At 24.8% G+C, this 72,089-nt stretch overlaps 1 protein-coding gene across 1 annotated transcript; it reads right to left on the minus strand.

The window, feature by feature from the left end:
* Positions 1-37,229: 37,229 nt before the first annotated feature.
* Positions 37,230-38,174, minus strand: LOC145836747 (E3 ubiquitin-protein ligase DTX3-like). Its single transcript, XM_082944524.1, has one exon. It carries the CDS (start codon positions 38,172-38,174, stop codon positions 37,230-37,232), a length of 945 nt encoding a protein of 314 aa, XP_082800650.1.
* Between the last annotated feature and the right edge of the window lie 33,915 nt (positions 38,175-72,089).

A 72,089-nucleotide genomic window follows, 5' to 3' on the forward strand; every position in this document is an offset into this window, starting at 1 on the left:
AAAAAGATTGAAACATTATTTAAATAAATCTAGCTTAGTATAATTAAAAAAATATAAATAACAAAAATATGCTATTTAAAATTTTAGTATTTCCTTAGAGAGTATGAAGTATTAAAATTTTAGTTTTGAGTAAACAAAGTAATTTTAGAAAGTCAAACATGTTGATCAAATTATAGTAAAATTTAACTATAATTTAAAATAGATTAATATTCATATGAATTTAGCACTTCAACTGAATGTGAACTTAGAAATTCTACATATAATGATATTTTTTATACATAGTCAAGTTGACTTTTTTACTTAACAAAGTAAAATCATTTTACACTTTAAAAAATAGTTAGGAAAAGTTGAGCTAGTTAACACTATAAAAACAACCTTTAACTTAAAATGCTTAAAACTAGAGTGTTTCAAGTTTAAAACATGGCTTTTAAAATTCATTTTAAGATGTTTAGTAAATAGTTGCCCCTTTTCATTACAAACTTCAGAACACCTGGTGTTTGATGATTATTGCCGCCTCACTAGTTGTCGCCCCAAAGGTTTTGCATTACCCCCATTTTAAAAATCTTTATTCGAAACGCCCGCAAATTTAAAATATCCCGTCATATATGTCAAAGAATATTTAAATAGAGATGTGAAAATTATATATTTTATTCACAACCGGGTTTCGGTGACAAAAAATTGTGAATTCATTAAGTTAAATAAAATACTGTACATCTTTAATTAAACAAGCTCTTTATATTTCAGTAAATTGAGCAATCTGTTTTAGTAAAGACAAATATCTATAAAGACTACTTGAAAAAAATTATGTTTCATTATTGAATCCACAATAGTGTTGGTTTGTTTATGCCGTAAAACAGTTGCCCTAAATTTTAAAATTGCTTATCCACCTTTCGTTTTCATACTAGTTGTTGCTCTTTACTTAAAAAAAGGGGTTATATCACTCTTCTTAAAAAAGCCTTCATTTAAAGTTTCTAGACTATTGAAACTAACTCTTATCATTCATTTAAAAGTAAGTACATATGTAACTAGTTACTTACTTAATATTTTTTAACAACTATTTTAGCTTGTATAAAAATAAAATGGATAAAAAAGTATTGAAACACAAACAAAATGTGTCAGAAGAAAATAAAAATGTTGACACTGGTGCAAAGAAAATAAAAACTGGAAATTTGTATCAAAAACCACTTACTAGCAGAGACAGCTTTTTGAAGTATTGCAAGAAACAAACTATTACACTTGACAATGACAAAAACTCTTCAAAATCAGGTAGCATTATAAATATTTTTGACAATTAATGTTTTAAAAAAGCAAGTTTTTTAATACACAGTGTTATATTAAACTTTTTACTTAAAATATATTTAAAGTAAAATCGAAATAGTTGATGTTTTAATTTTAGCTTCTAGTTTTCTAGAGGTGTTATTAGTTTTTTATTCGTTTATATTTGACAAACAATTGAAATCACAGACATGAAAATACTTAAAACATTTATTTTTGTTTATCCCTAAACATGATTAATCTTTACCTAATTAAATAAAAGAAACTTATATTGAAAAACCTAAATATTTGAAACAAACTTTAAGATGACAGCAGAAAAAATAAAATTCTATAGATAAAAATGTATTAATTTAACAAGAATATCCCAGGTATCTAGGTTGTTTTCATTATACTGATTAATTTTCTTAAAGTTTTTCTTTAGTGTGATTTAAATATTTATAAGTAAAAGACAGGTTTTTTAAAAATGCATATTATTTACTACTTTTAACTTCCAAGTTTAAAAGAGTTTTAAGTAAGTTGTTGACTTAATATTTCAAAATTATCTAAAGCGTGATGTTGCGACTTAAATTAATCTAAAGAGACGCAAAACGATATACAAATTTTTTGTTTGCTTGTTAAATGACAACTTAACTTGGAAATATATTATTTTAAAACTAAAAGTTAATTATTAGCATATCTACTTGAAAAAGTTTATTTTTTTTTTATAAAAGGGATGAAATTAAGGGTTAATTTAAACATTTTCATATTAATGCACTGAAACAATTAAATTTAATTACTTTATGTACTTATATAAAATATACTTTCAAAAGTATTTAGAATATATTAATTAAAATAATTGTTTTTATCTTTGCTAAACAAAAACTAACTGTAAGTATTTAGTTTAAAACAAACAAAACTCAACACTTCACAGGTAGCACATTAGAAGCCACTGATTTAATCTCAGCTATTAGGAGAGCAGAACATTTTCCAACCAAAAGTTTAGAAAAGAAAATAAAGAAAATGATTGAACATAATGTGAATATGAAAAATGTGTTGACAACTTACATGGTGACTAAAGTTAACGGTTTACAAGTTCTAGCTAAGCAGAATTTTTGCTACATTGAGAGCTGCTTTACCACACTAGCTAATACTCAAAACTTTTTAGAGTTAGACTACGGGTTTGTTGCAAAAATACTTGGAAGCTCTGAGTTGCACATTACTTCAGAGCTTGAAGTATTCAGTTCAACAAAATCATGGTTAAGTCACAACATTAATGAACGTAAAAAATATGCTAAAGATCTGTTGTTAAAAGTTCGTGTTAAGTTGCTGTCAGACCATGAGTTAAGATTTATTTCCAAAGAGTTATCTTTAACTGCTGAATTTAAAGATTGCGTTACAATATTGAAAGACTTTTTAGGAAAAAAAGAAAAAATATCTGGTGCCAAGTCTAGTTTATTGTTGAAAAGTAGATATTGTAGTCATAGTAACTTTAGTTTTTTTAATTGTGGAAGTTATGACACGCTATTAGAGACACATGGAAATGTCAACCAAATAGACTGCAGCACTTTTAAGATCACAAAAACATTCTCTTCGGTGAATAGGAACCGATATATTCTCAAAGCATTTTGTGTAAAAGATGAAGTTTATACTATTGTAACTATTAAAGATGAACTAAACACTTTAATGGTTGTCGAAAGATACTCTCTTCAAACTAACACTTGGGATAAAGTAGCTGATATGTGTGATACACTAAACGGGTATTCCACTTGTGCTTTTATGGATAAACTTTTTATACTTGGCGGTTGTCACAGTAACCAAACAGCTACAAGTTCGTGTTTGCACTTCAACACGAAAGACTACAGTTGGAACGAACGCGCTAGAATGAGCGTAGCAAGAAAATATGCGTCATGTGCAGTTTTCAATGGGAAGATAGTAATTTCAGGAGGTATAGATACCAATTCACACGGATTAAGCAGTGTTGAATCGTATGATGAAGCTGCTGATGAATGGTCATCTATGCCAAGTATGAACGAAGAAAAGTCACTACACTGTTCGGTTGTCGTAAAAACAAACTTTTTATCGTTGGACGTCGGAATAACACTTGCGAAGTTTTTGACAACACTTGTGAAAAGTTTGTTGCTGTCAAAGGACCTGGTACTCTTTTTGTTGATATTAGTTACATCATTCCGATCGGAAATAAGTTTTTCATATTTCGAGAATATACCAAAACAGTCGTTTGTTATGATGTTGATAAAGATGAATGGTCAAGAAAGACTTTAAAAGGTAACAAAAAAATTTCTGCCTGTGCTAAAATACCATGGTTTTAAAAGGTGAATTGATGATGATGATGTTATACAAGAACGCATAATTTTCTATTTTAAACTATGAATTCTAACTTTTTCTATGATATTTTTTAGACATAACAGATACATCATTTACAGTGACCTTTTTGTCTTAAACTACAATCCTAAATACTTTTGAGTGATGAATAATTTTTTCTCAAATCCCTAAATAATAGAATTTAACTTGTGTTGTAAAAGTTTACGTCGTCTAAATTTAAAAACAATACTATATTTAGTTATTTGATTAATAAAAAACGTGTGTCTATGTAAAAAGATTAGTTATGTATTTAATTTCTTTTGTTATAAATTGTTAAAAAGTTATTAGTAGTTGCTGTTTTCTAAGTAAGTCTGTCTAAATTTAAATTTTTAGATAAAGTACAAGGTAATTATTTGTTTTGTTATTCAAATCTAAAATTTCAATACGCTTTTAATATACAACATTATGTTTTTACCAACAACTAACGGATAAAAGTTTTTTTTTTCGACCCTAGAAATATTAACCCTCTTATGTCTTGCAAAATAGCAACATACTTTTTTCTTTTATATTTTGAGAGTTGCCTCACATAAAGTCCTCACATTGAAGAAGAAAAAAGTTAATTTAAAACAGTTTATATTTAAAAAGTGGTAAATCTATTATTGCGATCTATTTTGAACAATGTGGGTGAAAATGAAATATAAAACGAAATGAATATTATATTTTTAAGAACTTAAAAGAACTTCAGTTACCGTTAGTAGAAGTATAAGTGAAAGTATTGTTAAAAAGAGCAGAAATGGATTAGCTTATTCGGTATAACCACTAAAAAATCGTATCATACTAATTAGTGGTTTTACAAAAAAAACGTTACATGTAAAATTTAGAAGCACATTCAGTTCCAACCTGCGATCATATCTCATTAAAAATTTTTACCCGTTCACTTTTTAAAGAAATATTATGTATAATATAAATGATCAACGAAAGAGTCGTCGAAAGTTTACAGAACCTTAGGCTGGACTTTTGTATTGTGAGAGACGCTTTAATTTGATGTTTGTTCATATGAATTAGTTCATCAGGCTTTAGGTAGATTGAGACCGGTTTCGTCCTTATTAGGACTCACCAGTCAGTCACAACCGAAAATCTATAATAAAAATGCAAAGCTGTTATAACTATTTTATTAAAACACATATCTTAAAGAAAAATTTTTCAGCACATTTAAAAAGAGTAACTTAAGTTAGTGTTTCAATTTGAATAAAAATATAAAGACTAAAACCTTTACTTAATTTAACAAAAAAAAACATATATAAAATAAAGCCAATGCTTATGATATAAAACTTTTATGTAAAAAAGTTCTAAAAATTTAAAATAACTAAGTACTAACTCTCTTTTGTGTTTAGGTAACTCTTTTTAAATGTTTAGATACAATATTTAAATTAGATAAAAAAGCATTTAGAACTCTATGAAACTTTAAACAAGGGGTTTTCAAACTGGTATTTAAAAGGCTTCCTTTAAGGAAAATAAAAAAGCCATGGCCCCTCCAACAATTTTTTCTCCAGAAACTGTTATTAAAACCGCCTAAGATTTTTTTTGCTTTTCATTACTAACTCCAGAAAATTTTAAGTTATGACCTTATGGTCCTCTCGTGGTCCCTTTTTGGCCCATTCGCGGCTTAATCCCTCCCCCCCCCCCCAAATCTTTGTAATGGCTCTCAAGGTGGCCACTTTGCCCGGTTTTGGTCTTCCTTTTTAAGACTCTATACACCCAAGTTTTTAATCAATCAACAAACTTCATTTTCTTTGTTTAAAGTTTTTGATGATCTATAAATTCTATTACAAACAGAATGGTTATATATATTTGTTTTAAATACTACTTTAGTTATAAAAATGTAAAATTTAACTTAATTTTGATGTTTAAAACTTTTGCAGAAATCAAAGTTTTTTTTATAGGTTTATTTTGAAAAGTTTATTATATATAGTTTTGGTAAGTAACGGTAATAGATTCTCTTTAAAGGAAGTTTTACTTTGATTGTCGAAATATGAAAATTAATTGCATAAATTATTTTAAAATAAAAAAGTTCTATAGTATCCATCAACTATTTTTACAAAGCACTTGTACAAAAGTTTAAGTTATACATGTACTGAAATTAAATGAAAGAATGCTTTGCTTATTGTACTGAAGAATGTTTATATTAAATTTATTTCAGACTTCAGAATACTAAAATGGTGTATTAGTATTATCCAGGCTAAATTTAACTTAAAAGTTGAACTTATCACTAAGTTTTATAAGATAGAATAAATTCTAACTTTTTTAAACACCATAAAAAATTCTTGCACCTTTTAATTAGTTTTGTGCATCCTAAAAATTTCGTGTACCCCAAAAACATTTTCGTGTACTCTAGTGTACATCTTGACGACTCTAAACTGTAGAGCAGGGTTTCCAAAATATACCCTGCTCTACAGTTTCTCGATACCGCCCCCTGGGGGCGATTTTATTAAATCGGGGTGCGATAACTAGTAAGGAGATAAAAGGAGTAAGGGGGGGAAGGCAACTTTAAAATTTTGAGCAATCATAAGATTCCTACTTTCTATCTTGCTCTTTTACTAATTTTAGATTGCTATTAAATATTTGACCCTGAGTTAAAATTTAAACAAAAAAAGTTCATTTTGTTTAAGTAAAATATATAAAAAAATTAGATGCTTAAGACTCCTATTTTCAAGTAAATTACATACTTTTATTAACACTTTTCTCATTTAACAACTACATAGATCATAGACAATCGGAATCTCTCTCACCATTTCATAACATGACATATATGCTACTTGGGATTATAAATGGTTTGTAGAAGTCTATGTTATCTATCATTTACTATCACCTCATGACATTTCAACTGTTTTTTGAAAAGTCACTTAGTTAGACTAAAAAATAAAACTAAACAGGATTGCTATTTCACCTGGAAACCTTAAATTTGAGAAATTTGGAAAAAAAAACATGGAAAATCCTGGATTTTTTTACAGTTTTAACAAATAGTAAAATTTCGATTTGACACAAAAAGTCTATCATATAGAAAAAAAAGTTATTCATCATCAAATATTTTTTTTGTTAAAGAACACATTTAAAGGAGCTTATAAGCAGCTTTTTTAATGTTTTTATACTATTTAACACAGTTTCTTACCTTTAACTAAATTTTAAACTAGAAATAGACTCAAAAATTTCTACTTTTAAAAACCTGGAGAAAATTTAGAAATCCAGGAAAAATTTGAAAAAATGAGTGGCACCCTGACTACATTAAAGTCAATTTTTTAATAGACCAAAAAGTTGTTGTAACCAATTATATTTTGGAAGTTTTTGTAAGGTTTTTGTAAGGAATTATTGCTGATTTAAATTCAGTTATTGATTTTTTTCTGAAAAGAATAAGGTATTGGCAGACAATCTTGTTAAAAACAAAATGACATTGATTGCATGTCAGACTTATATGGTAAGTTCAACGATCTGAACAAAACTTTACAAGGTAAAAATTTGAAGTCATAAGTGAGGTAACAAGTTTCAGAAACCAAATTCAACTATATGCAAAAACTTAAATAAAAACTTGAAATAATAAGTTTTCACAGTTTGCAAGTTTGGAAAACTTAAAGCTTCAAATAAGTGAAGGTTTAAGTAAAAGTGTTTTTATCTCATCTGGAACATCTCAAATGTGATATTGATAAACGGTTTACTGACGTTTTTCAATTAAACTTCCCGAATGGATTAGGATCCCATTGAAGCAGATCTTTTTGAAGTAAACGTTGACTAACAGGAAACCTGCTCAGACTTACAAACTGACCTTGAATTTAAAGTAAATTTTTCGATACGATATGAAAGCTTTTGGACTCAACAAAAACTAGGATAAAAGTATCCAATCATTTTTGAGGAAGTTAGATTGTTGTTTACAGCTTTTCATTCTAGCTATGTTGTTGAGAAAGCTTTTCAGTTCAGTTATTAACATCTTGAGCAAAAGATCTAATCTATATATTTGTAAATAAGGTGACTTGAGGCTTTATTTGACTAATTTAGAACCAGATATAGAAAAACATGCAAGCAGTCATGAAGCTCATCCTTTACATTAGATTAGACTTCAGTAGCAGACAATACCTTATGTAAGTTTATTTAATTTTATTTTTAAGTTATTTCTTATTTATCGTGGTTTGTTTTGTATGTAATTAGTCTTTTTATTAATATACTATTTATTGAACGATAAAAGGGCTCAAAAAGTTTTTTCTAATGACCTGATATACAAAGGAACCTTTCGGTTGTCGAGTCGTACACCACATGCTTATAAGATTTCTTATGAGCTGTTACACATAGTTTTTTTTTATCATTTAAGTATTTAAACCTTTAGTAACAAAACAATCAGTTAAACAAAATGAAAAATGAAAGAAAATAAAACTAAACGAAAATTAACTGAATTTTGTGCTTAATAATGTACAATGAATCTTGTTTAGTAACATAAGAACTAAAAAAAGTATATCACTTTAAATAAACTTTTAATATGAGATAAACAACACTAAAAACAAACGTGTAAAATCTTGAATTATAGGTTACAACCTCTTTAAAGAAAGTAAAATGTAATACACTGAAATGTTTTTAAGAACTAATTTTATAAGTTTTTTGTGCTAAAAAGGTAATTTTTATTTGTTTAATAAATTAACTTTAATAGTAAAAAAAAATTTACATTTAAATGGTTTAATACATTATTGAAAATTTTTTAAAGAACTTTAAAGAAGTGATTTTAACGATAACTGAACTTAACTTTTATAAATGAAAATATGAAGATAAATACTGTAAAATTTATGCTTTTAATAATAAAAAAAACTACAATAATTTCAACAACTAAAATATTAAGAAAACAAATTTCCTTCTATTTTAAAATATACTTTTTATTTTGTTGAATTCTTTTCCAGGTCTAAAACTGTAATAATAGAAAGCAAACAACATTTGCCAACATAAAATTTAAATAAATAAATTAAAATAATAACAACAAAAATATTAACAACAAAATATTCTTTGATTTTCTGAATGTTCCGATTTTTTAACTTAAGTTTGATTGAAACAGCTTTCTCAGCTTACTGTTTAAATACTTTATTTTCTGTTAAAGTATCTATAACTACTTTGTTACATTTGCATGCTAAAAAAAAAGTTAGTAAGTATTCTGAACTTATTTCAAAAAAGTATTCTTTAAAAATAATCTTAAAAATATTTGGATAGAAAATACTAAAACCTAGACTAAATCAATGTTATTGTAACCAAACAAATCAACTTTCGAAAAAGAAAAAAGGAAAACATAAAAATATAAATGAAATTTGGATATTAAATGATAAATACTATTAAGTTCTTTAACATAAGTAAATAGATGAATAAGAATGATCACTAATAACCTTAAGTATAACTATTTAAAAGATAACTTTTAAGTTCACCTGGAATTTTCCAAAATGACTTATATTTTTAAAACATAATGATAGTTCAGCCCACAACTTACTTCTTTGGTAGGATAACGATTTATGACCTATTTTGCTGTTGAATCTAGGTAGGAACAAATTTATTTCTGAAGACCTCGTATGATAATTATGGACATTTTTACACTTTTGTAGTAATTTTCAAAGTTATCTGGTAACAACCTATTGTTAAACTTAAACATAAAACGACCTATTTCATACAGTTATAAACTTTTAACATTTAATATTTTTTTATGAGTTTTTAGTTATGTTACACTATTGTCATATTTCTTATAGTGTATGCATCTATGTGCTTTGTTTATGAAAACATTGATATCATTTAAACATTTTTTATTTGTTCTTCCCCAGCTCAACAAGCCATAGCTAAGATTGCTCATAAGCAAAGAATTAAAGATCAAAATTGATGCTTTTTAATTTAAAAGTGTCTGGTTTTATATAATACACCCAATGTTTTTTGTAATTTTGTTTTTAAAGTTTCTATGTATTCTATCCATTTTAAATTGATGTATAAAATTATTCCCAATAATTTATAGCTATCTGTGTTTGTTATAACTGTTTTACCTATTTCAACATTAAAATTTATAATTTTTCGAAAACAACTTAAAATTGATGTAGAATCATGCTTCTGGTTTTATTAAGGTTTATTTTAAATTTGTTTCCTATAAGCCAATATGATATAATTTTTATTTCTGTGTTTAATTTTTACTGGCTTTTAGATATGTGTCTTTAGTGAATGTTTTGTATATTATTGTATCATCTGCAAAGTTGAGGACTCTAAGACTAGTATTATTCTGTAAGCCGATTATGTGTATTAGGAATAACAACGGTCCTAATACTGAGCTTTGTGGTACCCAAACTTCACTTTTTTCACAGGTTGACTCATATCTTCTAAAGCTAACGAACTGTTTTCTTCCATATAGATATGAACTGATTAGTAGATGCATATTTCCTCTCACACCATAACATTCTAATTTCCTAAATAAGATATTTATATCTACACTATCAAATGCTATACTTAAATCCAAAAAGACTGCACAAACTGCGTTTCCTTTATCAAAATTGGACAGAGACCCTTCAACAAATTCAGACAAACTAAAGTGTCGGAATAATTCTGTCGAAAGCCAAACTGAGAATTATTTAGAACTTTATTTTTAGATAAAAAACTGTACAGGCGATTATAGATTACTTTTTCAATTATTTTATTAAAATTAGAAAGAAGTGAAATGGGTCTATATTTTCCTGACAATGTTTTTAATCCTGATTTAAAAATTAGTATCACTTTTGCAAGTTTTAGGCTACTTGGATAAACACCTTCATAAAATGCTTGGTTAATTAATTTGCTTAGTATTGGAGATATAAGTTTGTTTATTTTCTTAAGGATCTTTACAGATATACAATTCTCACCACTGGCTTTGTTTAGATCTAAACTTTTGATAATATTAAATATTTCAGTCTCTGTAGCATCAAACCAAAAAAAAATTGTTACTAACATTAATGAGATTGTCAGTAAAAACTAGTTGGTTACCTTTTGTGGGTTGATGTTTGCTTTCAAATGCTAGAAAAATGAATGCTAAGTTTGTTTTCTGTGTCTAATGGTTTTATATAAGATATTTGATTTACATTTAGTCTTTGTGGAAAACAACTGTAATTCTTCTGTCAACTAGCGATTTTACTTATTACTTTCCAAATTTTAGATGTATTCTTGTAAGAATTTTTTAGAATTTTTAAATAGTATGCTTTTTTAGAATATGTTACTATTTTTGTAATTTTAATGCGGTGATTTTTGTATTCTTGTAGTTTAACTGGGTTATTAGAAAACTTTTTGAAAACGATTTTATATAATCCATTTTCTCTCTATATATATTTTAGTATTTCTTTTGTTATTTTTATAGTTTTAGTTTTAATTTAGCTTCGGAATTTTGTTTAATTGGAACATTTTGGTCAGTAATCTTTTTAATTATGGTTATTAAGCAAATAAATTTGATATCCATGGAATTTTAGATTTAATAATTTTATCTGTTTTATGTTTGTTAAAAAATTGAGTACCATCAGCTAAAAGTTTATTAGTGTTTATTCTTGAAAAGTCTTTAGTGTATTTATTCTTTGAGTAATTTATTATTGGATTGCAATTTTTCAGTTTAATATAAAGTAGAAAGTGGTCTGATATATCCGATAACAGTATATAAGAATTAGTAACTTTTTCAGGACATGAACAATAAAAATGATCAATCAATGTACTTCCCATGCTATTTATCCTAGTGGGTGCTGTGATAAGATTTCTTGGGCCAAACCTTGGATTTGGCTTAAATAATTTTTCACTGAGTTAACTTTGTCATTTAAAAAGTTTATATTTTTGTCTCCAAAAATACATATATCCTTATAACTATTGATGTTTTCTTTAAAAAAATTTAAAAATGTTTTACTACATCTCTGTATAGACTTTCCAGGATATCTATAAATTAGCCCTACTAAGATACTTTAAATGCTATTACTATTTATTCCTACAGATATTTCTAGCCATAGTCATTCATATTCTCAGTAAGTAAATCTAAGATTTCGTTTTATTGTATATAAAATTGATTTTTTATATAAACAAGCACACCGCCAGATCTGGTTTCAGAGTTGCCAAAATGTAGACTATAATTTTCCAATGATATCAAATCTATGTTGCTGTTTGTATTAAGTTTTGTTTCACATATACCTTTGATATCTAGAAAAGTATTGCATGAGGACCTTAGCTCGTCAAGGAGAAATTTATTTTCACCTAGACTTCTTATGTTGACATGCAGAAAACTTAAACCTTTATCATTTAAATCCTTATTTCTCTGTAATCCAAGAACTTCAGCAGCAGAAATTATTGGGTTATTAAAAGCAGCTGGATCAGCATTTAAAATAAATTTTCTACAGTAACCTATCGCATCTTTACGCTCTCGTGACGTTACGCACTCTCGTTTAGTTACGCATTTTAAAATTCTAATAGTTCAAAAAAAATTTCAGTATTTTTTGTTATTGCAAAAATTAGGTTTATTATATATTTCTAATTTAAAATATGTTTTTAAATGCTAACTCACCTCACTATATCTTTAGACTTTGTAAACTTATGTTCCTTGACTAATTGATAAACATTTAGTTATACCTCAGTATATCAGAAATTTTGTTAACAATAAGAAGTTAAATTGAAATGCTGAAAGAAATATGACTGTGTTAAATAATGAAAGTATAATGAAAGTTTATAACACAAACCAATAATACAGCACTCTTGCCCTATATATGAACAAACTTCTAAAAGAGAAATCTTATGAAACTTTTTAGCAAAAACTAGCAGTGATACTTAATAAATATAGAGTTTACATTTAACACAAATGCTTAATTATAAATTAAATTTACTAAGTAGATTAGAATATAAATGTTTAGTATCAAATAAATCACATATAAATAAAGGTAAAATCTACTTATTATTAAAATTAGTAAACATTTTCTAAAAGTATTATTATTTTATATAAATTTAAATCCTTTATTTTAATATATGTATATTTTTATCTTTTGTTTTCATATTTATAAATTAATTAAACAAATATTTGAAAAGTGAGAAAGTCCCCAGTCTGCTTTTAACTAGAAACAATATCAAAAAACAGCCATTATAGTAAGTATATTTAGTAGCTCTCGTATCTTTACGATCTCTCGTATCTTTACGCAGTTTTTCTGTAGACACAATGTGCGTAAATAAGCGAGAGGTTACTGTATTTAAGTTGTATAATTCATTAAGAAAAGTTCAGTGTAACTAATATTACTTAATGGAAAAATACCGTTTTTAAAAAGATTATAAATAGAACAAAAAAGGTTTTTAAATCAGAATTGTTAATTATGCTAGAGGGCATTTCTTTTAGAAAACTATAACTAACAGACATAATAAATTGTTTGATTTTCATAAGTTATTTTACTTTAATTTTATTGTATAAAACTTTTATACTTTCAATGTCATCTTCTTTTCTTACTGGATGCATTTGCGATTCTTCATTTTTTCTCAAGTGAACAATGCCATTTATTGTCCAGAGAAATTTCCAGCTGTGTTTTTTCTGAACTGAAGTGCTGTGGTCAACAGTTTCTAGTTTCTTTATGTGAGGTTTTCATTGATGTAAACTTTCTTTGTAGATTGAAATTTTACACTTTTCAATTTTTAATTTGGTTTTTAAAGATTTCATTTCTTTTTCTACGGGATAAAAACTTAACTATAATTGGGGCACTATAATTTTCATTTTTGTCATTTCTTTTATTTTTTAACCTATAGACAGACAAAAATTCATATTTTTTCAATTTCTGGATCTACTCTTTTTAGTATTCTCACTATCTTTCTCTTCTAAACCACTTAAAACTATACTGTTAGCCTTTTGCATTCTTTCAATGAAATCGAGGTGTAATATTGATTTAGTCTAGGTTTTAGCATTTCCTATCTGGTTATAATTTAAGATTATTCTTTAAGATTACTATATTGAATTAAGTTCAGAATACTTCAAAAATTGTCTATTTCTTATGCTTACAATTTATTTTCTTTTTTAGCATGCAAATGTAAAAAAAAATAGTTCTAGATGTTTTTAGTTTAGGAGAAAATAAAGTATTTAAATAGTAAGGTAAGATAACTGTTTCAAGCAAACTTAAGTTATTTTTTTTGAGGAAATTAAAAAAAAAATCTTTTTTATGTTTGCAAATGTTGCTTGCTTTCTATTATTACAATTTTAGACTTGGACAAGTATTCAAAAAAAAAAAAGAGAATAAAAAGAGAATTTTAAAATAGAAGGAAATTTGTTGTTGTTAATATCATTATTGTTAAAATTATTATAGTTCATTATCATTTTTTATTATTAAAAGCATAAATTTTACAGTTATTATATTTATATTTTATAGAAGTTAAGTTCAGTTTTTCTAAAAATCACTTCTTTAATATTCTTAAAAAAATTTACAACAGTTTGTTGACCTATTCATATGTAAAATTGTTTTTTAATGTTCAAGTTAAATTATTAAATAAAATAAAATTTTCATTTTTAACAAAAATACTTAAAAAAGAATTTTTTGTAATAAAGTTTCAGCGTATTACATTTTACTTTCTTTAAAGAAGTTGTAACCTATTACTCAAGTATTCACACGTTTGTATTAGTGTTGTTTGTCTATTTTTAAAAGTTAATTTAGATGGATATATATGTTTTTAAGTTCATATATTACTAAACAAGATTCATAGTACATTATTAAACACAAAAATCAGTTAATTTTTGTTTAGTTTTATTTCCTTTTATGTTACTTTTTGTTTAACTGATTGTTTATTACTTTCGATTTAAATATCTAAATGATAAAAAAAACTATGTGTAATAGCTCGTAAGAAACTTTATAAGCATGTGGTGTACGACTCGATAATCGAAAGGTTCCTTTGTATACTAGTTCCTTGGTCGAAACTTTTTGAGCGCTAATTTCGTTCAATAAACAATATATATATTCTTCATTGGCTCCTCATTGACTTGTTTTAAAGCTTTGTTTAAATCTTTGCTTGCTGTTTCCATTTTTTGTTTAATTTCAGAATTTTATGCATATCTTTTTCAAATTTGCTGCTCATGAATTTAAGTGACTTTTCCATTGTGTCAATTTTCTTTTTCATGCCCATTAAGGAGGTTAACATACCTTTCGTTTCCTTCATCTCATCTCTCAATTTATTTTCTTTATCTTGCTTGCCTTTGTGAATCGCCATTTTAATTTAGATTGTTTTTTGTTTAATAACTGCTGTCTTATTCAATATGTTTGAATAACAATTTTAATAACAATAATAATAAAAGTTTTATTAAGTTATCTATTCTACAACAGGTTTGCTTAATGCCTAATGAATATTTATTACAGTAGACTTCTTCTTGAGTTCGCACTTTTTACCCAAAAAGAAAGGCAAGTTTTTATTTTTCCCAAATTTAACTTAAATAAAGTCTATTACTAACTAAGCATTAGTAAAATCAAAGTTTTAATATATTTAATAGTTTATACAGACATATTTTTTTAATGAATGGTTATTTTATGTTTTAGTGGATTTTATGTTTATTCATAACACTATTGCATTATAAAATATTGAAAACTTCCATTTTACAAAAAATTTATAACAGTTTTTTGAGTTTGCACTTTTTGATTTCGTTCAAAGTGCGAACTCGAGCGTAAGTCCTAGAAAAGACATTAAAAAGTATCCGTAGTGTGCGACTCGATAACCGAAAGGTTTTTTTGTGCACCAAGTCAGACAAAATATTTTGAAGGTTTTTTTTTGTCGTTCAATAAACAATATATACATATTTATTAAGTGGTTTATGTTTTGAAGTTATTATTAGTTTTTTTTTGACTTGGTTAATTTATTTGCTTATAGTTGTCGTTGTACATTACACTAGAAGTTTTTATAGCACTGTGATTAAAGTACTTTTTTGAACGATATTTATTTGATAGATTTTTGCTAGTACTTGTTTAAACTGCAATAATAACAAGATCTTGATAACCATTAAAGTTTTTATTTCAAAAAAGATTTTTTTTGGTATTAAAAGAGTATAATTTGAGGTTTATAATTGAAACGACTTCAAGTTTTTCACTTTAAAGATTCTTAAAGTCAATTTAATTTTCTAACTTGATTTATTATTTTTAAAATTCTATTTATTTTAGAATTTTAAACTACTAGTACAACCGTTTTTTGTTTTATGTTAATTTAAACTATTTTGACAATTAAAATGTGTTGTTTATTTTATAGTTCAACCCTAGCTTTTAACTTTTCACTTTTATCCTTTGTTAAATTATTATAGGCTGACAGCTAGAAAAAAATTCATATTTGAACAGAATTAAATAAGCAATCATAAAGACTGCTACAGTTACAAAACAAAATTTTAAGCTAATTAAAAGTTTTTTTAATTGATTACTTTAGTTTACAGAATTAACTGTAAAACATTTAATTTTTATTTTTTGTGTTTAAACAAAGAAAAAAAAATTGATAGAATTAAGATTTAGTCTTTTACAGATTATTCTAAGTCAAATATTATTTCATGGTATTGTACTGCAAAACATATAGTTTAAAAAGTTTAGAGTTAAGTTTTTAAATTTACATCTAACTTGCTTATAATTTCTCTTAGCATTGATTTTGATAACTTTACTGCATTAACAGAAGCTATTGTTAAAAAACCGTTTTCATGGGAGTAATCAACCAGTCGGTCAATCTTCCTAAAACTATATCAGCAATGATATTTTAACATTTATTTCATTATGTGTAAAATAAACTGTTCATTATTTTGTAGTTTTTAATCTCTGTTATAGTTAATTTAGAATATGCCTATTTATGAAAAAATTTAAGTATATTGTGCGGCTTAAATAAGTAACTTAGCAATAACTTCTAAATGTCTGAAATTCGTTATATGAGAGAATATTATAATGTCAGGTTTTAGTTAAGATTTTAGATATGTAACGCACGGTCCAGATTCAGTAAAGTTTCGGCCCGCTAAGTAACTTGAAAACTACTTGTGCAAAATAAATAAAATATAGTTTTTTGATACTTTATATTTTGAAAGACACTTTCAGTTTGGTTTTCAGTTCACAATAGTACTTCCTAGACCACAATAATACTAAATCATTTTAATACAACTTTGCTCAAGTTTTTTAATTATTATATATATTAGTTTTTTTAAATTATGCAGCCCGCAAGTACATTTTTTTAACAAGTCGACACTACAAGAGATTTTTTAGTAAGTATGACTTGCTGACTACAAAAGCTGTCCAGCACAGACCTAAAGGTTTCATTAGTATCAAAATAATTCATATTGATACAGAATTGATTACAGATTAAACTAGGCTTTTTAATAACTAAGTATTTTAATACACTTTACTGGGCTTATAAGAAAATAACTCCAAATTATTTTCTCAAGCCCTGTAAATTACATTCTACACAGCCCAGCATAAGAAGTACCAGAATAAATTTCATTTCGAACACAACATTTTTGTTCAAAAGTGCGTCCTCAAGAGAAAAATTACTTTATAAAACTATTGGGACGATTTTTTTCAAACTTCTGATAAAGGGGCGATTTAGGAAATGAGTTTGGGAGACCCTGGCCTAAACCCATAATGTTTATTTTGTATTTTATTCTAATTCCTAATTAACTTTTGAACTAACTTAATAAACAATTTCTAATATACTTGTTTTGTTTTGATTTATAGTATCTTCCATGTTTTGTTTAGCTTTTATTTTTCAGCTTTAAATTGTAACTGAAGATCCTTAAAGGGTGAAAATTAGTTTTGCAAATAAAAATCTTGAATAATTAATCTTGTATATCTGGCTCTTTATTTTTAAATAAATTGAGAATAATTTTTGTTAAATTTAGAACCTCAAGTATAAGTGTATATAAGTAGAATATTGTTTAGTTGTCGCATCATTGTTTTATCCATAAAATGATTGATTTATGGAAAAAACTGTAGTCAAACATTTCTTTGATATAAAAACCTGTTAAATTACGATTAACATTTAAATTAGGTTTATTGATATAACAAAATTAATTTATGCAAATGATAATAAGTTTTTAAACTTTTTATTTGTAGCTATAGTTCTAAACTAAACGAAGTGCTCAGCAAAAATGAATATAAAGTAGTACACAAGGTACTATAACTGCCATAGTTTTAGTTTCGTACGTCTAAGTGTTGTAATTGCTAAGGTTTCTTACGACTAGATGATAATGTGACCACTCTTGTAAAAAGTTATTAGTTGACGCTTCATTTTTCTATTAATTTTTTTAGCGTTTATCAAAGATGGCGATATGACCGTCTTAAGGATTATTTGGCTGATAGGATACAATAACTAGTGAGGCATGAAAAATTAAATAATTAGTGAACTAGAAAAAGGAAAATAAGTTAATGTAAAGTTTGCGCTTATGAAAAGGAGTTTGGAAAACACTGCTTTAAAGAAAGTTTTGTAATCTCTTAAAGTTGTATATGTACACAAACAGAATAAATGAATAAATAAAATTCAAATATTAAATTGAAAGAGTAGATATCGGCCATACTATTTATGAATAAAAAATAACTTTTAAAGTTGTAATTAATGTTTAATAAAAGATAAACTAAAAAAATGTTAACGACAGTAAAACTTATTTGTTAACAAGTTGAAATGGTTTTTAACATTGAAAAATCGTAATTAATTTTACTTTAGATAAGTATTATCTTAAGTTACAAACGCGACAAGATCTTTTTATACAAGAAGATCGAAATGAACTATGTTAATGTAAAACAAACACGCTTAATTTTACAAGTTTAGTTTAGATATTTTGGAACAGCATTTTGTCTTTATTAACATGTATCTTTATCTATTTCATTACTAAAGTTTTGAGAAGTTTTAAATAAGTCTTATTCTAAATATTTTCAGTTACTTGCTATAATTCTTAAGCTAGAAGTTATTTTTCAAAATCAATCATAAAAGTTACTAAATTTCGACAAATGGTTTATTTAAAAACGGAGATCGTGTATTTAATATGTGTATTTTACTAAATAAACGCAAAAAAGTCTAACTGCATAAGATTTCAATAATTAAATATTGTAAATTTCTGATAAAATTATTTGATAAAATTTTTTTAATAGTTTTTTCTTTTTTCTGTTTTTTAATATATCTGTTTTAGTAGTATTCGAAAAAAAATATTTACAAATTTTTAAAAGTTTTTGTAAGCATTTCGTAAATAAAAAAATATAGTTTGAAAAATTTATCAAAATGAATAATATTAACTCTTTTCTCCTAGCGATGCATAACCTGTTTAATGCACAGAAACTTATCATTAAAGCATTTGAAGCGAAAAAAAGGTAGCAACAACTTAATTTACCTTCATACTAAAAAATAGCATTAGATTTTTAAAGTATTTTATTTTAAAACAATGATGTTTTATTTTGCAACATAACTCGGAATATTAAAGACATTCGATTCAGAACAGTTGATTATCGAAGAAGAAAAAAAAAACTGCACAGCTTAAATTTAAGCCTATTGCAAAAGCTGAAGATGGCTTTTGTTTTGTTATAAAGTTAAACAGGGTGAATTCTTTGCTTTAAAATAAATTAATTTTCGCACTTTACAGTTTACATGAGACTAATAAAACTAAACGTAATTTTAATTTAGGTTATTTAAAGCCTTGTATTTAAACTTTATTTAGTTTAAAACGTTTTATTAATAGCAATGTTTATATCTGTTTTTAGAAACAAATACATTTAAAGTAGAAGTTGTGAAAAGATAGCTACATGAAGCTTAATTTTAACTGTTATTAATTAACAAAATACTATAACGTATAAAAAACTATATTTTATACATAAAATGTGGTAAAAGGTTAAAGTGAGACTTTCCAAACTAATTTAAAATAATTTTTTGTTTGTGTGTTCTAATAATTTTACTTATTAATCAGCAAACTGTAGCGGTGTACAATCTTTTTACAAACAAACCAATCAAACTACTTGAAAGACTTAAACAGTACCAGAGCTTACAATATTTCTCGTTAGTTTAAAAAACTAGTTAAAATAATATTGAGTATTTCTTAACAAATATATACTTTTAGAATGTTGAAGAAGTGCGGTTTTTTCTGATACTAGTACAACAATCTAAGTTTTATAGAGTATAATTAAAATATGTTTGAGCTTTGACTTAAAATTTGTACATAGTAATGACAAAGAATTTTGCTTTTCTAAATTGAATAGCGTTTTAACTTAGCTTAGTTTTTGTTTTACTTATAATTCAAACTTTGAATAAAAGTATTTTGTTTTTATCACAGTCTGCTTAATTATATTATAGAAAATATAATTAAAAATAAATATTTAAAATGTAAAAATATATTTATTACTTATATGAAGACTATAAAAATTTATCGAATATTTTTATTAATTTTTAAACCAAACTAAAATTCAGTTTTAATTTAAACAAACTGATTTTAAGGTATAAAACAAGAAACGACTTTGTTTACGAATACACTATGTCATGAATATAATTAAAGCTAGTATGTCTGACAACAAATCAGAAATCAGATTTCAAGCAAAACACCAAAAACTGATATTGGTTTATTATGTACATAATTTGCAGTTAAACTAGGGATAGTATTTGCAAGTAATAAAATTTAACCAAGTACTATGTAAACATACTTAAGTTAAGATTTGTATGAGTCTTTTACGAGCGTTTTTCAAGTTGGTGTTTATTAAGTATTAACCCCGGTTAAAAAAAACTAATAGTGCCATAAAAATGTACTCTGAAATACTTTTATAACATACGTTCTAAAAAATACTTTAAAACAGAATCAGATCATATAAAATTAAATAAATGAAATTACGTCATATAACTATAAATATTTTTTTAAATCAATTTTATTGCAAAAGTTTTATAAACCAATGGTCGGCAGCCTTTCAAAAGAAACAGGTCATTTTTACAGAAATAAGCTCTTGCAAACCTCATTAAATGAAAGAAGTCCTAATTTTAAAGTAATACCACTTTACTAATGACTTTTGATTTTTTAAATATCAAACGTGCTTTTAAGGTTATACTTAAGTAAAAGCTTTGATTAGTTAAAGCTTGTAAAATAAGCTTCGTTATAAGACAAGTAATTAAAAAACTATATAAGTTAGAAAATCGCTTAGTTTATATGCAGGTAAAAATTAAGTATTTACGAAGGCCAGAAAATTTCTCTAAAGAAACTAAATTTTCTTATAACAAAATACAAATAAAAAGGAAATCTAATGAATAAGCCATTTTTCTAAAGTTACAACATTGCAAATAATAAAAACTTTTTTTTTGATTTTAAAGTATATATTATACACGGTGATATGTAGTGTTAGTCGTTACTTTTTTATTTAAATCGAGTTTTTGAGTTAAAAATAATAAAATTAGATAAATAGATTATTACTAAATAAAACAGTTTTGCTAATCTTTAAATATTGTTTTTACAAGATTAGACCAAGTGTAAAATAATGTAATAATAAACAAACTGTGATACGAAAATTTTTTAGTAACAAAAGTTTTTATAAGAAGACATTTTTTTGTGTATTACTCCTCTGATATATGCAAATCGAAAAAATATTTGACAAAAAGCAATGAAAAAAGACTTTTTCTTTAAATGAAAACATATTTTAATTATAGCTCATGAATAGAAACAAATTGATTTTTGTAAAAACTTAAAAAAACTGTTTACTTATTAAACAGTAAAACATACAATCACAATAAAAATCCGAAAACTTTCAAATACAGTACTTTGGTATGTCTATTTACTTTAAACATCGTTTTCTGCCTTGACTTTAGCATTTAAACCTGATAGAAAGAAAAGTGTTGTAGTCAGTAATTTTTTTTTTGATTAAACTTAAATAGTTATAGAATAATTTTGATGATAAAATGTTGTTGGTTATATCTATAAAATTTAATAACAAGCAACTTATTATAAACCTTGAATAAGCAAGAACTTAAATAATATTTAAATAAGTTAATTTGTCATAAAGTCGCTTTATAAAAATGTTTTTAGTTCTAACAATACATTATTTTACACATCATCATATTTAAAAAAAAGCTTGTTTATAAACTTAAGTTGTTGGCTCTTAAAAAGAGTAAATTGTTCAAAATACCAAAGTTGACCATCAATAACAGTTTATGCAACATTCTGTGACTTGATTTCGTCCTAATCAGGGCTTATCAGGGATACATGCTCGCAATAAACTGTATTGTTTAGTCAAAACAAACTTGCTGAAGTATAAAACAAGATAAAACGTTTATTTGTGAGCCAGAGGGGAGTTTTTAAATGTGGAGTTATAGTTAAAGCTGATTTTAACTTTACACTACGTTGAACAATAGCATCAAAACACATAAGCTATGTTAGTATAAAGTTTTAAGAATGATTAAGCATTACATTCAGATTCAATACTCAATTGTTTTGTACAAACTCTTAAAAAACTATCATGGGAACAACTTCAATCTACTTACTTTTAACTTTTAAAACTTTAACGTAGGTGTGTAGCACCAACGGGCTGCCTCCGCTTTCGTCAATGATTAAGAAGCTTATCTTTGTGTTGTTGTCAGTCAATTTCGCATTTATCACCGGATATGACATTGTGTACTCGTGAACGTCGTTTGTGATTGCTTTATGCCTTTGAAAGTCAAAACATATGTAAGCTGTATAGATTTAAAGTAAGTTTAAACTCGTTTTGATAATCTGCTCTTTGGAAGAAACATTAAAAATAGTCGCCCCTCTTTATCAAATGTCATCCCTTTACTAGTTAATTACCCATTTACTTTTTAGACCTCTTACTAGTTATTACCTATAAACAAACAAAATTGTCGAACTTAATAAATTTTGGTTGAAATAGTTGTTTAAAGTTTCTGCTGTTTAAAAGTGGTAAAAAGTATATTTAAACTTGTTATGGTAAACAATGCTTTCAAGTTTTAGTAAAACTTTTAGTATTTAAATTCATAAATGCTTAAGAAAGAAATATTATCTCTTTCAATTAAAAGGGTTGATCAAGTAATAAATAGAATGTAATCAATATTATGAGTTGTTTTTGTAAGCAATGTGCATTAAGCTAGTTATAATTAAAAACCTTCTATTTATAAAAGATTTATAAAGTCAAAAACAAAATAATTTTTTTTACAGTCAAAACTAACGATATACATTCAAAACTGTCTGATGCACTTTTTAGATATGTTCGTTTGTATGGGTATATAAGTTGTTTGTTTGTATAAGGGTTGAATTCAGCAACAAGTACCTAATTAATTTATTTAACTGTTATTAAGATATAGAAAAAAATTACTAGTATAAATTAATATTAAAAAAAGTATAGTTAATTAAAAGTTAACTTATCGAAAAATGTATTTCATTTATATTACTTAACCTGTAATAAGTAGAAATTTACAAAAATATTTATAAAGTTAGAAGTATTTTCAATAACGACTTTTGTATAATTAATGTTTTGTCAATCGAAATCCAAAAACTATTTTGCAATTTATATTTTCAGTACAAAAAATTTAACTGTTTAAGACAATAAAATTATTAGATTTGTTTGTATAAAATCATTCATAGACTAAATTATTATAACAATTAAAAAGAGCATACATTTAATTGAAACATTGTAACGTTAGACTGTTCATTGAAAAAAAAAGTTAAAATAGTTAGTACCGCAAGTTTTAAAATATTAAAGTAATTAGTTACGTCTGAATAAATAAGCTGTGGATTTTGAAAACAAAACATTCTTAGCTTTAGAATTTTAATGCTAAAGTAAAAGTATGTTGTGGAAACTTCATTTTTGTTGACAAATATTTTGCAAAGTAGTCTTGTAAGTCTTATTCTTTGTTACTTTTAATTTTTCTTTCATTGTTGTATTAAACGTTTTAATTAACAAGCAATCTTATGGTTAATTAAGAATTTCTAGTAATAGATAGTTTAAATAGTTATTAAAGTATATAAAAAAGTTAGTAAGAATATAGTTCTTAAAATATTCAATGGCTAGTAGATAGACAAATTGTTTATTAAAGTTTATACATAAAGTAGTAAGTATATAGTTTATATATGGTTTAGCGCTTAATAGATGTACATTTGTTAAAGTAAATTGTAAGCTATTAATTATCCGGAGTTAGCATTAAAAGATATTTTGGCCAATAGAGACTTTCAAATCAAGTTGAGTAAGATACTTAGATAACTTGATAACATCATATATTTATAATTACTTCTGAAATTGTAATATTTAGACATTTAGATTTATGGTTTTTAAGATATGTTCAAAGTAAAGTAAAAAATTAAGAGTTATAAGGTAGAGGTCTATACAGATTAGTAAAATGAGTCTTTTTTTAAATCTAATTAATATAAAAACAAGTAAAGTGAAAACAAAACCTCATTAAATTTAACGTAAAACATCAAATGCTTGTTTGGTTTTGCAACAGTTTCAAATCTAAACTGTATTGTTTTGTTTTCTCCTTTAAGTATGTCCACTTTTTCTGAATCAAACGCCTTTTCTATTCCAAGTTCTGTATAACAATTTTTTTTATTTTTTTTATAAAACTAATTAACTTAAAATAATTTATTATAAAAGTTTGTGTCAAATTACCACATTGTTTTATACAGAAACAAATAGCAAATATCTGTAAAGTTTTACCTAATTGTCAGTGACTCAAAGGTTTTATTAATAAAAATTAAAAGTAATATTGGCACCTCAGTCCTCGCTAACAAGTCATATTTAAAAAAAAAATTAACTGTCAGCGCATCGGTCTTTTCAATGGTCTATTTTTTTTTTTAGTAATCCAAATTTTTCCACGTGACGTATTTAAAAATATTTTTTCAATTATTTTGGTGCAATCTTCCAAAAATATTTCGTAAAACTGTTAAATTCGAAATTACCTGACTAATTTTTGCAACTCTTTTACATATTTTGTTTAATTATTCAAGTTATGACCTCCCTAATTTAGCAAATGCTGTAAAGCTACAAAGTTTATGGGTCTATATGAAAAAAAATCTTTTTTGGTGTTTAGTTTACAATATTTTTTTAAAGTGTATATGCCTACTTAAACTTTTAAATATTTTCAAAAAGTTTTAACCCATTATCTATTAATAACTCGCGAGCGTTACTTTGACTCGAATAGCGTTTTTGGTATGTATAATGTTTTAACCGAACTTAAAAATGTATTATTTTCAGTTTCTTTAATGCTAAATTGAAACTTTTTTTTATTCTAAAGAACGTTTTTTTGCTAAGCTTTTCACAATTATTTTCATCGAATTGGGGTTTTACTTTTGTTGTTGGGTCCCTTTAAAATTTTAATGTTTTTTTGCATTTTTTCACTGTGCAACGTTTTTCTCCAATTTTTTTTTTCAAAATAAATTATTATTAACATACTTATTAAATTGAGTTTAATACGTTAAAAATTTTTATTTTCAAAATTTTTTTATGTAACATATGCTTAAATAAATATTTCAGAAAAGTTACTCAATTTGCACGGTTTTGGTTTTCTTTACATGGTTTTATAGCAAAAGTAAATAATTTTTTCAAAAAGTTTTATTTTTAACGGACTTATATAACTAAGTTTTATAACATTATTATATTTTTTCCCAACTTACTACTATTTCTTAAATATATGACCCATATAAGTTTTACATATATTTTTTGTTTACGTAATTTGAGGGATTTTTTGATCAAATGCTAAGAATTTAAGTAAAACTTAAATGGGTCACATAATTGAAAAACGTTAATAAGTTATGAAAATATACAATAACGTTAAAAAACTTAATTATATAAGTCTGTTAAAAATAAAACTTATTTAAAAAATAATTTAATTATGTTATAAAACCATGTAAAAAAAACAAAACCGTGCAAATTTGGAACTTTTCTGAAAAATTTATTTAAGCATATGTTACAATTATTTTTTCATAAAGTTAATAACGTCTTAAAACTCAATTTTATAATTTTATTAGTAATAATCTAATTTGAAAAAAAAAAAAAATTTCGGAGAAAAACGTTGCAAAGTGAAAAAATGCAAAAGAACATTAGATTTTCTAAGGGGCCCCACTACAAAAGTAAAATCCTAAAAAAGCTAACCAAAAGAACGTTCTTTAGAAAAAAAATTTCAAATTAGTATTAAAGAAAACTAAAATAATTGGTTTCAAAATTTGTTTAAAAAAAAAATTACAAAAAAGCCATTTAAGCCAAGTTCACGCTTGTTAATAACTCGCTTATATTAGGAAAATATTTGTAACATTTAATCACTTAGTTTTGTCGTTGTTATAAAGCAACTACCCTGTTTTGACTTAGAGCACTACAAATTGTTCTAATAGTTCTATAACTTAACAACTAAAATAAGTTTAGCAGTTTTTGCAAAATTTTTGCAGCCAAAGCTACGAAACCCTTGAAAACACCTAGTAAATATATGGGAATCCTGTTTTAGCAAAAGCTTAAAATAGTTTTTAATCAACTACAATTACAATTTTATATAATATAATAAAAAAAGTATAAGGTTTAAAGCATTTAGTGGTTTTTACTGTAGCAACCTCTTTGTTTTCATTAATCAAATGGAACATTTAACAAAAAATTTCGATGAAGCCACCATGAAAAAAGTTAGTTAACTTCAGCAGTTTGTGCAAAATTTATGCTGCTACAACTAGGAAGCCCATAAGCCTAAAAAAACATCTACCGAGTTATCTACTAACTTGATTTGCACACAGGGCATTTGTTATCATTTGTCCAGCTTCCGTTTCTCTGGCAACTCCAAGCTTGCGTGTCGGCTGAAACTGAAAATCTTTTATCGCACATAATTAGTTGTCGGCATTCGGCTGTTGCGTAGCAACCTCCATATGATTGCAAGTTCTCAAGCTTATGTAAAGGTTCATATAAAGATCTTTTACTGCATTCCAAGTTTTGCCTGTAAGGGTCGTAGCAGTCTGAAAAGATTTCATACTAACAAAAACACTCTGTTAAAATAAAGATGGACAACGTAAGGCGTGCAAGACACCAATAGTTACCTCTGGTTTACGACGCATATTTAGCTGGAAAACAACTTGCGCAAACTAAATAAATCTTAAACAACTTTTTTTTTCACTTATCCGTGCTGTTGTTTTGATATTTAGAAATCGATATAGCTTATGAAATGATTGTCACAGTTATAACCATATTTTTATTTTAAAGAATGAAACTTAAAGAATCAAAGGGTCTGTTAAAACTTGGTTTAAGAAATACCGCCGTTTGTAAGAAATTTTCTTATAAATATTGCGTAATAATTTAGCTGTTTATGTTTGTTTTAACAAATATTACAACACTAACATATTCAAAACTTAACTTATGTGTAGTTTCGTTTAAAAAACAAAATATAATTTACAAGTTGAAACATTTGTCCGCGATTGTAATAAAAATCTACGAAAAGTTTTTGATCAATTGAAACTTAAAACAAATAAAAAAAACAAATATTTTTATGTTTTTAAAAGGTACTGACGAGTTTGTATGTTGGCCATCACCTGAGGTTCTACTGATACTCGTGCATAATGTCCCTTGTACTTGCATGTTACCCATGCCGGAAGCTCCCTCTTTCCGTTGACAATTGGCAGCTTCTGCGTTACTAACACCCATGGTCTGCGGTCTGTATAATTATATGCTTGATATTGGTTTAAATCATATTCAGAAACCTTATTTGCTTTGGATAAATTTAACATTTCAAATATAAGTTTAAAACTCTAGACATTTGGTATTTTTTGTAATAAACAAATGAAAAAATAGGTAAAGTTCTATTAAAACCTTTTAAATGAATACTTTGTGAATTTATCAAAAGAAGTTTTAAAACAATGATACCTTTTTGAAAATTTATAAAATGCTATCTATTAAATCTCAAACTATCTAAATATATATGTTTTACAATTATATTTCAAAGTAGCTTATCTTATAATCAAGATGTAACTAACAAGCAGTGAATGGGCATCCAACGTCGCCATCTACTTTTTCATCATACTTATACCAACGCTCCTTGGTGTTTTGCAGGGTTCTAGACCCGAATGAATCTACTTCAGTTATCCACGACTGCTCCCAATTCCACGGATAACTTGAATCTTTTATTGCCATTATAATCATGCTGTTCATTTTCACTTCTCTCAAGTATAAAACCATATTTTTGGCCTGGTGTTAAAAAGTATTTCTTCAGCATTGTATGTTTAATATTACTAAGTTAGTTGATACGATTTAAAAGTTATTTTTTTGTTACTCTTTATCTTATTGGTTTTATCAAAAGCCAATTTTATCTGGTAGTTATTTTTTGTAAAAAAAAAAATTAGAACCAATTATATAACATATATACATATAAAGTTTAATGAAATCTTAAAATTTTAGTAAAAGACTATCTTAATTTAGCACAAGGATTAATAAAAAAAAAGTAAAGTTGAAAGTTTAGAATTTTAATTTTTTTTTAATGAAGTACATGATACTTTACTTCTAACAATACAAAATATTCATTAAAAGAACGAAAAACAAAAACCTCTTCTTTACTTCCATAAGTATCAAAGCTGACAGACTCATACTCGTCAGTCAGCGGGTCAATTACAACAATGTTGTGTCCTCTTTTGTTCTGGCATAAATTGGGTCCTCCGTTTATCTTGATGATGCATTCGTTGTCTCCATACCAGCCAGCTGATTTAGCATAAACAAGATACGTGCCTAAAAAATGTTTTTTTTTTATCAATTTTTGATACTTGTTTTTTTCAGTTTTTCAACTCTGTCATTGAACCTATTTTATACAGCAAAATCTTGACTTTCTCAAACGAACTATTAGTTTGAAATGTTACTTTAAACGACCTATTTAAATTAATTTAAACTTTTTGATTATTTAATCAATGTTTTGGACAAAGTTTTTTTTTTGCAACAATTGTAAATTTCGTTTTTCAATGCATTTAAAAAAAAATTAATTAATGTGATGTTTCTCTAAAACTATGAATTATACAACCAATTTAAACATGTAATTTTTCTTTATTTAATTAGCTTGCTTGTAAAACGTAATGAGTTTGAAGCCTAAAAGATTAAAGCTTCTTGTTAAGTTCCCTTTCTAAAATTATTATATTGTATAAACATATAAATATAATTATATAAAAGACTACAATTTTTAAAGTAGTAAAAAAAGAGCAGGAAATTTATCATCATTGAATAATATAAACTAAAATGTTTTGTTTGATTTTTTTTTCAAACTCAAATGCAAAATTAATTGTCTTTTAGTTCAGAGAACATTAAAGCACAATTAGCTTGTATACAACTTATATACAACTGCAAAAAATTAAAAAATTAAAAAATGTTAACAGGTTAAAACAAAATTTTTACTAACCGTCATAAGGTCCATCTATAACTTTTGCCCTGTAATTAATGTTTATTTAAAATTTTAAAAATTTATTATAAAAAATTTATTTACTATTAAACAGATACTAAGTATTAAAACCTTATACAAAAACTTATATTACAAAATTATATTAGACAAAGAACTTAAAAGTTAACGACAGAAAACTTTATCTAAAGTATCAAAATAAGTTTAATAAAAGTTTATAGACAATTTAACTTACTTTTAGTTTCTACAAGAAAAGTAAAACTATAATACTAACGATTTTGCTTTAAAGACGAAACAAACCACTGCAAAAATTACTTGAAAATTCCACATTTATTTATTTTCGGGAAAAAAACTTACTTAATCGATATCTAAAACAGTGTTAGATATTTTATTTAAATGTAACTTTGAATTTTTGCACTAAATTAACCGAAAGCTATTTTAATTTCGTTTAATAATCATTTGACTTTTATGTTCAACTACAACGAAATTCGCAAATGTGACTGCTTTATTTTTTTTATAAAAAAAAGTTAGATGCTTGTTATATGTTTTAAGACATGTCGTAGCACAAACGTGTTGCTTATTAAATAGTTCTTATTGTTTTTTAGAGTTAAATATCTATGAACAAAGAATTATTTTAGCTTAGTTTTATGTATTGTAGCAAATGTGTTTGTGTAATTTTATTTATACTTGAATTAAAACACAGTGACGTTAGTGTAATCTTCTTTGTGTGAAAATATGTGTTTATTAGACCTTAAACACTTCATTTTGCACAAATTTTTTTTCTGTATTTTAAGAAAAGTAAAATTAGATAAAATGTTTTAATTTTTTTTTTGTTTATAACTACTTTATATCAAGTTCTATTTAAAGATTCAGCTACTCCTGTGAATAGTTTAATATTATCCAGGTGTCATAAAATGTTTATGGTAAACATCACAAAATTGTATTCATTCACCCTATTTAACATAATACTTAACAAAAATTGAAATCTAAAGAGTAAATAAAATTAAAAGAACAAGTATAAACTTTTTTCATGGGTATCTTTATAGCATGAAATTAAACAGCATGTTATAAATACTTTACTTTTACTACATATTTACTTTATTTTATGTCTAATATATTTTAATTAATGTGTTTAATCTATTTTATGCATATTTTTGATAACATAAAACAGAAATAAAATTATCAAGAACTTATGAAAAACAAAGGATACTCATAAAACTAACATCGGAGTTCTAGTGCTTTTAAGCTTGTTGTTAATAGACCAATATACCTTCTTTTTTTTGCCGCAAAGTTTACTTAAGTGGGTGATAGCTAGACTGATAGATGATGACGCTTCGGGTTGTTTGTTGTAGAGCGTCACCTAGTTTTATAGCGTAATTTAACTCTCGTGCTAAAGTGGTATGTATTATTCTACCGTGGTTTCATTCTTAAGTTAATAGTACACAAACGTATATCGAAAGAATACTGTTACTGAATGACGAGGAGAAAAGTAGCTTTGGTTTACTTCTACCTTTTCAAATACTAGGTATTAACAGAGATTGTGTTTTTTTAACTTTGGAAACGTGTTTTCAGCAATACTTCCCAAATTGGGAACTTTTAAGGGTGTTTTTCGCTTTCAGGGTGCTTAAATCAGTAAGGCGGCCTAAAAATATATTGGTTAAAAATGATATGGCTAAATAATGATAAAGTGATTACGAAAAATAAGGAGCGATATCCAACATTTTGCATAAAAATTGATTTAGGAAACCCTGACCTGCAGTCTAGTTAACAAAAAGATAAAATACCACTTGCTCAAATCTAAAGCTAGAAGTTTATTGACTAAAATGTAAGCTTTCTATTTTATTTTGACTTTAAGTTGAAACTTAGACATGTTCACATAACTTAATATAATCTAAAGATAACCTACTAGTTGTTCATCAAGTAAATGGAAACTTAATTATTTAATAAATATTTAAATACAAACGATAATATCTTAATTAAGTAAAACGCAACAGCTATTGAGAATTTCTAATAGTTAGTCACAATAAAAACTTTACTTGATATTAACAAAGAAAGTACAATTGAAACAATTATGCATAATTGATTAGATTATTTTTCTAAAAAACATAAATTACCATTGCTTTTATATCTTCTATAACTCTAGTCAAGTAAGTAGAATCAAGATATACAAACTCAAAGTTTGACAAAGAGTTGTTTTGTGATGCAGTTATTCCAAGTTATATTTTTGTTAGCTAAAATAGTTCATTTTTTTTAACTGTGAAAGACTTATTCATTATCCAAGCTTTTTTGAAGAACTCTAGCACTAATTAGATATCATTTAAAACTTAACAATAGTAAATAGAAGGTATCCGATCAATACTTAATTGAATAGGGATGCCCATTTGAAGCATATTGGCCACTGACGCCTAACTTTATGTCAATCAAGCTGCATTCTAATAACCGGTAGCTGCAATGTTTTGCTAAGCATTTCATCCACACTTCAAAGCACTAACAAAATATGAATAAAAATCAACACTGCTTAATTGTTGGAGCCAGCACTGTAAGAAGATGTTGTTTGTAAAAATATACTGCCTTCAACTCAGAATTTTTGAATAGTGTTAAGTCCTGAAGTGTTTACCATGAACTATTTTGCGCATTTGCAGCTTAGATTTGGTTTGAGGATTGTATTTATGTTATAAATATTTATGATTCTCTATGTGAAGAGCTCTTTCAACGCGGTTTTAAAATGGTTTTAATTGAAAAGTAGATGGATATTTTTCTTTCTTTTGTTTAACCACACTAAGCAAGAAAAGCTTTAGTTTCTAAAAAAACAAACAAAAGCAAAAAATAACAAAGAAAAGTAACAACCAATAGTTAAGACTTTTTTTGTTAATTAGTAACAAGCTTAAAATTGATTATTTATTGAAGTTTCTTGAAAGTTTATACATAAATAAATAAAGACAAATCAAATATTTTATTTACATCAGGTTTCGGTGCCAAAAACATGCGACATTTTCAAAAATAATATTTTAAGCTCTTTAAATTTTAGTAAATTGAACAATCTTTTTTACTTAAGACAAATAACTATATTGAAAGTTTATACAAGACATATTTTTATGTGAACATATTTGATATAATGTTAGTTTATTAAAGGAGAAAAAAAGCTCAAAATATTTTGTCCTAAGTCCTGGTTTACGAGGAATCTTTCGGTTATCGAGTCGTACACCAAGAATACCTTTTGACATATTTTCCAGGACGTTATTAGTTAGTAATTATATCTTTGTATTTAAATATATTTTAAATTTTGTAGTTTTAATTGGAATATATAGTTTTTTAAGTTGGTCAATTTATCTTAACAATTATTAAATGTTTAGATTGTTTTATCAAAAAAATCAGATCTACTATCAATTAGTAATGTTATAAGTTGTATAAGGTACGATGTAGTAAATGTATCTAAAAAAACAGAAGACTCTTCTTTTAGTGATTTTTGTAAATTTGTTTAAAGTTTGCAAGACAGTTTCAAAAAAAAACAAAAAAGCAAATAAAATTGCGTTTATAGTGTTATTTCCTTAAGTCAGAATTTCCTATTGCAATGTATTTTACTGTGTTTTATTTAAAATAAAGTAGAAAGCCTATATTTGCTTAAGTTAAAGTAAATAAATAAAAAAATCTAAATTTTGAATAAGAAAACGTTTTATATAGGTTTTTGAAATTACAGAACGTTTTATTTATTTTTTTGTTTTGGTTACACTTTATTACATACATCATATATCAGCTCACTTTATGTTAACAGGCTAATTTTACGTACAACATTTTTTATAAAATGTTGTTTTTTAGAACAAATTAGAAACACAAGCCAATTTTAACTACAGCATAAAAAACTAGGTGTTTATAATAAGTGTTGGAAAAATGCAACCAGCAAACCCAATTATGCCTGTCAAGCAAAAATTTATCACTCGAGTTATGATTTAAAACTAAAACACAACTGCAAAAAAGAAAGTTTATGCTTTTCTATAAGAAAGATTATTAATTTGCTTTTTTATCGTTTGTGAGTAACTTTACCAGTTATTTAATGTGCATTTTGTTACATATTTGCTTTTAGTTATATTAGTTTTTTTAAAGGAAACTTTTTTAAAATAACGATAGCTTACAAAAGACTCGTTTTAGGTTAATATGGTCCGTAAAGATTTAGTTCTAATAAACATTAACTATTTAACTTTCAATGCTGCTCACCCCTGGTTAAGAAAATTGTTGTAATATATTAATGTATTTTTAGTAATATGACGTAGTTCTGTTTTAAGATTTTTTATGAGCTTCTGTTTGAAACTTAGAAAAACACTATAACATGAGGTCAATCATTTTATAACGTTTTTAACATACTTTCAGTATTTTTTTAACAGCAGGATTTAAACTTCCATTCTAAATAAACACCTTAAACGCTTGTATAAAACTCATATAAATCTTAAACATATTTACGTAATAATAACGAGCACTGTTTAAAAAACTAGTTACTGCTAGTTGTTTATTTTTATTAAAATCATGAATTTTTGATTTATTAAATTAAATTTAATTTAACTAGGTAGACTAGTATAATGAAAAAACTACACTAAATATAAGTTATTACTAACGTATACATTATAGTATGTTTTTTAAGTAGTTTAATTCATTAGTCTACTACACCTTAAAAATATAAATAAAACAGTTAGTAATCAAACGGATTATAAGGTCTTTATTTTGTGTCTATTTTATAATAAGTTAAGTTTAAAGTATAACATTTTATCAATGAATTACGAATTTGTTTTTAAGAGTTTTATGTTCTTACAACACATAAATGTAAGCTTTTATAACATTAAAAGTAAAGTTATTTAATTTTGAAAAATTAAAAAAACTGCATAATCTAGTAAGTCAAAATTTCTTGGCAAACATATAATTTTACGAGACCCACACAAGTTTATCCTAAAAAGCTAGGCTTCATTATTGCAAACTAGAAATAAAAACGAATTCACAAAAATAAACTATTTTTATAAAGGTTACAACATTTTATAGTGTAAAAATAATTGTGTATTGATTGTAGAAAAACTAAAAGAGTGTAGTTTATTTTAGGTACATATTTTATAAAATAAAATTCAGAAAATTAAACAGTTTTATTTTGTTTGTTTATATTAAACTTTTATCTCAAAAAAAAAGTATCAAACTAAATAGTTTGAAACGAATATATTTACCCTAAGGTTATTTGTCGCTAGCTTTATTTATGTAGCTTTAAATACAAGTAATGAGTTAATGTGATTTAATAATTCAAACTGTGATATAAAACTAATGTGCTGCAAAGTAGTTGAAAGCAAGGAAGTTTTTATGTTTTACGCCTCATCCAAGAGATTGCAGGTGATTCTTTGTATTATCCCTGGTACTTACACCTCATCAACCACGGAAATCGTCTCTTTCCGTTCACAAATGGTAACTTCTTCGTCATTAACTTCCATGGTTTGCGGTTTATACGAAAGCAAAACAATTTTGTATTACTTTAATTTTTTTACTGGAAATTTTCATGACCATTATGTAAGTATTAGTTTAAGTAAAGTAACTTGTTGCAATAAATAGATGGAAGAAAAAAAAACCGTCATATCGAAATTTCAACAAATACTTTGTTAAGCCTTTATTAAGATCTTAAAAACATTAAATTGCTTTAAAATTTTTAATAAATTTATAACGAATTTAACTCTACAAGTTAATTAAAACTTCAAATTCTTTTTGATTCATAGAATTACTTTATCATGACACTTTTACCTAAAACAAACAAAGAGTTTACTAGGAAAAAGTTTGTTTCTGGCAACCCTGCTCAACAGTAACTTTTAAAAGTAATGCTCTTTTTTAACAATAAAAAGAGTCTTATCGGCGAAAGGCATCAGAGCCAAAGCCAAAAACTTATTTACCTTTAGACAAGCTCAAAGGGATTTTAATCATACTCTATAAAAGATGTAACTAACAAGCAGTGAATGGGCATCCAACGTCGCCATCTACTTTTTCATCATACTTATACCAAGCCTCCTTTGTGTTTTGCAGGGTTCTAGAACCGAATGAGTCCACATAATTTATCCATGACTGCTCCCAATGCCACGGATAACTTTTATTGCCATTATAATCATCATGTGTATGTTAAATTTATTCAAGTATAAAACCATATTTTTGGCCTTGTTAAATATTATCTCAATAGTATTGTATGTTTGATACTAGTTAAAAAGTCAATAATGTTTTAACGATTGGACTTTTTTTTCTTTCTTTTATAAACTTCATACAAAAGTTTTAGTAGATTTTATGTAGTAGTGTTTTTTGTAAAAATGAAATTTAAAAAACCTAAGTTATAACAGGTTTGTGATGTCATTGATTTGGACCTTTAACTTCGCTAAAAAATCAAACTTAGGTTAGCTCAAAAGTAGTTGTTAAGGTCAACTTTGTACAATAAAACGTTAACTTTGCTGCAGCAAATTCAAATATTCATTTTGGATGAAGTATATAGTTTCATTCTTAACAATACAAAACATTAAAGCTATATATAATTTAATGTATGTGAGAAAAAAATCTAAAACAAAAACCTCAACTTTACTCTTATAAGTATCAAAGCTGCAGATTCATATTCATCTGTAGTTGGGTCAATTACAACGATATTGTGTCCTCTTTTGTTCTGGCATATGTTTGGTCCATCATTCATCTTTATTATACACTCGTTGATAAAGATAAAGATAACTTAAAGTGTTTATTAAAAATAATTGAAAAACTTAAATACTGATTATCTTTAAAATCTAAAGCAAGTGTTTCTTGATTTTATGAATACTTCAAAAAATTAATAATGTTAACTTAAGTTTTAGATATTAGTATTCATATTTAGAAAAAAAGGTTATATTATAAATATAAAAAACTTTAAACAACATTTTTACTAACGTGGACCATTAGGAACTTTCGCCCTGTATTTAATAAAAAGTTTTAATTAAAAATATTTAAATTTGAAAAAAAGTTTTCTAAAAAAGTGAATAGGCAACAATCTGATAAAATTTAATAAAAAAACATCTATTGAATATAGCCTTACTTATTACTAGAATTACTTACAAAATTTACCAGTAAATTACGGAAATCTCTAATATTAAGGTATATACAATATATGTTCGAGAACAATTTAACTTACTTATTGTTTCTACAAGAAAAAAGAATATTTGATTAATACTTACGATTTTGTTGTTGCGACAAAACAAACCATTGCAAAAGTTACTCGATTACTTCACATTTGTTTATTTAAACTTCTAAAAGCAACTAACTTATTAACATCTATAATATTATAATATAATAATAATAAATATAATATATATATATATATAAATAATATATTATAGAAATATAATAGGTTTATTTTATTAATAAAGTAATTTAATGTTCTTGCCTTAAATTATCTATTTAATATTTATTTTGTTTAACGTTCGATTTTTATAAAAAAATACAATGAGTGTTGCAAATGTTTTTGTATTATTTTGTATATAGTGGTAAAACGATCTGTTTCAAATTTCTCTGGTCTAATGTGTAATTTCTTTTTCTAAAAGAAAAAAACCGGGACTTTGCTTAAGTAAACTCGTATAAAACATTTAGAATGAATGGCAATGCTCTAAATATGTGACTAACAATCGATATAAAAAATACCTAACTATTGTAAAGACATTTGCTTTTTATGCGTTCGTTATGGCTAATTTGCCTGCAAAATGTTTTTTAATTTAATTTTAGTTTAAAAATGGGAATTTAATTTCAAGTTTTGAGAGATACGATAGAATCTTACTACAATGTTATCGAAATGTATTTTTCGGTCATCTTTATAGTTTAATGTAAAACTATATAATTAATCTCGTCTGGGCCGTTATTCTTTCGTTTATTTTTTATGTTACAGTAATTATAATCTTAAATTCCTTAACAAAGAAGTGGTATTCATATTCCATTTATTAGCTGATTTTTCACATGAAAATAGTTTCAAGTATTGTCAGCTAGGACAAGTCAAAGATATAAAAATCAAATTTAATTTTTAACTGGCTAGTTACAAAAAAAACTAGCTACTATTATCTGATACCCGTGAGTTATTATATATTATTATTAATTTTACAGTAAATAAATCCAATACTTAGGATTATTAACTTTATTGCAAACAACTATTAAAGTTTGCTTTAGTTAGTTTTTTCATCCAACTTACAAATAAAATACTTTAGTAGTGCTTTAACAAGTAACAACAACAGTAAATTATATCTAAACAATAAACTATTACACACGTACTAAATTTATTCAATAGTAATAAGAAAATTCAATTGAAAAAGTTATACATAACTGAGCAGCTAACATTTTTAATACTAATAAATCCCCATTGCTTTCATATCTTCAACAACCCTAGTCAAGTATGTAGAATCTGGATACCCATACTGTGCATTTGGAAAAGGGTCTGTTTTGTGATGAATGTCATTCCAAGTTATGCAGTTATCCTCTCCGGAAGTCAAACTTCTACCTACAGTGAAAGACTTCTTCATCTTCCACGCTTTTTTAAACAACTCAAGAACGCGGTTGCCTTCTGGGTTGTCTGGTAAGTATGCATCACGCATTGTTCCTCGATACTCAACACCAGGATTCTGTTGCTTACTGTCTTGAAAACCACGACACATATCATATCTAATTGCTATAACTTTACAGTTCTCGTACCCAGCAAGTCTCCTATTTCCATAGAGGTTGTCAACAACTTTCCATGACATTCTTCCAGGAGGACAGTTTCCTTCCATTTTTGGACCACAAACCCTACAGGTTGGACAACGCTGCGAAATTTCACAAGCTTTTTGAATGCAATGAGTATGAAACATGTGAACACATCGAGTCATTCTACTCACTTCTTTTCCGTTATTGTACTTTTCCATGCAAATATCGCAATCATCTTCACAATTAATTTGATCATTTGAAACTGAGACGAAACATTTATCTGAGTTTTTAGTTTCATTTGTCTCGTAATTTAACAAAAATTCTGCTCCTTGTACAAGACGGCAGTAGTTTTCAGAAATGTCAGTCCATTCGTCATTACAAATTTTATTTTTCGAACGAAACCTCTTAAATTTGTATTTTTTTCTTAAATAATCGTAAGGTTCCGGCATGAAAAAACAGTCGCTTTTAACTGCTTTTCTAATATAGCTATTTCTCCGCATCTTCCTTTTATACAATGTTTCACCGTTTTTACTTCTAGCGTAGCAGCATTTAGTTTTTCGCAAAAAAATATCCCTTAAAAAGCTTCTTCTGGCTATTTGATACTTGTGCATTTTTATTTTAATAAACTTTACTTTTCTGTAAAAACAATAAACAATGTTATATTTAAATGTTGTTGGTGCTTAGTACTAGTTTTAGTTTATATACTTGAAATAACCTATACACTGTTCACGATATTAACAAAAAAAAATGCGTTCTTAAATATGTGTGCTTAAAATTTTTTTAACTTTAATCATTTAGTACATATTGTCAATCACTTACATAAGGTTTGTTTTATTTTTATTAGGGTTGGTTAACTAGAGTTGGCAGTTATATCAATTTAGCAACAAAACGAGAAACTAAAAAAGACAAGTTAAAGTTTTTAGAAGTGCTATATGCATATAACACTATTTATGAGCTTTATATCATTCGAAGTTTTTAGTTATAGGAAGCTGTAAGTTATTTTCAAAACTGAGTTATAGACTGCTAAATTTTGTTTTAGTTGTAAACAACAATGTTGTCTTGGTTACTCAAGGTAGTTTATATATAAAGTATATTAGTAATGTACTTTAAACCTACAAACCAGTGGTCTTCAAACTAATCAAAGTCTGTGTACACCAAACTACTAAAAATAAAATCGGTGCATCCCAAGATACAATTTTAAAAAGCACCGCTAGTGATTGGACTACGTAAACACTTTTATTTCTATATTTCTCCTTTTAGATATATTCTTGAGGCTTTATGTTAATGATATATGTTTTTATGGAACCCACTAGCGGCGCTAATACATCATAACTAAGTTTGTATTTACATGCGAACCTTTTGATAACACAAGCTGGAATTTATTATTTCATCCTAATTTTTATATACCTTTTTATTTGGTTCAGCTTATTTTCACAACGATGTTTTAGTTATCTGGCTTTGTCTTACATGCTTATTAATTGAACTCATATCTGCAATCACCACATAATCCCCAGTACAGTACTCATACAATATTTTATTTAATATCAACTACATGCTTAAACTAGTACTATGTATTTGACTTTGATTGTATTATCTTTTGTTAGATATAAAACAAACAGAAAAATGACAACAAAAAAAGAGTTAAAAACAGCTAAATTGAAAATAATATATATCTTGTTGCTTTCCGTACAGTTGATGCAGACAGACTGAAATTTATGAAATTCAAGAAAATTTCAGGGTTGTAACAGATTGTCACATCATTCTGGTAAAAAAAAAAACTGAAATTTAAACTACATTTTCTTATGAAGTTTGATACATATAAATACTACATTTTAGGATTTTAATTTCGCTTAGTAGCTTAACTTGTAGCTTGTCACTCTTTCAAGTCAAAAAGAAACTCTAATTAACCAAAAACCAGTTTGTAATTAAGTAAGGTAGTTTAAAAAAAAATATGATTATGTTCGTTAAAAACTAAATAACAAATTAATAAAGCTTAAATGATTCTAACATCAAATATTCAGGATTATTCTGAATTTGTGGCAACCTTGTTGATTACCTGATTTATCAAAGTTTTAACAAACAGACAATTTGAACATTATCTTTAAGACAAAAAGGGTTGTTAACTAAAAATAAAAATCGGCCTTCAGTTCAGAAAAAAAATTCACGAGTTTGAAGTTAGCTTGAACAATTTTTTTAAAAATGTCCAAACTTTAGATCAAATTATTTTCCTTATTTTATTAGCTAAACAAAAACCTTTTTTTTTATTTTAGAAAGTGGTCCTTTGTTTTTAATATAAAAAAAATCCATTTGATTGGGGCTTGACTTTTAGTGTGGGGCCCCTTAGAAAAAATGAGTTTCTTTAATTAATTATTACTTAGCTCGAATTAAAAAAAAATATATAAAACAAACTTAATTTTTTTCTTTCAATATTCATATTTATTAGCAAATAAATTTTATATAACACTTTTTTTTTCCAACTGTTAATGTTTTGTTCTATTTAGCCTTATTCTAGAATTCCTAACTCCGGCTGTTCGAGCTAAGTAAAAATCGATAACAAAACTCATATTTCGTACTGTTTGGCCTTATTCCGGAATTAGGAATTCTAGAATAAGGCTAAACGCTAAATAGTACAAGATATTAACAGTTGGAAAAAAAAAAGTTTTACATAAAATGTATTAGCTAATAAATATAAATATTACAAAAAAAAATTGTTTTATATATTTTTTTTAATTCGAGCTAAGTAATAAATATTAAATCTAAAAAACTAACTACCTTTATTTTTGCAATCATATAATAAAAACACTGAAAGAGATATCAATTAACAGTTTTCTTTTATTTTATAAAGCTCAAGTAAGGTAAAACAACTGAAGAACTGTAAAATATCTAAAACAGAAAAAAACTAACTTAATATTTCACAAATACAAAATTTTTAGTTGTTGATGTAAAGTTGTATACTAATAGAATACAAAACAAAAGATAAAGTAACATTATCTTTTAAATCACATAAAATAAATCTTCTTAATGAAATTATTCCAAAATGCTGCCTTTATATATTTCATAAGCAAAAGAACTGAGATACCTAGTTCAAAAAGTAATAGTTAAGTTTGCTTTTCTTAAAACTGAAACAAAATCAGCCTGAGTAAAAAAGGTTGTTACTCTTTGAGTCAAAAAACTATCCTGAGAATTAGATTTTTGAAATATTTATAAAAAATCATAAATAAATGATTGAAATAAATGAAATTTAAAATAAAAAGTTCAAATTATCTTAAGTATTGGAATTTTAACAAAAAAAAAACATAAAATTAAAACTATAACAAAGGAATATTATTCAATAAAAAAAACATTGAAATAAGATTCAAAATAAACTTTTAAACTATCCTGTGAATTTTAAAGAATATATACTGTCCTGAGAAATACTAAATGTGTGTGACTCTGCATGAATTACAACAAATTAGTTTGTGTCAACTTAAGTTTAAATAGAAAAGAAAAAGCAAAGTATGTAGCAGTACTTAAATTAATATTATTATTAAAAAAATAAGATCATAAAAAAAAATTTATAATTTGCGAAAAATTTTTAGACATAAATGTGTTCAGAGATTTAACAGAAATAATAAAGCTAGACTACCTTTTGCAAGAACAAAAAGACATGCTTAGTGAGATTGTATTTCTAAAAAAAGTTTAACTAGGCTGAGTGTGTGGCAACCCTGAATCATACTGAAACCTAAAACTGGTTATTGAAAGGTTTACAACTTTTTAGAGCTAAATAATTGATGAGAGTAAAAATAATCTATCTTGAGTTACATTAAACTAGTCTAGTCATCCTGATTCATAGAAAAAAGAAAAAAACATATAGAAAGACAAATTAAAAACTCGAAAATATACAGTTAATTTTTTTTTTGTCAGAACAAGAGAACAAAATAAAAACAAAATAAAATTAATTTTCAAGAACAAAGTTTTTAAATATTAAAATTAATAAATTAGAGTAATTAGAGGTCTATTAAAAAGCATACCTAATTAGCCTGAGATTTACATAAGAACCCCAGAATATATTGAACCATCCTGATATTTTCAAAAAACTTTTATAAAATTCAAACTAGCATCAGTGTGTTGCAACTCTGTATTAATTAGAGACTGTAGATTTGGTTTGCACTATTTAATTATTAATAAAAATATAATAATTTCTTTATTTGAATTATTTAAAACTTACTGTTTATTTATTGTTACTTACAGTTTATTCATTATTACTTCCATGCATCTGTTTAATAAGAATTGTTACTATTCTTTAGTTATTTTTATCTTAATTAAAGTATTTTTTTATTAAATAAAAACTCTTTAGTTTTTCTGTAAATATAAAAACTAGCTTTAAATTTTAAATAATACTAAACTAATAACATTACTACTAGTGTGCACCAGTGTACACCTTGAAACCCACTGCTATAAACCATTGTAGGGTTATAGTGAAGTCTACAACCACACTACTATAAACCATAAATATATTTTAGACTTAACTTATACTAAATGCTGATACTAAATGTTGTTTAGGGCTACTCTATAAAAAAATAAATATGAAATGAAAGAGCATATAATATCAAAGAACAATTTCAAACACTAACAAATATGTAGAGAACATTATAGTCAGAAAATACTTTAAACAAGGTCAACACTTTCACATAAAATTTAACTTAACAGGAATATGGTTTAAGAATGTATGAAATTAAACAATGTGTCACTACTTAGTATCTAAATAAAATATTTATAAAATGTAACATTACTAGAAATATATTTTTAAAACACAACAGAACAATATAAATATTTTTTTTTGAATAACATGTTTCCTGCAGCATGCTGTGGATAAAATGCCTCCATCATTTCCTGTGGCTGGTTTATATAGCAATGTTCTGAACTTTATCAACATTATGACAGGAACATTTTATATGATCTTTATTTTCTCTTTATCTTAATTTGCATCAGTATAACATAGCCTTGCGAGCTTTCTCTTAAACGCTTGGATGAACAAGAAACTTAACTCAAAACTTTTTATTAAATTTAATCAGTTGTCAAATGCAATTCGACATCCTGTTACACCATTTTAATAGATAATAGCAATAATTTAACTAATACTAAATGATAATTAGGGCTACTCTAAATAAACTATACGTGACAATAAATTTACTTGTTGCAATAAAAAAAATTGCAAATACTAACAAATATATAAAAAATATCACACTTAGGAAAACCTTTTAACTATGGTCAAAACTTTTTAAAAATTTAAATCTAACTGTGGTCTGGTTTAAAATAAAATAAAACAAGTGAAACATGTACTTCCTGCCTTTTTGGAAAATAATTTCACTCTATCCTTTCTCTCCATTTTTGCTCAAAAAGAATCTTAAACCAATCTTCTTCTTCCTTTATGCTATAAGAAAAAAAAAAGAAAAGTAATTTTTATTGTTAAACAGTTTAACTTACCCTAGTTTTTTAAGGAACATCTCAAAAAAAAAAACCATACATAGAATTTAATTTGTCTTAAAACTAATTAAATAGGAAATATATAAGTATATAAGAATGAAAAATATATTTCTTTTAAATGAATTCATAGCTAGAAAATTAAAAAAAAACTACTAGTAATCAAAATATTTTTAAAATTCTAAAGAATATTTAGTTTGCAAAGATTTTCAAGAACTTGAACTTTTAAAGTTGCATGTTTTAAACTCTTTCTTTATTAAACTTTAAACAAAAAAGGATTGAAACACAGAAGTTTAATACTTTACAGCTCAGTTTTTTTGTACAAAACGTTAAAAATATTAAATGATAAAATTCACCATAAGTTGTACGGAGAAGTGTCAAAAGCTAAACTTTAAATTTCACAGTTAGCACTACAACTACACATTAACACTAAAAATTGTAGAAAAACAACAGAAGCAGTTAGTTTTACCTTTGCAACAAAAAACTTATGAGAGCCGCTAATACAAAAACGTGAAACTTCAAAAGAAAGTTTTGTCAACAATTTGAATTGATTTTACCGCCAATTCGCGTCACGCTTCAGATATTTGCACGTGACAAGTTGCATGTAAAAATTTCGGCAGCTCAGTATTTTAGTGTAAGGAAGTAGGAGAAAATAAAAACATTTAACATTCAATTAGTTCGTGTCAATCTTTAAATAGTAAATATTTTGCATATTTACAATAAAATTTTCTAAACATTATTTTATCATCTGGTTAGTTAAAACAAAGAAAACAAAAGATAAGAATAAGTGTTCGTCGTTTGCGAACCTTCAATTGTTTTAGAACACTAAACTTTTTTGAGACTCTCGTGTTTTCTACCTCACTTAGATGACTTTGGTCGCTAAGAAACTCATTTGAGCTTCTAGTAGGGGACATTTTTGCTGAATCACGCGCTCATATAACTGAAAGTTCTCAAATTATGAAAATAATTCATAAATACTCCTTGTATTTAGCTCCAAAGTATACAAGTGCTAAAAGGTAAGAAGTGCAAGTTTAACGACTTTAATAACTATCTTTTTACGTTTTAAGGTCTATATGAAAGTTAAAATTTTTAAATATTTGTAAATTAGTAATAATGGCTTTAGTGTTTTGATTGTAAGTAAATGTACAAAACGTTGTGTTTGTAAATTTCTTTGCAGTCTAAATTATTTTGGCAACATGAGATATTTCGTTAAAGTTTCGTTTTTCAAGTTTACATAAATTTAAAAATCCATTTTATACGATTTTATTTTCAAGTTATACTTTTAGTTTTAGCTCGAACTCATTAAACCATATACAAATATACTTAAAGAACAGTCCAATTAAATGTAGATTAGTATAAAAAAAACATAATTTTTAAGTAAGTCTAAGCTAATAAGATTTTTTTAAATAAAAAACTAAGTTAGGTAGCTGTAAATTTATTTGTTTATTACTCAAAGTAAAAAAAAATTAAGTTTTTGCGTAGTTTGCTGTTTTACAAGTTTGTTTTTATTTTATGAACAAATTTGTTATATACCGGAGGACTAAAATTAAAGATATATAAGTAAATATTTAATTGCCGATAACTCACTTTTTGTGTATATTCATAGTCAAGGTATTGAAATCAAAACTGTTAAACAAACTTTTTTATTTAATATAATTCTAAACAAATATATACAACAACTCAGCATTAGTATTATTTTACTTTAACTGTCAAAATCTTTAAAATAGCTTTCAATATGTCGTTGTACAACAAAATACTCAAAATAATAGACTTTTCTAGATGAAAAATTGAACATCTTCGGTCGATTCATACTGCAAGTTACAATGATTGTTTACTTAAAGCTTTTAATTATTTCAATAAATGTAAAAAGTATTGGACAAGCAGGACTGAAGCAGCTTTAATAAAACTTAAAGGCTATCTTTCAAAACTAATTTTCTAAAACAATTGCTTTAAGGTTTTATAACTTTCTTAGTTACTATACTATTTGGTTGCTTGTTTTTACTTTTAGTTTCTTAAACTTCAAAGTTTGTTTATAAATTTTTTATATAACATTAATGACACTATTTTTCCTATAAAATTAGTCGTTAAAACTTAAAACGTCATTAAAAACAGTATAATATGGATGTGCTTACTTAAGTTCAAGCTTTAAAAGAGGTTTTAGTTTACCGTACACTGTTAAAAACAACTTTTTAAGCAACTATATTTCATGCACATTTCAAAAAATTTGAATAGATGTTTTTTGTTTATCTTCAACATTATTTTATTTTTTCAAGCCTAAAATGATTTAAAAGCTTTATAAGAAGTTTTATTTAAGTTCTTGACACAAAAAAAAATTGATAAAAATTTAATTTAATTTAGTTCTGTTTTTATATTTTTTTTATCCTAAAACAATAGATCATTTTTTTATAAATATACAGTCAAACAAAACGAAAATTTTTATTTAAACAGAAAACTTCAATTATGCCAACATTTTATAGTTAGGAACGAACTTACATGCTTTGTCATAGATTGTTAGACATTTAAGTTACCTAAACATGAAAATGTTCTTTCACGTCATCAATCTTGTTCTGGTATTGCGTAAGAGACATATAGCTGACAAGGCAGCTGGAAAGTGAAACCTTTATGTTGTTCGTTAGTTTTTTGCCTAAATCATTTTATAAGCAAATAGTTTTTCGTTCAAGACATTATATGTAACTCTTTTTTCGCAAAGAAAATCAAATAATTTTGCATTTTACTTTTTTTTTAGAGAATAAGAATAATTAACAAATTTTTATTAACGAAGTTTTATTTTTTATAAAACTAGTTCCAAATGAAATCTAAACTAAACAGTCCATCAAGTATAAATTTATAAATCGAATAAATTATTATTTTGTAGCTACTAGCAGATGATATATAACTTTTTCTTTGAATGAAAAGTAATTTTTTTTGTTTTCATGCTTTCAATACAAATAAAAAAGGCAATATTTTTTAAATTTGATTCAAACTTGATATTAATTGTTTCTTTTCAAGTACTTTTATATATTCAAAAATTTTTGTTGAACTTCAAGTTTTTAAATACTTTTTTATTGTCGGAAAGTTTTACAACAGCAAGATAAAAATTTGCACTTTTTAAACGTTATTTAGTCCTAACGTCATTCATTTATAGGGCTAAACAAAGTTAATTTAAAAACAAATTAAAAACCGATTCAAAATTAGTTTTTAGTAATTATCAGTAAGGGTTTACTACTAAATTAAACCAGAAATTTTTTATTCATTTCAAGATGTTCATTTTTAGTCAAGAAAAATCTATTATAATGAGTATTTTGTTTTAAACTGACGTATTAAAAGTATTTAAAGTACTAATGATTTTGACAGTTAAAGTAAAATAATACTAGTGATGAGTTGTTATATAGATTTGTTTGAAGTCTCAAATTACGTATAACAGACAGTTAATAGTTTTGATTTCAATACTTAGACTATGAATATACATAAATAGGGAGTTACCAGCAATGTAATATTTACTTATTTATCTTTATCTTTAATTCTTTCAACATATAAAAATTTATTTAATTTTTTTTAATACTTATATCTTGTTATCTTAAAACAATAGATAATTTTTAATAAATACGCAGTCAAACAAAACGACAAATCTTTGTTTAAACAGGAAACTTCAATTATGCCAGCATGTTTTAGTTAGGAACGAGTCTACTTGCTTTGTTAAAGGTTTACAGAAATTTAAGTTACCTAAACATAAAAATGTACTTTCACGTCATAAATCTTGTTTTGGTATTGCGTAAGAGAAATATAGCTGACAAGGCAGCTGGAAAGTAAAACCTTTATGTACTTCTTATATATTCAAATCATTTTATAAACATATAATTTTTCGTTTGAAACAGTTTATGTAAGTCTTTTTTTTAAAGCAAATTGAATAACTTTGCATTTTTTTTCTTGTTACCCGAATGAGAATATTGCATATTTTTTTACAAAAAAAATTTTTTATATAAAAACTAGTTTGGAGTTTCACCTTTAATAAATAGTCTAATAAGTATAAATTTTTAAAACATAAACTTAGGACTTTGCAGCTACTAGTAGGTAATGTATAAATTTTTAAGTTTGAATAAAAATATTTTTCATGTTTAAAAAAAAATCATCTTTTATACCGAATCGGAAAGTTTAACAAACAGCAAGTTTGTACTATTTTAACTTTAATAAGTTTTAACCTCATTTATTTGTGGGTCTACACAAAGTAGTTTTAAATTAAACTTATATCCGATTTAAATTTAGTTTTTAGCGATTATCAGTTAGGGTTAACCATTTAAATAAAACCAGAAACATTACATCTTAAAAAAATTTATTTTATATGAGAATTTTGTTTATCCACAGTAATAGAATAAAAAATATATTTCTCGTTCCAAATGAATCTTTAATCGCCAAATTTATTCTTATGAACTTAAAATGATCGCTTTAGGCACTTAACCTAGAAAAAGGTTGTAACAATTATTAAAAAATTTTACTTCATCATATACCAGTAAAAACAATAAGAAAAATATTGATTGTGAGAATTAAAACTTCCAGATTTTTTTCTGTAATTTTGTTTTTTTTTGTTGCGTTCACTTTGAAAAAACGTTTTTGATTATTGATAATTTATGGTTACAACTAAACAAACAAGCATACAATTTTTTTTTTTGGGCAAGTTAATAAAAAAAAACACATATGTTAGCCTATACAAATATTAATCATAATGATTGAAATTACTTTTTTATTTTGTATTTATAGTTTCATTTTTTATAAACCAAACATTATACTTATTTCATATAACATAGCTGTTTACTTTTTTTTTTTTGTTTTTGCATAACTGACGTTTCATAAATTTAGCTTAAGAAAACATATAAAGCATTTTACTGAAATAAGCAAAAATTTAAACATAAACATTAAAAAGCAGTAAGGTTAGCGAAAATAAAAGCTGAGTAATTTTTATTCAACTAAGTTAAATTTCAGCATGTGAATTAGTTTGAAAATGTGTTTTACTTTTGTTTTAAGAAAACAAGTGAATATAGTTAGAAACATCTACTATTAAAAACTAAAGTTAACACTATTTTTATAGATTGTTACCATTCACAACAATTTATGGTAAATTTATATCAACTTTTGTGATTCTTTGAAAGTCTTTTTGCTGCAAAGTCTTCGAAATCCTGTAGATATTTATTCTTAATGAAATTTATGCAAAACATCAAACAAAAACCAAATCGGTTAACTGCTGTTGTGATTAAATTTTAGATCTTGCATTCACTAATTAAAAAATAAAGTATTACACGATGTCTAAATTTTTCTTACGTTTACTTTAAAACAAAAAAAAAACTTTCTGAGCTATGTAGATTAAGCCACAAAACTATTAGTATATTTTAAAATGTTTTTGTTTGAATTAGTCGCTGTCAGTAAAGCAAGTTAATAAACTGAAACTAATAATGATAATTAGTACAAAAGGTTGAAGTTATTTGTTCCACATAATCAAACTACCTGAATGATACCTAATGTTACAGGGTCAACACTTTTGAGCCATTTCATTTTTAAATTGCTGTCTTCATCATAGTTCAAATTATTTTTTTGAAATTTGCTCAGTATTTCTTCTGTGCTGTAAAATATATCTTTCTCGGAACTACTTATCTTTTCAGCTTTATCCTTAAATGAAAAGTCTTGTGAGTCAGATATGCTGTGAGATGGTGAATTTTTAAAGCTCAGTTGCCTGAGCTCTTCTAAGTGCTGAATCCCGCTGTCTGTATCTGAACTGATGTTAGTATTAATCGAGATCTGACTATGATATTCATCAGATAAACTCTCAGGTTGCCTATAGAAGCACTCGGGCATAGAATTTACTTTGATGACATCATTTGTGTCATCTTTATCGAAGTGACGGTTCCAAAACTCTGGTGTTTTCAGTTCTGATAAATCCTAAAAAAATTGAAAGACATAGATATAATTTTATACAACAATTGTAGATTATTATGAAAATACGTATGCTTGTAATGTAATTAAAGTTTTACCACAAGAGTCATAGTTTTAAACTATCGATGATATTTAAAAAGTGTTCCTAATAGCCTTACATAGTAACTTATATTTACTCACATAAGTTGAGGAAAATTTGTATAATTCTTCATTAGTTTCTTTACTCGTTTTCCTTAGCTCTTCAGTTTCATAAGAAATTTTTTTGAAATTGTGCACGGATCTGAAAATTTCTTAATGTTAAGTTTCTGTTGTTTGGCGTTGGATCACTAAAAATAATAAGCAATAATGCTTCTAACTAAAATTTTTAAACTAATCAGAAGTAACATACAACATTATTCTAAATTCAATATTAATATAAACTTTTTAAAAGACAATTTTACATAGTTTTTAAGTGATATAGCTGAAAAACAATTATGTTATGACATATATAACTTAGTTACCGTTTGAAGCTACAATTTTGTTTAAGTTTTAAAAAAAATAACTTATCGTAATGTTTTAAAATTTTAAATAGGGGTGTCATTTTTCTTCTAAGGTCATTTGACTTTTTCATTACGTAATTTTCTTTATGTTTAGGAATTTCCTCTGAATTGAAGAAATTGTGTTTGATGATGTCACAAGTTTCTTGATGATCTAAAACCATCAACTCGATGTCTCTTCGTTGCTGAAGTTTTACCAAGTCACACTGTTTTATATTAACATGACTTTTTGTTCTCTAAAGATTTTATTAATCATTTACGATAGGCTTTAAACTTAACCAGTATTTTGTACAGTTTTATAAGGTAAACTGTTACAAACAGAGGTTTTATCAAAACATAAATGTGTTTAGTCATTCAAATATAGCCAAAGTTATAAAAAGTTTATAATTAAAATAAAGTTTTATCTCAGTATTGATACATTATTTTAATTCGTTAGCGTAGGCTGCGAAATATATCGCAAAATTTTTTTTCAAGTAGTCATTTGCCCAATGTACTTAACTTTGTTTCTTGTCAAAAAAAATCAAATGCTAAATCAAAAAATACTTAAATGATATGCAACTAAACTTTACAACTTAAACTTTTCAATAATTTTTAAGCTATAATAAAACTCTTATATTTGCGTCTGTTGTAAAGTAAACATTCTTTTGAAAAAGTAATAAAAATTTAAATACATTTACTAGTAACTTTTTGTGATTAAACCTTTTTTGGACATAAACGTCGAGGTTTAGATCATAGACTTGTATATAAGTGTGTATTAGTGTTTTAAAAAAATCTCAATTTTCGATAATTTTTTTGATTTCTTCTAGTACTTAAAAAAAATAGTTTAAAAAGCATAAGTACAACTAACCGTATTCTTTACTCAATGACTTTTTCTAGGTCAAGTCTATTAAACTAAATACTTAGTATAAAACTTCACAAAAAGATTGGAAAATATAATATATTTAAAAGTCTCCATGTAGTAACTGTAAACATGTGTAGAGATATATTCAATTAGGTATTAAAGTTGATACTATAATTTGTTTTAATAAAAAACATGAACTTATAATTGTTTAAAAGCGTTAAGTAACAAAGCGTTCCGTAAAAGATAAGTGCTAATGTAATCAAATTAAGTTATTAAATTACATTACAGTTATGTAAACAGAAAAATTTTGTCAGGAAATTTCTCAGATAAGAGAATGGAATGGAGCCAACTTAAAAACTTTAATTGTCTTAAATTAATAAAAAATGCACCATAATATAAAATATTTTTTCTGTATGTAAATTAAGTTTTATTGGTAGTTATCAATTTGTTATTACTAAATTACCAATAGACTACTTTCAGACAGTTATGTTCTTTTTAAATTTCAAAAATATTTATGATATTTAAACTATGTTTTATTATTAGTAATTAGTTTATTATTTCTAAAATACGAAAAGACTACTTTCAGACTGTTATGTATTTTTTAATTTTCAAGAATATTTTTGATATGTAGTATTTGAGTTAAAATAAAATTTAAATTTAAGGATTATTCGCAAATTTTTTATAAACTTTTTAGTTTGCTTCATAAGACGTTTAAAAAGTATCTATCTTATTTAACTTTAAAAAAGTAATAAACAAACTAATGCTGAAAAATGAGTAGGTTAATAGTTGTTAACGTTAATATAAATCTGCAACTTGTTAAAATAACATTAATATCGTATATTTCGTTGTACTCAAGTTTGTTAGGTTTAGGCTTAGAATAACTTATTATTATAACTTAATAAGAATTACGAACATTAAACTATCACTAGAAGTATTTTTTTATACTTTTTTATAAAAACTTAAGTAATGTTTTTGCCACATATTAATCACATAAAAATGAATAAAACTATTTAAAAAATGTTTTTAATTTAAGCAATACTTTTAAACTTATAGCTGTTTTAATAATACTAAGCTTCGAAAAGTTTAGTCTGCGAAACTTAATATCTGTTTTATTTGAATGTATAAACTTTAAACAATATTTTTCTTTTGCTTAAACTAAACAAAAAATTTTAACCAATCGATAAATTCAAAAAAAAAATTCTATTAGATTTTTGTGAAAATGCTTTTCAGGATAGTTTCATGACAACAATATTTTGGTTTTTTTTAAAATTGATATTTGCTAAAAACTAACAGTTGTACAACAGTTATTTCTTAATTTTTCCATTAAGTTTTAAGAAACGTTTTATCAACATTATCAAGCAAACCTTCATATTAGCTTCATCATTATCAAGTTCAACATCTAATTGTTTTAAAACTGATCTCAAATATTCCAAATGACTCTCAAAAGCTCTAAAATGCTGTGGAGCATCGCTTCTTTTTCTATCTCTTCTCGGAGCTAGTTCTTTGATGCAGTGATCTAGTTTCTGTTGAGTTGAATTCCTTCGTCTGTTATTGAATTAAAAAACGTAAGTTAAAATGAACGTGTTAAGTACGGTTAATTAATGCAACTATTGCATTCATAAACTGAACTTATTTTAGGAATGTTGTTTGTAATAAAAAAAACTATACTACCAACAAATTACTGACTTGTTTAAGAAAGTAATCTTCTGCATCATTTCTGCGTCTCTTCTCGTCTTTTCACTTTCGAAATGATCCATTATAAAGTTCCTACTTGCTCTTCTTTCATTTTTCATCAGAGGGGAATTACCTTTTTCAAGTTGCAGCTGATCTTTCACAATGAGCTTCTTTTGATCAAACAATTCTTTCAACAGCTGAAGTTTGTGATCCCAAACAGAATCTTGAGGGAAAGAAGATCTTTGCTGAGCAGATTTAAAAGTCTGCAAATAAATATTTTTTGTATTTATTTTGAACAATGTTAAGTTATCTTTATAAAAAGGCTACTGAGTCATTTAATACATTTAATAAAAACGATCTTATATAGCTTTAACTATTAAAGTGTCTTCAAGTTCATAAAAAAAAAAGCTTTATATGTCTATTTATTACAAACATTTGTGAATTACATCAAATTTTATAAAGTAAGCTTAAACTTTAAAGCAATATAAATTAGCTTTATTATAAATTATATCATATTATAATTGTAACTTAATCAAGCACTTTTTTCAAATATATTTTTACACTCACATCTCTACCACACGGAACAGATAAGTGTCTTGAAAGAAGAGGTGAACTTTTCTGGTGTTTCAGTTTTGGTGATTTTTTTACGGAGCTCTGATAAGAATTACTTGTGCCGCTAAAATAAAGTTAAAGTCTTATACGATTGAATATATAAACTAAAAGGTTAAAAAATGTCTTCTATGATTTTTTACTTTCAATATTTTAGAATTATAATTATTCTAATTATGAGTGCAATGATCTTTAGTTGATCTAGAAAAATTAAACATTTGTTTAGTTTTAAAATGCAATAGCTTATAACAAAATTATTTTACTACTTTTTTGTACTATATATCAATCTTCTTATTTATGTAGCTAAAAGGTATTATAATTTATACAAACTCTAAGAGTTTATAATTTTATCTCGATTTTTGAGTACAACTTTAAAACAACCGTAAATTATTTAATATGTTTTTAATTGGTAAATAATATTCTAAAGACGTTATTTTCAACAAATTAATGATCTGCATCTCTTAATATTTTTTGTGGTATGATGTCATGCTAATTGTTGCAAATTTTTTCTTCACTTTTTGGCAACATTTCTGGATATATATATTTTAGCATAATTTAGTACTTTCAATTTTTTTGAACAACGTTTTGTCATAGTTAAAGTATTAAAAAAAAGTTTTAATCAAAATTTTACAGACTTTTTTTACCAACAAAGTTTGGCTTTAAAAATGAGAACAAACTTTACAAATATGTATTTAACATTGTTTTATACGACCTTTGGTTATAAAATTTTTCATATACACTAACTAAAAAGTTAAAAGTTTATTAATCGAAGAAATACTAAATTTTAACTTATGATATACAATAAATGTCATTTTATTTAAACAAGTTTAAAATATTTTCGAAATTAAATTAACCTTCCATCTTCGTAGTTCGTCGTAAAAGGAAATGCACTTTCCATCCTAAAATAATTTTTTTTCTTAATCAAAAACAAAATAATACGAATAAAACAAAATTACCTTTTTAGGGCAGGTTTTGAGACGGTTTTTATTTCTTTTTCCAAGATACCAACCCATAATAAGTAGTCCTGATAATTTTCACTGCTAAAATGCAGTGTTGGAAAGTCCTATTCAAATATTTTTCTATAATACACTTTAAATTACCTTAATTAAATTATATACAACTTGTAAACGTGAATTATTTTTAAAAAACTGACTAAAAAAAAAACGAAAAATATCATCTAATCTCTTTTATAACAAATATTCTACACTTTTGTCATAGTTTTATAAAATTTAAAAACTATAGTTTTATCATTTGATTGAATTTGTAAAATTTTAAAAACTTCTCTTTAGACTTTAAAGAAAGTAATTACAAATGTGAAATTGTAACACTTTAAACGTAAAACAGAGACCAATAAAAAAAATATTAGAGTTTTGCAATATGAATTTGTTTATTTTTATAAACAATTCTAACATCCTGTTACTTAAACGAGCGAGTTTTTGCTTATAAAATAAACAATACCGTTTAAATATTAAACCACTGCATTATATTTAGTTTTATTTTACTCAAACTTTTGTTATATTTTAATGCTTTTACAAGGTAACTGTCTATACTTTTTTTTTATATACAATATATACCTCTTAAGCTAAAAAAATATATATTACTGATTTCAAAGTATAGTTATTTTCTTTAGGATTAAAGTAACCTATAAGTTCTTATTAGTAAACTTTAATTTTATCTAAACTTAAAATCTTAAATTAGTATATAGATTACTATAAACAAAGGTTTTTAATAAATTATTAGAGTTGTAACCAAAACTGTTTAAACATATGTATTTTAATAAGAGTATAAATCTATAAAATAAAATCAATATCATTTTATAGTTGGGTCCAAATAATAGAATTTAAACAAGTTTTAGTTCAAAAGTGTATTTATTTTCGTAGAATTAAATTATGTACCTTCATTTCCAGTCGAAATGCAAATCTAGTTTTGTGAAGGTTTATGACGTCAGAAATGACGTTGTAACCACGCAACATCATTTTGTGTCTTGTGACGTCACTATGAGGTTTGTGAAAACAATGAAGACACGAATCACTCAACACACACCAAAATCTGTTAGAAAATATATTTAATTTGTAAGTTTGTCAACATTGTATATATTTTAAACTTTTAGTCCATAAAACCTACTCAAAACTAAGTCTTACGTGTTTGAAAATATATTTCAAACTTTTTTTTGATTTTCTAAACATTAAAGTATAAATAAGCTTATAAAATGTCCAAAATTTAATAACTTTAAACACTTAATATTAATGTCCTAAACATTTACATATTTTTATACTTATTTGTAAAATTTTAGTTTTATAAATTAGTTGTTTAAGTATTCTTAATTTCAGAAATATTTTCATAATAAAATTATTAAATATAGTTTCATTAACAGTAATGAAAAAATATTTACTAAAGATGACCAAACATAAAAAAAGCTTTTCTTTATACATGGTATATAAAAAGATAAACATATAAATAGTTACCTTGTAAAAGCATTAAAGTATAACATAAGTTAATAAAACTAATAGCACTGTCCAAAAGTATTAAGTTGTATATTAACACAGGTAAAAATATTCATTTATTTAATAAACATTAAGTAAAATAAAGGTTTTTCAAATAGTTTTATACCTCTTTTGTTGTTATTTTTTTGTTTTGGGCTTCAGTATTTTCATAACGACAAGTAGACAAATACGTAGCTACCAATGTAAATACTTAGTGAAAACCAAAAACATTTTACAAAAATCAAAATACTTCATACAACGATCAGATGTTTTAACAATAATAAAATTTATTTTCAATTATCATTAGAGTAATCCTACAAAAATGATGCAAGTTGGAAATAAACGTGTTTTAAAATTAGTCATGATTTTACACTAGCATTTTTAAGTGAAACTAGTTAACTTTAAATATTTGTATTAAATGTTTTTCCAATTAAAAATACCAATAAAATAGGTACATGGTCACTTTTTGTTATTTTAGATATTTTTACAAAGTAAGCAGTGTCGTATTTAAAACTAGTTTCTAATTTTAAAGTATGACTTATTTTATGCTTTCAAATTTTATAAAAAAACAACTTTTTGTCGTAATTATATTTCTAACAACTTAAACTGTCAAATTAATTATTGTTTATGTCAGAATTTATACTTTTGCCATCAGGGGAAAGAGAAGCAAATGTTTAATTAATTACTTAAATGCGATATCAAAGAAATAATGACGGCTTTTTTATCTGGTTAGTGGGCGATCATATATTAAGTTTAGGAAATTTTGACTTGTATTTTTTCTCGAACTTTTAATAACTTAAATGACATTTAAACGTAGATTAAAGCAATTAAAAAAATGTATATTTGTAACAAGTAAGCATTCTTAATTCGTTTTCACTTTCTTAACTAACTTTTGAGCACAGGGTATAAGATACAGAACAATAAAATAAAACACTAGATAAATAACTGATATCATAATATTTTATATTATAAATTTTGTTGTTTGAATTAATCATTAATAAAATTCCAAGATAAGCATATGTAAATCTAACAACAATTTTTGTGTATCTACTTTAATTATGTAAAGTAGACACACAAAAAGTTGACTTAACACAACAAAGAATTTGAATGTTTTGAGAAACTTTCTTATATTAACGTGTGAGTCACTATTAATATCCCCTACTTGACTTTCAAGTAAGAATCCGAATGACGAAAATTTATTTGAAATAAAGATGTGATGGTCTCTAGCAGCTTTAGTGTTTTTAAACAAGCGAGTATTAAAGTATTATTTATATAACAGTAAATATACGGAATTTAAGGTAAATGCCTTGAAAATTTTTTTATTTCAATATTATCATTTCAATACAAAAATTTGAGCACTATTTTTTTGTCCAAAACACTTGATTGCTAAGCAACCGATTAAATTCCACATGGCTCGTCACGTGCGTTATTATCTGAAGCGTGACGCGATTTGGCGGTAAAATCAATTCAAATTGCTGATAAAAATGTTATTTTGATGTTCCACGTTGTTGTATTTAGGGACAGTGGAAAGTTTTTCGTTGTCAAGGTCAAACTAACTGCTTCTGTTGTTTTTCAACGCTTTTTAATGTTAATGTGTAGTGCTAAACGTGAAATTCAGAACTTGTTGTTGACAACTCTCCGATTTTGTTTCATTGTTGTTTTTTGTTTGTTTATAAAAACAAGGGTCGGCAGCCTTTCATTTGTATCTAATCAATTTTCAAGGAGAAAATTGCTCGCGGGCCATACTTTGTAAAAAAAAATTTTTACATGCCGCAGTTTTTTTTTATAAAAAAGTTGTGTTAGTTAAAAATAAAGTAGTGTTTTTTGCAAATAATTCTATAAAACAAGCTATAAAAGAGCAGTATTAATGAGAATTTACTTCAAGTAGAGCCTAATTGTAAATTTTATCACAGACACTTTTTTTTTTGGTTGAAAAAAAAGTATTTATTTATCTAAAAACCGCCTCGCGTGCAACAAATCTTTACTTTGCAGTCTGAAATTGGCTGCAGGCCGCAGTTTGCCGACCCCTAGTTAAATAGAAAATAATCTCCATAACGTTCGATATGTTCCATATATAAACACAACATATTTTTAAACTTTAAATTTTCAAATGATTTTAAACTTTTATCTGTTAGAAAACCGTCATGTTTTTCGACAACTAGTTTTACTTGGTTATATGTAGTTAAAATATGAGCACAAATATACATGATTTGTTTTATGTGGAGTTTGATTAAATTTTTTTCAAGAAAAAATACTTAAATCTGTCAATTTTTATATTAGCTGAATTCTTTATTATTATTCATTTATTTTGGAAAGAAATACAAAACTAAATTTATTTATCAACAAAATTTAGAATTATTTTAAACAATATAGATTCACACAGAATAAAATAAATTTTAAACATAACTATAGCCTAATATAAAGATAATTATGAGTGAAGTTACAAGGCTTTAACAAACTATAAAACTTTGTTTTTATCACATATATGTCAACAGGACAGATTTATCTTAGTAAAAATAAATCTCGACTTTAATTTTACTCTATAATGAGGATGTTGTTTTTTTTTCACTTATTAAATTAGTTTTAATGTACACTGTACAGTTTCTATTTATAAGTGCTAAATACAGAACTTGATGTATGAAACATATTAAAAAAGAAACATTAAATATACACAAATTTCATAAGTTTCGGTTAAAAAATTATTTTTTTTAAGACGAACTGTTTAATAGAGTTTAAAATCCATAAAATGTTAAATTAAACTTTTCAGTATATTTATTTAAAATTCAGTATATTTATAACTTTTTGTTGTCATCTTAATAGAATCTGATCGTATTTAAATATCAAAAAACACATATAAACGTTATGCTTTGAAAAAACCTGTTTAAAAATTTTTAATATTTAACTAAATATGCATAAAATATAACAACTAATAACCTTTCCCATTTGTTTCTTTTATTTTTTATGTCCAAATAACAGCTATGCGCCACCTGATGGCCTTCCTCCGAAAAATTGCTTTTTCCTCCTCCGTAATAATCTTGCATTATGACGTCATCATTTATAGAAAGTAAAGATCTATTACCTAGTGAGGTAACAAGTAGTTTAGTTTTTATTATAACTTTATACTTATATTTTGAAAAAACTACAGACTTATAGTATTAAAATACTTTCAATCAGAAGCTTATTGTATAATATTTTTTCATTTTATTAACAATTTTTACTTTTCTAAAACAGAATACAGCTAAGTAAAGTTTTCAAAATGTAAATTATATTCCTTTTTTTTTTTACTCTTGTAAAGTAATTTAATAACAGCTATTAGATTATAATAAATATTTGTAAACAACTTAAGGTTTAAAAAATTGAATTAAATGATAAATAATAACCTTCAGAAGAAGGGAGAAACATTGGTGTTGAAGGAGATTTTAATTCAGGAGGAGAAGGACACTCTGAATAAGGTGAAGAATATCCATCTGTCTTCACTCTTAAGTCTGCTGGAAAAATTTAATTTATATTTTTATGTTTTAACTATGTTTAAAAATTACAAAAGGGCTTTCTTTTACAACAAAATTAAAACTTAAGTAGAGGTAAATGCAGTATGGAAATAAAAGTGTAATTTATATTTTTTTTTTCGAAGGTTTGTACGAAGCTTTTATAAAAAAGTAAGAGCTCGAGTGAGTTACCAAATTACTGTTACTAATTTTATGTTGATATTTTTAGCATGATATACGAACTTGACTTTCTGTTTGTTTTCTGTGAATTTTTAGAAGTCACGACAGAAAACGACTGACTAAATTTCCGGTAGGACTTTTTATGTGTACTTGATAAAAGGAAAAAAACAATTAATAAGAATGTAAATTACAACAAATTCAATTAAACTATAATAATTTAATTACATTTGTTGTAATTCACATTCTTATTAATTGTTTTTTCCTTTTATCAATTTTTTATCTAGGAAATGGCCAAGGTAAATGACAGTGTAATATACATCATTTTGTTTTGGGCCTAATCGTAAAAGATATTAACATTATTTATAAAATAACTATTTAAGAGTTTAAATAACATGCAAACTAAGGGAAATGAAAAAAAAAATTAAAAAAAAAAATTATTTTTGGTTATAAAGCAATTTTAATAATAAAAACAAAAAAAAAAACCTTTATTTTTGGAGGGACCCCATGAAATAATTCAAGCCCCAAACCAATTTTTTTTTTTTAAATTAAAGACAAAGGTGCGTTCTCTAAGATAAAAAAAATTTTTAGATAGCTTTTAAGATAAGGAAAATAATTGACATTTAAGTTTTATGTTTTTTGAAAAATTTGTAAATTTGCCTATAAAATTAACTTTATGCTCGTATTAAAATTATGTGTAGTATTTAGATGTTGCTGCAATTAAATGAAAAATAAAATACTGTTCAGGCGTCAGGCCTTATGTAAATATTATGGATAGTTTTTGTAGTTTTAAGTTTATAAACAAACAAATGAAATATAACTTGAATAAACATAAACCAATAGTATGATTTATTTTTACATTTATTTGAGTTATATTTTGTAAACTGACAGAAGTAGTGGCTAGACTTATTAAAAGATTATGGATAGTTTTTTTATGTAGTATTTAATAAAGAAAATAAAAAACTTGAATACACTTAAACAAATTGTTTGATTTATATGTATATTTATGTAATTTATTGTTTTTATTAACAGAATTTATGGCTAGTCGTATAATAAGTAATTTTTTTATTTTTTTTATTTAAGATTTTATAAACAAAATTCATAAATTAAACTTAAACACACATAAACTGTTTGATTTTATTCTAAATTTGTTTGATTTATAGTTGTATATACGTGATTTGTATTTAGTAAACTTATAAAGTAGAGGTTCGACCTTATGTGTACTACTTTATGGGCACTATATTATGTGTACAATTGCTTCATCAATTATGCCCATAATTTGATGTGATTTTATTCATATTATGGGTAGTATTGAGATGTAGCTGCAATTAAGTTGCTGAAATTAAATGAAAAATAAAATACTGTCTAGATCTTTTATAAATATTATGGATAGTTTTTGTATTTTTAAATTTATAAACAAACAAAAACAAAACAACTTGAATACACATAAACCAATAGTTTGATTTATTTTTACAATTATTTAAATTATGTTTTGTAAACTAACAGCCGTAGTGGCTAGACTTACTAAAATAATATGAAGAGTTTTTTTTTTATGTAATATTTAATAAAGAAAAAAATTATTTGATTTCTAATTATATTTATGTAATTTATTTTTTTTGTACAAACAGAACTAATGGCTTGGCATTTTATAAATATTTTGGATATTTTTTTATTTAAGATTTGAATAACAATATTAAAAAATAAAAATTGAACACACATAAACCAATTGTTTGATTTATACTTGTATAGATGTAATTTATATTTAGTAAACTTATAGAAGTAGTAGTTTGGTCTCATGTGTACTATTTTATGGGCACTATTTTATGTGTAGAATTGATTCAATCAATTATGCCCATAATTTGATGTGATTTTATTCAAATCATGGGTAGTATTGAGATGTTGCTGCAATTAAGTTGCTGAAATTAAATGAAAAATAAAATACTGTCTAGATCTTATATAAATATTAAGGATAGTTTTTGTATTTTTAAATTTATAAACAAACAAAAACAAAATAACTTGAATACACATAAACCAATGGTTTGATTTATTTTTACATTTATTTAAATAATATTTTGTAAACTAACAGATTTAGTGGTTAGACTAATTGAAAGATTATGGCTAATAAATTTAAATTTTATTCTGTAGGAATTAACTCTGTAGGCAAACCAAGTTGCAATTCTAAGGCTGTTTTATCAACTTCATGAGTTTCATCAAAGTGTACACTTTTTCTAAACTCACTAAGTGACCTCAAACTTAATCTGGAAAATTCGCTAAAGAAAAGTTTTTTAAACTCATCTTCTGGCAAGTGTTTCAATTTACTAATTAAAGAAAAAACTTCTTGTGTCATAGCTTTTAAAAAAGAAACCTGTTACAAAAAATATATAAAACAAATTTAGTAAATGATCTTATTTGTATGGTTTGAACTAAGGTATAAACTGCTTTTTACTGTTTTACAAAATTCAAATTATTTTTGATATTTAACCAGTCAAAGGCAGAAACCAAAAAACATGGTAAAATTAAGAAACTCAAATATAAAGCAACTAAGTTTACTGTGCAAGAACTAAAAACTACATAATTAAACTGTGTAATAACTGATACCAAAATACAGGGTTGTCACTCATTTTTTAATTTTTTTTCCAAATTTCTTCCAGATCTTTAAAAGTACATATTTTTGGGTCTTTTTTTGTTTAAAGTTAAATTTAAGGTAAGATAACTATGTTAAATAAAAAAAAAAAAAAATCCTGTAGAGCTACTTTAAATCTTTTTTTTTAATTTCTGATGATGAAAAAAAAAATTCTTTCTATGAAATAGATTTTTTGTGTCAAATTTAAATTTTACTACTAAACATGTTCAAACTGTATAAAATTCCAGGTTTTATGTTTAAAATTCAATGTTTTCCAGGTTTTGTTCAAAATTTCTTAAATTTAAGGTTTTTCAGGTTTTTTTTTTCCTAAATTTACAAACTCAAGGTTTTTCTATGTTTCCAGGTAAAGAGGCAACCCTGAAAATAATATTACTATTACTAAAAAAAAATTTAATGAGCATTATAACAAATACTTTAACCTAAAAAGACCAACTTAACAACTGTTTTACTACTTATATACTTATTTTCTATATTTTACAAAAAAAAGTTAATATTAATTCTGTTATATAGTCTTCTATTTTGCTGCTGACAATTTTACTTCTTTTAAGTTTTAAATCTTGTAAAAAAATACAAAATATTTTAAACAATACAAAATATAAAAAATGTTAAAATTATATTTTTTTGAAAAAAATATAATTTGTAATATATTATATATTACTTTTATAGTTAGAAATATAAGTTTCCAATATGAAAAACAAAAACAAAAAAAAATATTGATCAATTTTTATGAAACAATTAAAAGTTACACACCAATTTTTAAAGTGATTTGGCTATTTAAATAAAACAAGCATTCAGAAACTTAACCATAAGCAAATTTTTAACACTTAAAACACTAATGTAAATTTTCAATGTTTTGTTTTAGTCAGTATTGTTTACATGGAATAAACATAAATTTAAATTCAACATTTTAGAGGCCTATACAGTTTTTGTTTGTTTACAAAAGAAAAATACAAAAATTTATTTCACTTAATTGCAGCAACATCTAAATACTACACATAATTTTGATGACATCACATCAAATTATCTGTATAATTGAATGCAGCAATTCTACACATAAAATAGTGCCCATAAAATAGTACACATAAAAAGACCCGGTAGGACTTTTTATGGGTAGTATTTTATGGGCACTATTTTATGTGTAGAATTGCTGCATTCAATTATGCCCATAATTTGATGTGATGTCATCAAAATTATGTATAGTATTTAGATGTTGCTGCAATTAAGTTGCTGCAATTAAATGAAAAAAAAATATACTGTCCAGGCCTTATATAAACATTATGGATAGTTTTTGTAGTTTTAAGTTTATAAACAAAGAAATAAAATATAATTTGAATACACATAAACCAATAGTTTGATATATTTTTGCATTTATTTGAGTTATATTTTGTAAACTGACAGAAGTAGTGGCTAGACTTATTTAAAGATTATGTATAGTTTTTTATGTAAAATTTAATAAAGAAAAAAAAACTTGAATACACTTAAACAAATTGTTTGATTTATATGTATATTTAAGTAATTAATATTTTTTATACTAACAGAATTAATGGCTTGTCATACAATAAGTAATTTTAGTATTTTTTTTATTTAAGATTTTATAAACAAAATTAAAAAATTAAACTTAAACACACATAAACTAATTGTTTGATTTATAGTTGTATTTGTATTTATATATTTTTTAATATGTAATTTATATTTAGTAAACAATTATAAGTAGAGGATCGGCCTTATGTGTACTACTTTATGGGCAGTATTTTATGTGTAGAATTGTTTCAATCAATTATGCCCATAATTTGATGTGATTTCATTTAAATTATGAGTAGTATTGAGATGTTGCTGCAATGAAGTTGCTAAAATTAAATGAAAAATTTACTGTGTAGATCTTATACAAGTATTATGGATAGTTTTTGTAATTTTAAATATATAAACAAACAAAAACAAAATAACTTGAATACACATAAACCAATAGTTTGATTTATTTTTACATTTATTTAAGTTATGTTTTGTAAACAGACAGAAGTAGTGGCTAGACTTCTTTAAAGATTATGGATAATTTTATTACTTAAGATTTAATAAAAAAAAACTTGAATAAACTTAAACCAATTGTTTGATTTAAAACAGTACTTTATTTTTCTTTAATTGCAGCAATATCTAAATACTACCCATAAATCTAATGAAATCACATCAAATTATGGAAATAATTGATTTAAGCAATTCTACACATAAAATAGTGCTCATAAAATAGTACACATAAGACCAAACCACTACTTCTATAAGTTTAATAAATGTAAATTACATATATACAACTATAAATCAAACAATTTGTTTATGTGTGTTCAATTTTAATTTTCTTTATAAAATCTTAAATAAAAAATTATCCAAAATATTTATAATATGCCAAGCCATTACTTCTGTTAGTATAAAAAATATAAATTACATAAATATACTTTTAAATCAAATAATTGGTTTAAGTGTATTCAATTTTTATTTTCTTTATTAATTATTACATAAAAAAACTATGCATAATCTTTAAAGAAGTCTAGCCACTACTTCTGTTAGTTTACAAAATACAATTTAAATAAATGTACAAAAAAATCAAACTATTGGTTTGTGTGTATTCAAGTTATTTTTTATTTGTTTGTTTTTAAATTTAAAATTACAAAAACTATCCATAATACTTATATAAGCCTGGACAGTATTTTAATTTTCATTTAATTGCAGCAACATATAAATACTACCCATAATTTAAATGAAATCACATCAAATTATGGCATAATTGATTGAAGCAATTCTACACATAAAATAGTGTCCATAAAATAGTACACATGAGACCAAACCACTACTTCTATAAGTTTACTAAATATAAATTCCATATATACAACTATAAATTAAATAATTGATTTATGTGTGTTCAGTTTTAATTTTGCTAATTAAATCTTAAACAAAAAAATATTTAAAATGATTAAAATATGCCAATCCATTACTTCTGTTAGTATAAGAAATATAAATTACATAAATATAATTTTAAATCAAACAATTAATTTAAGTGTAATCAAGTTTCTTTTTTCTTTATTAAATCTTAACTTAAAAAATTATCCATAATATTTTTATAAGTCTAGCCATTACTTCTGTTAGTTTACAAAATATAATTTAAATAAATGTACAAATAAATCAAACTATTGGTTTATATTAACTCAAGTTATTTTTTATTTTTTTTTTTATAAATTTAAAACTACAAAAACTATCCACAATACTTAAATAAGGCCTGGACAGTATTTAAATTTTCATTTGATTGCAGCAACTTAATTGCGGCAACATCTAAATACTACCCATAATGTTAATGACATCACATCAAATTATGGGCATAATTGATTGCAGCAATTCTACCCATAAAATAGTGCCCATATAATACTACCCATAAAAAGACCTACCCAAAAAGACCTACCCCTAAATTTCGTCGATATTTTATTTTTTCGCCAGAACCCACTTTCATTTGATGACGTCACAATTGCTTCGTCACCGATAATCTTCGCTTTGTTTACATCTCCATCTAGTAAAAAGTATTTAATTTTCTGTTTTTGTTTTCAACCTATCGTAATTATTAAGCTTGCTTTGTAAATTTAAATTTCAATAATTTATTCTATGTATAATAATATTTCATATAAATAGCTACAATTTGTTTTAACGCATTAAATATTTTAAAAAGTCCGTTTTAAAGATGTATTAACGTATGAAAAAAAAAAAGTTTTTTATTAAAAACACTAAGCTTTTTACTTCGATTTTTAATACGAAATAAAGTAAACAAACGTAACAAATTTCAAAAGAAATTATGAAATTATCTTTTCATGTACTGTAACTTTACGTCTTAAATCCATGATAAGAATGAACTACTACTTACCATAAATGAAATAACTTAAATAAAACTAGTGCAAACATAGTTTTGAATTTTAATAATTTTTAGCTTTACTAACTTTTTTCTAAACACAAATTTAGATGATTTAATTTAAAAGAGTTTACCAACTTTATAAACTTGAACTGGGCTCAATCATTACAGTTCATTTTAAAGCAGACAGTACATGATTGTTATTTACTAGTTTATAAATGTTTTACTAACTTTTTATTAAAGTATGGTTAAAAATATGAAACCGTCAAACCTTTAGTTAGGAAATCATCTCCGCCTTTTTCTACTGTTATACAAGAACTTTGAGACATTATTTTCGATTCTGATAAGTTTCCTTTAATCTGGATTTATAAATTAAAGTATTCTGTGTCTAACCTATATGCAACAAAAGATGCGCTTAAAAAAACAATTCTTAAACAAGTTAAATATTTATGCTTCAAGTTTTGCTCTACAAGGTATTAAATTATAAATTTAACAAAATTAACACTTTGAAATGTATAAAAAATGATTAAAAAAAACAAATAAATTGTTTTAGTTGTGCTACTTTGAAACTTAAAATACCTATTTTTTGTTCTAACAACTTGTTCGGTATATCGTTACCAAACTTTTTTAACGTATTTTAAAATCTTTGTTGCTTAATACAATAACTTTTTTTTATCAGTTTTAAACTGACTTTATGTAATTACACTCCCTGTAAACTTTTTCACAGCTTGATAAAGTTCTGGTTAACATACAACAAAGCAACTATTTTAACTAAAAATTCTCTTAAGTTAAATTAAGAAAAATTATTTTTTATTTTAAGTTGTAATTTAATTTCAAGACTAGTTTTGTTTTTAAATAAGTTTTAATAATATAACTAGGCACGATTTTGAACTAAAAGTTTAAACACGATTATTATAAAATATTAAGTCATAGAAAATATTAATTTTGCAACTTTAACCATATATTGCATTAACTACTAACATCATTAAACGATTTTCAAATTGATTATACTGTAAAAATAAACTTTTTTTTTTAACTCCTTTTGTTTACTTGTGACGTAAAAGTTTTAGCCATTCGTTTAAAGTGTATGATTTTTTCTTATAAGCACTTAAATAATTTTTTTTTAAATAAGTTTTTTAATTTTTTTGTATAAAATATGCACAAACTTCTTTATTACTACACCTTAATGTATCTAAAAATAAACCTATAAGAACAACCTAAAGCTTTTTTCTTTAGTAGTATTACAAAATCCCGACTTCAGTTCTGCCTTTTTTAGAAATTAAAAAATTTCAAATCTTTAAAAAGAAATAGAAACTATTAAAATAATTATTTTCTTGCAAATTTTTTTTACAAACATTTCGATTTTGTGTATATACTCTACAAACATTCATGAAGTGTTTTAGATTCCCAAACAAATGCGTAATTATTAGAGGTGAAAATAGTAATTATAGGCCAAAACAGATAAAAGCAAATAAATGTAATGTATTTCATCAAACTTAACATATTAGTTTTTACCCTACAAAATAAAGTCACGGTCTCGGTGTTTATTACGTGCAAATAAATTTAAACTTTTACTGTAAAATATCACAGAAAATCATAAAGTAAGCTTTTCAAAAATACGTCAACAGATAAATTTTTTCGTAATCTCATTAAAATAACTCGAATTCAATATACAATAAGTGTCGTCTGATACCAGCTATATAGGCACAGCTGTATTTATAAATGCAAAAAGAGAAAAATTCTACAGAAAGTATTTAAAGAGAGTATGCGCTTGTTTGTAAAGCAAATTTATAAGTATCGAGTTTTACTTTTGATTTTCTACTTAGTATAAGATTTCAGTTTTTAAAAGATTTAAAAAAATTGTCATCTTTATGAAGCTACTAAATAAATTGAAAAACCAACAATTAAAATTGTTAATCGACACTAAAGCTTAACTATTGAGTAGACTAAAATAATGACTTACTCATTACATACTAAAATATAAGCTCATAACCTTATACATTTGCATTGTAATAGAAATATTAATTAGATTGAAACTAACAGATAAAATATAAAGTTGTCTTCTTTAATTCCTAGTAGCAGCTTTCATTTTACTGATATTTACTTTTAACGAACTAAATTTTTCATTTTTAGTTTATAAATTAAGTTGTATGAATATGTATACATATAAAGAAAATTAAACAACATTCTATAACATCTTTTCAAACAAACTTTAAGCATAATTCACAAACTGTTTGTTAATTTTAATGTTTTAATATTTCTATAGAAATAATATCAAACTGACATAAATCTGCTTTTTTCAGCAAAAATGCTATTAAAAAAGTAAATTAAATTATTTGATTTCTTTTTTAAAATATAAGAAGTTGTTTACACCAAAACTACGAGTTGTATAAAAATTCTAAATCGAGTTTCATTTCTAAATATAAGTTATCGAATAACGCAAGAAACAGGCATTTTATTCTCAAAATTTTCTTATAATTTGCGAAAAAAAAACATTTAACGCTTACTAAAATACTTAAATACTTTCTGTAAAAAGAAGCTATTAGCTTGATTGTTGTAAATCAAAAAATTTGCTAATTTTTTTTTTACAATCTTTTAAGAATGTTAACTACCTTAAACTTAATAAAACTGGATAAAAAAAAGTAATAATTTTATCTTTCCCAAAAGTTTAAACAAGTTTTACATAACCACTTATATTTTTCCATGCAAGTTTTAGTACTGTTGAAAAATTTTCTCAAAACTTGTCGTTACTTCTGATAAAATCTATCTGGAGTTAAAAACTACTGCGTCACAATTAAATTTTTAATATTTGTTATGTAAAATACAAGACGGAAGTTTTTTTTTTAACAAATCAATATTTTAATGTTTTAAGTTATACAGTTAAAGTTGATATATTTTAGGAAACTATTTAAGAAACTGTTTAACAACATAAAACTTGTGACACTTGATTGAAACTATTTTTAAAATTACATATTCAAAGACTATAAGTTCATATGTCACTTTATTTTTTGTATGCTTACACTAATTATAATTTTTATTTTTATTAGTATGCTTAGTTATAACTTTAGCAACATCAATTTAAATATTTAAATTTATTTTGTTTACAGTTTAAATTCTCAGTTTAAGACCATAGAAAATGTTTGTTTTAGAAAACACAAAGAAAAATATCAGTTCTCAAATACTTTATAAAACACGTTTATCATCAAATCAAGTATTTACTTATAATTTTTTTAAATTTTATGACTCAAACCGTATGTTGCATTTACTGCATCCTTAAACGATTGTCGTATTAATTATACTGTAAAAATAAACATTTTTTTAAACTGTTTCTGTTTACTTATGACGTAACAATTTTAACCATTTGTTTAGAGTGTATGATTATTTCTGAGAAGCACTTAAATAGTTTTTATTAGTATAAACACTTATAGTTTTGTAAAGATAAAATTAAAACTCTTATATGAAAATATCTTAATCTTTGTTGAAACCAAAGCTATAAAAGAAATTATATTTCTGTTTTTTAGTAGTATTTTATCTAGTAATTAACTTTTACCCTTTTATATAATTTTTGTTTTACAAAAAAAAAAGAACTACGTGAAAAATTGCGTTTTAAAAGTTTTTTTTTTTAATTTTAATATTCTAAAAGTACAAATAAAACATTTTATTCATAAATCAATGCGTTATTCTCCAAGCTAAAAATGGTTGTTTAAAACCATAAAAAAAAAAAAAGTTTTATATAATTCACAAACTTAAAACAGTAATAATTTCTACCCAATTATCTTAAGTCACGTTCACAATGTTAGTTAAGTTCAAATAATTTAAACTTTAACTGTAAAAAAGATTGAAGATTATCAAGTTAGCATTTCTATGATATTTCGACAGATAGTTTTGTTTAGTAAACTCATTAAATAATTAAAATTCAATATACAATAAGCGTCTTCTGATTCTAGCTACACAAGCACAGCTGAATTCATAGTTGCAAAAAGAGAAAGTTTCTAGAGAAAATATGCGCTTGTTTGTATAGCAATTTTGAAATTCCCTAGTTTCACTTTTGATTTTCTACTTAGTATAAAATATTAAAACTTTTAAAAGATAAATCGAAGAAAAAACATTATCTATATGAACCTACTAAATAAGTTTTATAAACAAAAATGAAACTTGTTAAATTGATTCTGAAAATTAACCAATGAGTAGATTAAACTAAGAGCTTTTTTTTTAATTAACTAAAATATTAGGTTATAACCTTATATATTTGCATTATAATAGAAAAATCAGTTAATTGTATAAAATATAACGAGACTTACAGATAAATTAGAAAGCTGTCTTCTCTAATGTCTAGTAGCAGCTTTCATTTTATTTATATTTACTTTTACTAAATTTTTTAGTTCACCTTATAAATTAAGTAAAGTCTACGATATAAAAGATATCAATCAAAACTCGATCTATACAAATTTTTTAAAATCATAAATAAATACAATTCACAACTTGTTTATTAAATTTAGTTTAACATTTTCAAATAAAAATTTTAATTTGTCTTTTAAACAAAACATATTATGAAAGAAAACAAAATAAGAAAGTTAATTCTCTTTTCAATCATTTAAGTCGTTGTTTGTACCTAAACTACGAATCAAGTGAAGTCTTCAACTCAAATTCGTTTTTAAATATAAGATATCGAATAACGCAAGAAAAAGGCCTTTTTATTCTCGAAATTTCTACTTATATGCGAAAATAAACACTTAAGGTTTATAAAATTACTTGGATATATTCTGTCGTAAGAAGGTTTTAGCTTGCTTTTTTTGAGTCGAGTAATGTAATTAAAATATTCATTATAACCTTCTAAGAACGTTACCTTGAGTTCAACTAAACTAAATATTAAAAAAAAAATCTTTCTCAAAAGTTCAAACAAGTTTTCACATCACCACTTATGTTCATGCATGCAAGATTAAATACTTTTATAAAATTTTCCCACAACATATGGCGCTTTACAAATAAATTCAATTTTAAGTAGAAAACTACTGAAACACAATATATATTTTTTTTTTTTTGGTATGTTAAGAAAGAAAAATCAGAAAACAAAACACATTCAATAGTCAAAAAATTTTTTGTTTTTTAATCGCTCAAAAAACAAACTTAATGAATCTGTAAAATTTTACAATTTTCGAAAAATATTTTGTTTAAATAATCAATATTTCTCACTTTTAATTAAGATTTACTTTTAAGTGCACCATCAAAATATTAAAATTATGTCGCTTTATTTTGTATAAATAATAAAAATTTTAAGCTTTTAGTCGTAATTTTAACTTTAGCTTTACTTAAATAAATTTTACTACACTTAAATGTATGTTGTTTTCAATTTAATTACTCGGTAAGAATAAAACAAAATATCAATAATAGTTTTTATAAAGCATATAAAAGTTAAATTTTTTAATATAGTATATATTACTTTTAAAACAAATTTATATTAAAAATGTTAAGTTAATATACTTATTTTTACTGTAACTTTTGTTTGAAAAAAAAAGTTTAGGCGTTTTTGGTGTATTAATTGGTTAGATTTTTTAAGATTCTTTCTTTGAGGTATTTTATTAACTGTTATTTATAGTTTAACTCAAAAAAGAGACGTAAAGCTAAAATTCAAGTCTTGTTAGGAGATTTGCTCTACTTTGTTTTCACTTCAGAGTGGCTACCGATAGTTGTTTCTACAAACTAGTATTAGGAAGTAATTAACTTCAATCTTATAAAAGTTTTCTCAAAAAATCTACGAGCTTCTGTTTTGAGTAGTGATGTACCGGACTCACTATCCGGGTCCGGGTACGGCCGGATATTGCCATTTTTGTCTGATATCCGGATCCGGCCGGATTCTAATTTGTAGAAAAAGTCCGGATCCGTTTCCGGCCGGATTCTAATTTGAAAAAAAAGTCCGGATCCGGTTCCGGCCGGATCATAACAGAGATCCGGCCGGACCCGGATCTAGTCAGTAAAAAAGAGCATACCGAAAGTATTTTATTAAAAACAAACCCTGGGTAAAATAATAAGAGTCATTTTCGTCAGTTAAAATTAAACACCTACTTTGATTGGCTAATTTTGTAAACGTGACTAATTTACATTTATTTACATTTAAACTATGAAATAAACATTTCAGAAATGCAACTCTTTACATATGTTGTAAAATTGAAAACATTAAAATGAATACTTGCATTATTTATTGTTTAAAGTTGAGCTCAGTGAATATTTACAGTTAATACGGTTGAATGTACGAGCCAATGAGAACCATATGACGAAATGTTTCAAACTAAATACTGATGCAACAAAACATCAGAACATGACAGGCAGTTTATATGTAAGCAGTTAGTTAGTTTGGTGTGCAGCTTGAAGCAACAAAATATATTGAACTTTTTTGTGAATGCTTATTGTAAGTAGTGTTTTGTTTAAAAGTGAATATTTCAACAGGTGTTTAATTGTTTAAATATTTAAGCCAGGTTTATAGTTTAATATTTTATTAAAAATTTTACAGTTTCTTGTTTACTCAAATTTTTATTTAATTTTTAGTTTATTGTTTTAAGTCTTTTGATATAGATTCAAATAGCTTCCAGTTTTAAAAGTGTTACCAAAGTAATTGGTTGTTTTGTATATGCTAGTATTTCTTGTTGTGTTTTATATAAAAGATTCATCACTCAAAACTGTCGTATCTGATTATAGAAAGTAGTCTCAGTTAGAATTTAGTATTTGTTAGATATTAATTAAATAAGGTAGGATTTAATTATGATGGGTAGTACTAATAAGTTGAGTGTACCACAATCAGTCCACAATTTTACTAC

The sequence above is a fragment of the Thalia democratica genome, chromosome 5 (assembly GCF_965202585.1).
Source record: "Thalia democratica chromosome 5, ktThaDemo2.hap1.1, whole genome shotgun sequence".
NCBI lineage: Eukaryota > Metazoa > Chordata > Thaliacea > Salpida > Salpidae > Thalia > Thalia democratica.

Excerpts from the sequence above, each read along its gene's own strand:
- LOC145836747 (XM_082944524.1), bottom strand. The coding sequence starts at position 38,174 with ATGCACAAGTATCAAATAGCCAGAAGAAGCTTTTTAAGGGATATTTTT.